The 65,337-nt window shown below is 39.9% G+C and overlaps 1 protein-coding gene across 1 annotated transcript; it reads right to left on the bottom strand.

The window, feature by feature from the left end:
- Nucleotides 1–4,953: 4,953 nt before the first annotated feature.
- On the bottom strand, nucleotides 4,954–54,454 carry dusp22 (dual specificity phosphatase 22). Its single transcript, XM_003224394.4, is given in 8 exon segments — nucleotides 4,954–6,278; nucleotides 6,281–6,437; nucleotides 11,046–11,217; nucleotides 12,251–12,325; nucleotides 17,131–17,180; nucleotides 40,165–40,247; nucleotides 46,550–46,583; nucleotides 54,099–54,454. Coding segments are annotated over 8 exon segments (696 nt in total). The 5' UTR covers nucleotides 54,120–54,454; the 3' UTR covers nucleotides 4,954–6,174.
- Between the last annotated feature and the right edge of the window lie 10,883 nt (nucleotides 54,455–65,337).

Genomic DNA, 65,337 nt, shown 5'->3' with positions numbered 1-65,337 from the left:
CACCCATCTTCTGAACAGTTTCTAAAGGTTTGCCAGAGGAGAAAGACACAGCTGGAAAGACAATGTTGTATAACATTGACCCTAACTGTAATAACAGCAAGAGGTAGCAAAAGACCTTTGTACAACAAAGAGTAGAACTAGAGATAGTAGGTACTATATGAGATCAATGTTTTCCAACCCTCCACTTTAGTGGGGCAACAATCCCATCATCCACAGCAACCCAACCCTAGGGCATTGTGCTTGGGGATGATGGGAGTTATCATATTGTTAGTTACATGCTTCAGACAACAATAACCAGTGAATCACTTTAAGCTCCCTTCAATATAAAATTCAGCCCATTTGAGTTCAATGGGGCAATTCCCAATTCCCAAAGTATACATCTACAGTGCTCTGTATATGAATGTTGTAGACCTAAGGAGAATGAATTAAATGCAACACAATCCTAGTTGGAAATAGGGGGCATAATTCCATTTACCTTGAATCTGGACAAACATGATCCTTCTTCATTATATGGAGTTTGGATATCCCATAGTCTAGTTTAAGCCTCAATAGCAGAATTTCTCTGAACTTTGTCAGAAGCTGAGAGCTGTTGCTGGGATAACTTGAGAAGGAAAGAAGAGCATGGGATTTTTTAGTGTAGACTTTAAGTGGTCAATGTCTAAAATCTTTTTTTCCCCATCATGTTTTCTACCAATGATGACAACCATGGTCATCTACATATCTGGGATGACTCAGTGACCTTACTCGTGTTTGAATCATCAAGTTGGTTTTTTCCACTTTGTGTTATGACATGGGTGGTTTCTTGTACAGGGTCATCAACCTTCACTTTGAATGGAAATGTGAACTTATGGACATATCTTTTGGACATGTACACACACACACACCTGACATTTCTCCTTATTTATGAAGAATGAAGGCCAACATTTCCAAGTCAGAGTATTGTATTTATGTATAGCTACTTTGGCTTCAAATGTATCCCAGTTCTGAGCCAAGGAATGGGTTGGATCCAGATATACCCATGCATCAAGTAGGTTGAAATCCACTGAAATAAGTGTTAAATTAATTACAGCCTGGGTTCTAAGTTGGTACATATTTTTAAAAACCCACGAAGCCTGAATATGAAGGAAATAAAGATATATATATATATATATACACACACACACACACACACACACACACACAATGAGAAACCAAAGTGTTATATAAGAAATACCAGCTTGATCAGCTAGTTTTGGGAAAGGAGCCATCTAACTTTTTAAAAATGTAAAAAACAGAAGTTGTTTAATAGAGAAACATTAAACAAATAGATAACTAGCAAATAGAGAACAACCAAAAAGGTATGCTTCATGTCATTTGTCAATTTATTATAACTTATTTCATATGAAAGAATCATTGCAGCCTATATGAAATGGGCTATCAGAAATATAGTGCTGCTTATCTGAAGAGATAAATGCATTACAGAAGTACATATGTAATGGATTCAGATATCTGGGATGCCATACTTAGAATGTAAAATCAGAATATAATCTAAGTGCCTAAACACTGAGAAATGTACATTTCTCCCCAAAGAGAGTAGTACAAACACATATACAATTTCTACATTTAAATAAAATAGTTTTAAAAATGATTAAGCTGCCCACAAATTCTCCCATGTTATGCATTTTGAATTGCTCATCCTTAAGATCCATGGTCTGTCTCATAAGCTTTTCAAATAGCTTAATCAACATATGGGAACATTTGGTCTTTCAGATGTTTCAAGACTATTAATCCACAATCCTATTGACTATGATATTTATTTATTGTGCCAGAAGTGAATTGAGGGTACAGTTAGAATGTATTTTAAAAACACAAAGTTAAAAACTTGACATTATACTAGATTTCCTTTGACCAGAAGCTGGCCACTTGGAGCGTCTCTGGTGTCGCTGTGAGAGGGTCCTCCATTGTGCATGTGGCAGGGCTCAGACCACATAGTGGTAAGTGGTCTGTGGTTTGCTCTTCTCCACACTCGCATGCCAGGGACTCCACTTTGTAGCCCCATATCTTAAGATTAGCTCTGCATCTTGTGGTCCCAGAGTGCAGCTTGTTCAGTGCCTTCCAAGTCGCCCAGTCTTCTGCGTACCCAGGAGGGAGTTTCTCATCCGATATCAGCCATGGATTGAAGTTCTGGGTTTTAGCCTGCCACTTTTGGTCTCTTGCTTACTGAGATGTTCCTGTAAGTATCTCTGTAGATCTTAGAAAGATGCTTTTTTATTTAAGGTGTTCATGTGCTGGCTGATATCCAAACAGAGGATGGGCTGGAGACGTCACTACCTTGGTCCTTTCATTGCTGGCTGCTACTTCCCAACGGATGTCAGGTGGTGCAATACCGGCTAAACAGTATAATTTCTCCAGTGGTGTAGGGCATAGACATCCTATGACAATGCGGCATGTCTCATTAAGAGCCACATCCACTGTTTTAACGTGCTGAGATGTATTCCACACTGGGCATGTGTATTCAGCAGCAGAATAGTAAAGCACAAGGGCAGATGTCTTCGCTGTATGATTGACTATGATGGGTGGCGCTGACAGATGTTGTAGGTCAACGCACAGAAGAAAGCAAACATTTATCCACCCTCAGGCCTATTCTATATGTTAAAAAAAATTAAAAAAAAAGAGCACATGCACCCTTGGAAGAAGCAAAGCAATGGTTCAGATTTAAAAAATGTGTATTGAAGAATAGAAGCTACACATTTATAGTAATCAAGAAACAACACAGACAGAACTAGCTTCTATTCTTTATATTCTGGTGTGTATGTTCTCTGTTTTACCTGCTCCTTTTCACTGTTGTGCCTGTTATATCCTGATTTTAAGGTTGGTAAAACTCAGCAAGCAAGTTGGAGATTCCTGATTAAGTTTCATGGCCAAAATCTCAATGCTTGAACCTAATACAGTAGAGTCTCACTTATCAAAGACTTGCTTATCCAAGGTTCTGGATTATCCAAGCCATTTTTATAGTCAATGTTTTCAATATATCGTGATACTTCGGTGCTAAATTCATAAATTACAACATAACATTACTGCGTATTGAACTACTTTTTCTGTCAAGTTTGTTGTATAACATGTTTTGGTGCTTAATTTGTAAAATCATAACCTAATTTGATGTTTAATAGGCTTTTCCGTAATCCCTCCTTATTATCCAAGATATTTGCTTATCCAAGCTTCTGCCAGCCCGTTTAACTTGGATAAGTGAGACTCTACTGTATTTGTTTTTCAAATTTTTAAAAAGTAATTAATAGCTATTATCCCAGCTGAGCTCTATGGTTTATCTTGCCCAAGATGTTTTGGATTAGAATTACCATTTCCCAAACCCAATGCAGTTCAGAATTAAAATGCCATCGAGCTAAAGATGCAGCTTGTAAATAAGACATCACATCAACATCTATACCCATCTATGACCTCTTTGCGCATAATGATCCACAAAGGAAATGTTGGTCAAGATGAGATATTTGTGCTCTAATATGCATTCCAGAGGAACCCCCGATGGCACAGCATATTAAAGTGCTGAGCTGCTGAACTTGCGGACCGAAAGGTCGCAGGTTCGAATCTGGAGAGCGGGGTGAGTGCTCGCTGTTAGCCCCAGCTTCTACCAACCTAGCAGTTCGAAAACATGCAAATGTGAGTAGATCAATAGGTACCGCACCAGAGTAGATCAATAGATACCGAACCACTGGGAAGGTAAGGGCGCTCCATGCAGTCATGCCAGCCACATGACTTTGGAGGTGTCTACAGACAACGCCAGCTCTTTGGCTTAGAAATGGAGATGAGCGCCAACCCCCAGAGTCAGACATGACTGGACTTAATGTCAGGGGAAAACCTTTACCTGCATTCAGAGCAGAAATCTCTTTAAGGCTAGCTACAAAAATGGTGTCACCAATATAAAGTTCAAACCATGGCTTGGGCCAAACATTTCATCAGCAGCCTTAAGTAAAACCACTGTTCTTTTCTTAGCCTTATATAATTCAAACACCTAAATTAGGGGTGGGAATCATGTGGCCAAATTGAAACTTCATGTGGCTGTGCCCAGTATTAGCTACGGAAAGTAACCAGCCATGACCATTTTCAGAATATTCCATTTTCATCTCCCCTCCCCACAATCAATCCTGAAAATATTCATTCTCTGCTGAGCTGTTTGGAGGCTTCTTCTATCAACTAGTCTGCCTTCTCACAAATGTTCTTTTTTCAAGCTTTAGGATTGCCCCAATCCTGCTGTTACTTCACTTGTATGAATGCTGCTATTTGCCCACTGCTCTCACTCACAGAAGGAGTTCACCATGAAAAAACATCACATAAAATCATTACTTTTGAATACAATTCCCATTGCCTTCTACCATTGGACATGCTGGTTGACATGAGCAACAGGTATTACAGATATAGGCCCTATAATGTTCTTAAGAAATTCTAGTCTTGCTGATCTCAATAGGCTTTCTTCACGTCCCAGATTAAAGTGGGGTACAGTACGGCCCCCAATATTTGTGGGGAATAGTTTCCAGGACTTTGTGTGACTATGATAATCTTATTGAACAAGTACCTTCTGGTGGAAGCATACCACAGTTATGTTGGAGAGTCTAGGAAATGCTTAGAGTCCACCTTTCTAGGCATCACTAGTTCCTCCTAGCATCATTGTACAGTCAAATATCTGGTGGAAACGTAACACAGAATCGCCTGGAAGAACTAGAAAATGCCCAGAGAGGATGTATTTTGTCAGAACCAGGATAATAAAACCATGGGTACTGGTCCTGTAAATGCAAGGATCATAATGTACTTTCTTTTTCAGCTGCCATGATGATTCTGATTACCTTTTTCCAACAATGTGAGACATTCACATAGATAATTCTACTAAAGTTGCTCATTTGACAGCATCATAAGTAATAACTGGTGTCAACCACAAACAAGTACTTTAACCAGACAATGCAATGGCATAACATTGGAATGTTTTATTCATTAAAAAAGACCTGAATCTTTTATTGAATATACTCCATCAGGGAAGGCAATCATTGGTGAAACTTGATGAAGTTGACTTACATATAAGCAATCTTTCCTTCAGTAGTAATATAATAATAATAATAAATTTTTATTTATAATCCACCCTCTTTCCCCAGAGAGACTCAGGGTGGTTATAATAATAATATAACATTATTATAGCAGATCTGCCATTATAAATCTATTTTTAGTCTTTATATATATACATCTGCAATATACATTCAGTTGTGTCCATTCTTCACCCATGAACATTTTCTAGGTGAACAAATCCTCTGAGATGCGAGCTAGCACAATAAATGCTGGCTATGCTTACACTGTACTCTTGAACAAAATATACAATTTCAGTAGTCATACAGTCAAAGAGAATTTTAAAATGAAGTGTAAAGGAAACACAATGGAGAGAAAACCATACAGACAGCTAGTTCTCTACTTCCTGATTTGGTCATTACTATTCTCTGCTTTTGAAGAGACAAGTTGCTTTTTACATTGCACAACACCTTGCCTCTTCAGCCACAATTAAACCAGGTGAGGGTAAAGTTTATTCTGAAGTTCACGTTTCTTTACTTTAGGGCACAAAAATATTAATAGTAATCTGAAACTATGAAAAGTGCAACAACGCCAAATTCTGGCTATGTGAAAAACCTGAAGAATAGATATGTGAAGAAATTAATTTGATATCTCAATAGTCAGAATACGACTTGCTGTTTTCATGGCCACTGGAAGAGAATAATAATAATAAAAAAACTTCCCCAAAGGGACTCAGGGCGATCTTTTTGCATATGTGCAGGAGGACTAACAAAGTAACATGCCCTGTTGGTTGTATGTTGATTGTACAATAAACTATCGCTTATTTATGGCAGTGAACTTTGTAGCCTGGTGTTAGGAAGCTTTCTCTTCTGTAATAAACTACAGTTTGTTGTTCTTTAAATTGGCTATGGTTAATGTTAACTGTGGTTTTGTTTGAAATGAGTAAATCATAACATGGATTATGAAGTTGGTCCTATGTCAAACAAACCACAGTTAAGAATAACCACAGTTTAGGGTCTGAATGCAACAATAATCTGTGGTTAACTCAAAACTTCCAGACTCACAAGAACTAGAGAGAAAAAAGTGTGCAATGTCACCTAGGCTCTATCGATCAAGATAAACCAAGGTTTACCAAGACATCAAACACATCCACAGGAACATTACATTTTCTGGCTTTCGTTGATGGAAATCTGTACTGACTGCTCCTAGTCGGGAGTAGTCATGGACAAAGAAGTCACTGGGGCAAAGTTACCATTCCACTGCCTCGACTGAGTATTCGACTGAGCGGCTGCTGATGCTGCGTGTGCTTTGTACTTCTCTAGAAGATTTCGGGCTTCTTCTTTGTCCTGCAAAGAGCTTTCTCCATACTCTGCTGTAAGCCATTCTCTGAACTGGAAGGAACAAAAAGAAAAGACACGTTCAAACAATTAGGACAAGGAATCATTTTACCCAACGAGGTTGCCATGATTACAAAGCAACAGAAATAATGAGTTAAAACCAATTCGCCTGTAGATTTGGGAGCTGCAATACACAGTCTATTATGTTGAAAAGCTCTCTCCCCATTTTCACAAGGCAGAGTATTATATATTTTTAAAATCCTTTATTTATGTATGTATGTACTTATTTACAGCATTTATATTCTGCACTTCTCACCCCAAAGGGGACTCGGGGCGGATTACAGAACATACATTTGCGGCAAACATTCAAAGCTATTTTATACACAAAACAAGACAGACAATTGTACACAGATAGAGGGATATAGACTTTTCCCATCTTTGGCATCTTGGAGGCTTGTGCTCAATTCTGGCCACGGGTGGGGGGTGGGTTTGTGTGCTGTCGCTCCATCTTCCTGCCAAAGAGCTTTGTTTGTAAACTTTCCTCCTTGATCGAATTGCCACCATTTTTATTGGCCCTTTAAAAATACCTCCCTGCTTTTAAGCAGTACCTATTTATCTACTTACATTTTGCTTTCAAACCGCTAGGTAGGCTTTAGGAAAATATACATATTATATTGAGACATACATCTGGCCCATGTGAATTTAATAATGTGGTGTATGAGCGCTACAGGACTTGAGCAAAAACGGTTACCCACTCGTACAAGGCCTACAAAGCACGTGCTCTGCCATCAAGCTATAAGCTTAAAGGTAAAGGTAAAGGTTTCCCCTGACGTTAAGTCCAGTCGTGACCGACTCTGGGGGTTGGTGCTCATAACCATTTCTAAGCCGAAGAACCGGCGTTGTCCATAGACATCTCCAGGTCATGTGGCCGGCATGACTGCATGGAGTGCCATTTCCTTCCCGGCGGAGCAGTACCTATTGATCTACTCACATTTGCATGTTTTCGAACTGCTAGGTTGGCAGGAGCTGGGGCTAACAGCGGGCGCTCATGCCGCTCCTGGGATTTGAACCTGGGACCTTTTGGTCCGCAAGTTCAGCAGCTCAGCGCTTTAACACACTGTGCCACCAGGGGCCCCAAACTATAAGCTATAAGCTTATTCTACTTTTTTTTCTAAATGACAAGGAAATCCTTGAAATGGAATTACATACATATATAATTCTTAAACTTTAATAACAAAACACTGAAGGCTGTACATGACTCCAAAATAGAAAATTTTCATGAGCAAGCATGTGATCCCATTGAAGCATGTCATCCCTACCACAAGTTTTTTTTTAATGTGCACCATAAAGTCAGATGATAAATCTGGCAAAAAAAAGTATAGGTATGAATTTGTTTCTTGTCAATGAATTTGAATTTGCATTCAAAATGGGATCATGAAAAAAAATAAAACAAAAAATTATAATACTTTAGGCAATTTTAATCTAGGCCATCTGAATGTGTGAATTTTCAAAATGAAAAAATAGCCACCCAAGTTCTATTTATCTTGGTATAAAATATTTTGCATACAATGTTGATGGGAACCTGTTTGATACTGTGGAAAAACTGCCACAACATGCAAATCTATAAAGAGGACATTAGAGCTTTTAAAAAGTCGAAAGACTTTGTTATCTGGTAGAAATTTATATCATCCCACGCCTAGCCTAAGACAGTCTGGTGCTTGGGACAGACAGAACATCAAATGTCTTCTCCTCAAGATAAAGTATATAGAAGAGTTAGTCAAAGTAGTGGTCCCTGGGCCAGCATTTCTCCCCGAGCTTTTAGCTGCTGGTCCTTTGGAAGTTTCCAGGAAAGAAAATTATAATTGGAGTGAATGGACACAATTATTGCCAGTCCCTGGCAATGGGGGAAAATTGCCAATTCCCCAACAACAAATATTCTAAGAAGCATTGGTCTACAGTACTCAAGGCCACTCAAGTCATTTTAGCACCAGAGGTAGAAAATTACACAAGCATTTTCCTTGGCAATATCAATGTCCATTCACATGTGCAGGTTAAGCATTTGTGGATTTGATTACTTAGAGACTGTTGTATTTCCTGCCACCCCTGCTGCTGTCCTACAAACGGCCATCTAGTTATTATTGTTGTGTCTTCAAGTCATTTCTGATTTCAAAAAAATAAAAACATGGCTTTGGGATCAGGCTTTTGGTCAATAATAGGAGCAGTGCAATAACAGACTATAAATTACTTTAATGACAACCCAGACTGGCCCTGGAATTTGACCCGGATTATGTGATTTTAATTTTTGTTTTAATGTTATGTTTAATTGGTTGGTTTAAATGTTTTTGTTTATTCATTGATATATGTATACATGTGGCATTGAATTGTTGATTTTGTAAGGCCGCCTTGAGTCCCTTTCGGGCAAGGGTCCTCAAACTTTTAAAGCAGAGGGCCGGTCCACAATCCTTCAGACTGTTGAGGGGCCGAATTATCATTTGAAGAAAAAAAAAACGAACAAATTCCTATGCACACTGCACATATCTTATTTGTATTGCAGAACAACAAAAAACAACAATAACAATGAAAGAACAATACAATATTTAAAAATCAAAACAATTTTAACCAACATAAACCTATCAGGATTTCAGTAGGAAGTGTGGGCCTGCTTCTGGCCAATGAGATAGTCAGGTTAATTAGGATTGTTGTTGTTGTGTGCCTTTAAGTCATTTCAGACTCTGGGCGAGCCTAAGTCTAAAATTATTTGGGTTATTGTATGTATCTATGGCAGAAGTATTCTCTCCTGACGTTTCACCCACATCTATGGCAGGCATCCATGCCTCACAACCTCTGAGGATGCCTGCCATAGATGTGGGTGAAATGTCAGGAGATAATGCTTCTGGAACATGGCCATACAGCCTGGAATACATACGACAATCCTGTGATCCCGGCCATGAAAGCCTTCGACAACACACTAAAATTATTTATTTATTCATTTACTACATTTATTTACTACATTTATATACCGCCCTTCTCACCCCAAAGGGGACTCAGAGCAGCTGTATGTACATACAGTATATTATATTATTAGCATAGCATAATATTAGCATGATATATTACTATATTGAACTATACCACTATACTGTAATATTATATGTAATATATAACATATAATTAATATTATTATATGGTATTATTATTAGTATTATATCGTATAAAATGATAATATTATTATCAATATCGTATGTATATACAATATATTATATTATTAAAACTGATATAAAATATTATATTATAAATGAGGGCGGGGGCCAGGTAAATGACCTTGGAGGGCCGCATCCGGTCCCCGGGCCTTAGTTTGGGGACCCCTGCTTTCGGGTGTTGTGACTCAGCTGGAACCTCAGATTGACACTGATGAGGATGATGGGATTCAGGCTCACAATCAGGTTCAAAATGTCCCTGTTATAGAAGATGAGGAACAGAGAGTGCAAGTTCATTTTCCCACAACAAGGAATGATGTTGATGATACTGAAACTAGCCAGGTGCAAATTCACTTGGAAAAGGAGGACAGTTCTCAGTCTAATAATGAGGCTCAGCAAACTAAAGAGCAGGCTGACCTTGACGAAACAAGTTCCTTAGATCGAGCTGACCGTTTGGAATTCAGGGTTTGGAGGAGTGTGAGAATTGCAAACAAGAGGGAGGTTAGAGGCCAAAGAAATGCTTTCATGCTTTGCAAAGGATATTAAAGCAATGTGTTTGGAGACAAACCTTTGCCAAAGCAACTTTCGTTCAACCAAGAAGCAAGCTCTCGTTTTCCTGGATTATTTTGCAGCCTATGTGTTCATGTTCCCGGGACTTTGTCGTGCTCTAATGGGACTTCGTTTATTCCTTGTGATTTCTTGAATTATTCTCTAAGGCTTTATTTTGTGATGAACTTTTGGAACTTTACTTTTGCTTTTAAAGAACTTTTTACCTTCTATTTTCTAATAAACTAAAAAGACTTCAACCTGTGTGCAGTTTGGTGTATACAGCAAGGTGAAGCTAACCTGAGGTATGACATCAGGGCTGAGAAAGGCTGGATACACAATCATGGTAAATAAATGAATAAATAAATAAGTGATCCTAAAGAGTTTTCTTGGCAAGATTTCCTTCCTCTGAGTGTGTCTTGTCCAAGGTTCCCCATTGGGTTTCTATGATCAAGGGGGGATTTGAACCCTGATCTCGAGTCATAATCCATCGCTCAAAGCATTAAACCACACTGGCTGGCATCCTTTACATCAGGAATGGGAAACTATTGAAAACTGTATTTCAGACCAAATCCAGTTCTCTTGATGTCCCAATCTGACCTGCCTCTCTTCTCCAGATGATGCCAGTTTACTTCCCCATGATACCACTATTTTGTGAGTTCCTAGTTTTAATTAAGGGTCCTCCATTTAGCTTTTATAACAGTTCAAATGCCTCTCCAAAGATCTTGAAACTGGTTGCAAAACAAAGTTAAAGTATAGTGGTTATTTTTGGTCTTGCATTCTTTTTCCTTTGGCCTTGGTTCTCCAATCATATGCAGTCCCCCAACAAATTATCTTTCTTTGAATTCAACCATAGGGCTGAAAGACATTTCCCAACATTGGTTAAAGACTAGGTAGAAAATTCATGCGCCACAATACTTACATCAGCAACATCATTTTTCTCAAACTCTTCTAGCTGGCGCAGGAAACCCGCATTTGGATTGGCACACGACCTTGAAGCTCGTACCACGGAAAGTGCATCCTCCCAGCCAAAGTCAGTGATCGTCATTATATAGGCCACAACCAAGGTTGCACTCCTGGAAACTCCAGCAAGGCTGCATCGCCAACCAAATCCAAACAAACAGATAGGTCAACACATATTACTTTTTTCTTTTTTACTCATTAATATCCCCTCCCAGTATTATGACTCAAGGAAGCTTACAGAAAATTAAAAGCAGAACCAGATTAAAACATGGGTATCAATAGTATATGTGAACTTGATTTTAAAGAAGAATTAGATAATTACAAGATTAAAACCATTCAAAAACCCAGTGCAAGACAGAATATATAAATAAACAATAGAACAGCACAGTATCTTAAAAGCTACCACGAGTTTCACTATTTGCCAGGAAGGAAGCATCATTTTTAATAAACTAAAATGAACATAACAAAATGCACAAAAACACAGCTTTCAAAGAATGGCACACTTCCTGAAACAAGTGAACAGTTAGCCGCCGAGGTGTACCAATCCCCCCCTTCCTCTGCCTGTCTCTGATATTTTACATTAAAGAAAATATTATGAGAAAATAATAAGCATGTTTCAGCTATATTTCAGTTTAAAAGAGGGATATCCTCGAAAAAGTCTGGAAACTGTAGTTTTGCAGAGTTACATCTTAAAGTAAAATAATGGGGGAGATGGGATCTAAAGGAAGAGGGAAATGACCGTGAAACAGGCCCTAATTCTCTCTTTATATCTTTTTTATATATCTATATATTTTTATATATCTATAAATGACATATGTTGGGCTAATATCTTGTAAAGTAGTAGTAGTTAACTATTTCATGTGGTCCATGCATGTGCACTGCAGTTGTCCTAGACTTTGGTTCCTAGCCTTTGGTCTTCCAGGTGCTTTGGACTCCTACTCCCAGAAATCCCATCCAACTTATCAGCTGTTAGGAATTGTGAGAGTTGAATTTCAAAACACCTGTAGGACCAAAGGCTAGGAACCACTGGGTTAGAGACACACTCTTTTTACAGCTTTTCCAACATCAGCCTGCAATGTTTTGTAGGCAGTCCACTTGTATGCCTGCCATTTCTCCCCCCCCCCTCCATAAAATCCCAAGAAAATTAAAATTTACAATACGTACCAGTGAACAAGACAGCCCTCACCCTTAAGACGGCACTCATGTATAAATACAATGCTTTCTTTGAAGTGTCTGGTCCTAAAAGAAGGAGTGAGGATAGGGAAAAAAGTCTGATTCATTAAAATTAAAGGCTATAAAACACATCAAAATAATATATTGTCCAAAATTGAGAGAATGACGAGATGCTCAAGTGTGACCAAATATGATTTTTATACAAATATTGTTGACATTCCAGCAAAATGTTTGGATGGTAACCAAGACATGTTGGATGATAAGATGAGAACTTTACATATCAAATCAGCTTTTGTAAGAGTTTGAATTCAACGCAAACCCAGGAGACCCAATACTTTCATTGTTAAAAAAAAATGCCAAGCTCTGGTAAAAGAACTGCTTCTATAAAAGAAACAAAGACACGCCAAATAAGCAAAACAGCTAAGATGATGCAAGTTAACATAAGGTGAAGTGACAAACCCAAAGTAATTCTTCTTGTCATCAAATGGGGCAGAAAATACCAAGGGAAATGCAAAATTAAAATCACAAGGAAGTAGAGCCCTAGGAACACAATGGGACTGAAAGAGCTTATACTCCCTTATTTGAAAGTGACCCATCCTGAATGGCAATGCAAGCTCAGATATTTGGTGCAATAAGTAAGATCTTTTAGTTATTTTTTTCCAGATTTTAAGGGAGTTTGGAATTAATATTTTCAAGTTTTCTGACATTCTAATTTTTTTTAATGGAAAGGTAGCAAAAAGGAGTAAGCAACGTATGAAGTAATGGAAGCTACGTTTCTAAAATTTTAACAAGCAAAGGAAGAAGCACTAATGACCATATTTCAAACATCCCTGAGCTAAGGGAATGCATCAAAGAATGTAAAAAGGAAATCAACTGGGACTTTATAGACTACAGTAATGTTTTAACAAGGTAGATCATGAAAAGCTATAGAATACTGTAAAAGAAATGAATGTGCCACATCATTTGATTGTCCTAATGCAAAATCTAAATTCAGGTCCCTGCCAGAGTAAAATATGGAAAAAGAGAATAGTTTCTAATGAATAAGGGTATAACAATGATGCTTTTTACCATTGTGTTTAATAAAATGTATATGCAGAATGCATCATACGAAAAGTGGGATCAGACTCAAAGAGTGTGAAAACTGGAGGAAGAAACATCAATCGGCTAAGGCAGTGGTTCCCAACCTTTGGTCCTCCGGTTGTTTTGGACTTCAAATCCCAGAATTCCTGTCAGCTGGCCAAGTTCTTTGAGGCTCCTGGGAGTTGAAGACCCAAATCTCTGGAGGACCAAAGGTTGGGAACCACTGGTTTTCAGCTAGTACTATACTACCAACAGAAACTAGCAAAGACTTGGAATTTAGGCAAGTTAAGGAAGATAATGGATAAGCAGAGTTACAACTGAACATTAAGACAAGATGAGATGCGTAAGTAGACTATGACGCTATCAAAATTGTGGAAGATTTTCTACACCTTGGCTCAGACATCAATCAAAATGAAAACTATGGTCAAGAAATCTGAAGATTAAAATTTGGCAAGGCAGTTATGAAGGAATTAGATCAGATTTTAATGTACTGAAACACCAAAATCAAGATCGTTCATGGCATATGAAAAATAGACAGTGAAGAAAGCTGGCAGAGGGGGGGAAATCAGCTAAATTAATATGTGGTGCTGGAGGAAAGCTCTACTTTGGAAACATAATTTTTTTCTGTGTCAGGAGCAACTTGAGAAACTGCAAGTCACTTCTGGTACGAGAGAATCGGGCGTCTGCAAGGACATTGCCCAGGGGACGCCCGGATGTTTGATGGGAGGCTTCTCATGTCTCGTATGGGGAGCTGGAGCTGACAGAAGGAGCTCATCTAGACTCTCCCCGGATTCGAACTAGGACCTTCAGGTCAGCAACACAACCTTCAAGTCAGCAGTCCTACCGGCACAAGGGTTTAACCCACTGAACCACTGGGAACACATCATGAGATGACATGAGGAAAATGTAATACTTTGCAGGACTGTTGATAAAAGAATATCTTAGAAAATGACCCATTCATAGGGTCACCACAAGTTGAGAATGTCTTGATAGAACACCACAGAACACAGAATTGCAGTGGATCACTTTTGCAAAAAAATGTCTAAAATAAAGCTTTGCACCAACACAGAGAAAATTCCCACAAATGCTTTTAGACTGTAAGGTTCCTGATGTTTTTCATGCTATATTCAGGGCTGAACTTGTGCATCAGTCCAGATGTTGCTGAACTATAGCTCCCGCTACACCACTGGATGCTGCCATCTATTTACGAGGGCTATCCAGAAAGTAGATTACGTTTTGGAATTAAAAATGAACGAAGTATAGGAGAAAACATTTACCATATGCAGTTGAAGGCCACACTCAAATACCACTTCTCAACATAGTTGCCATTCAAATCTAGGCACTTACCATAGCGATGAATGAGCTTTGCAACTCCTTCCCCACAAAACTCTGCCACTTGCGCCCTCAACCACTTGTTTCCAACAATGGAGGCGTGGCTGGTAACGCAGCACTTTGGCGACGATGTGCAGCTGCGGGGAGGGGTGACTGGCTGGTTGAGGATGCAAGGGGCAGAGTTTTGTGGGGAAGGAGTTGCAAAGCTCATTCATCGCTATAAGTGCCTAGATTTGAATAGCGACTATGTTGAGAAGTAGTATTTGGGTGTGGCTTTCAACTGCATATGGTAAATGTTTTCTCCTATACTTTGTTAATTTTTAATTCCAAAACAATCTATTTTCTGGATAACCCTTGTACAATCATACAAACATTTGTCCATTTCTGATTACTGCAGCACTGCTACAATTCTGCAGAACTACACGAACATAGATGGCAACATGTATGCAACAACGGGGGAAAGGGAGATAAAAGATAATCTGCAATGGATGAGCTGAATTCATCAACCGATACATTTGCAAGATGCCACACTGAGAACTTGGTGTTCTATGAGAAAAAAGCAAATATGCCAAAAATATCTCTCGAAAGCATTGGAGCAAAGAGACAGCACTCCTATGTGAAAAAAGGCAGTGCTACATTTCCTTCCGTAGGCACCAGGCAGGCCCTTTGAAACCACTTTTGTTTCTCTATAAAACAAATTGCCAGGAAGTGGCTGAACCCCCCCCCCCCCGCCCCACTCCCTCCTCACCCTTCGTAAGCATAAGCTTAGAAGACTAGAAGAAAACTTGGCTCCCGTCCATGCTTTCTCATGAAGCTTATGTAAGTCGCCTTCAGAAGAAAGGCAGCCTCAATAGCCTTGTCCTAAATCATTCAGCAAAAGCGGTCTCAAGATTGACCCACCCAACTATTTATGATGAGATTATTTATGAGCCATGGATCATGGCTTCACATCACTGTAATGTGGGAAAACCCTTTCCCTTAATCTATGCATGTTTAGGCAGGCAAATAACCAGGAGGTTTAGTGAGCATCTGGCAAACCAAACTACCATGGCAGCATTTGAGTTGGTCAATCAGTTTGTATACATATGCTGCCAAATCTATAGTCTCTGTCTGTCTGTCTATCATTCTTTTTACCTACCTATCAACCTATCTCACGTCTAGTTTCATCCAGATGTCAATGGAAAAGTTAAATAGCAATTACGCAGAGTGGGTTGCTGTGAGTTTTCAGGGTTGCATGCCTATGTTTCAGAAGCATTCTTTCCTGACGTTTCGCCTGCATCTATGGCAGGCATCCTCAGAGGTAATGAGGTCTGTTGGAAACTAGGCAAGTGAGGTTTATATATCTGTGGCATGTTTAGGGTGGGAGAAAGAACTCTTGTCTGCCTGAGGCAAGTGTGAATGTTCTATTAGAAAAAATGGGTTCCCAAGGGCTTGAACTAATAAGTACCCACTAATGGAATAATAATAATGTATTAGATGTCATTAAACATTGTATTGTGTAAAATAAATAAATATAAATGTCAGATAAATGGTTACAAATCACAATCAAACTGTTGCATTCACAGTATGATGAATGGTAGTTGCATTCACAATGGAGAAAACTTTGTTTATTTTCTTGGATTGTGAATGTTGCCAATTGGCCACCTTGGTTAGCACTGAATGGTCTTGCAGCTTCAAAGCCTGGCTGCTTCCTTCGGAGGTATTAGCGGATCCTAATTGATTCATGTCTGGAATTCCTGTGTTTTCTTTATTTACTGTCCTGATTTTAGAGTTTTTAAATACTGGTATTGTCTGTCATAGATGCAGGCGAAACATCAGGAAAGAATGCTACTGGAACATGGCCATACAGCCCAGAAAACGCACAGCAACCCAGTGATTCTGGCTATGAAAGCCTTCGCCAATTACATAGCAGTTTTAAAAAGAAGGCCCTTCACATCTAGTTTACAAGCTAAAATACAACAGAAAAGGGAGGAATGGAGAAGGAGAGGAATGTACATTTTCAATGTTATGAGGCTTCTTAATTTGGTGGAATAGCTGCTAGACAAAAGTTGGGAAGAGGCAATGCCAGGTGGAGCTAGCTTTTTAGAAGGGCTAATGGTTGCCATGCATTTCAGCCTATTATATTTGTCATTTATTACCAAATTTATCATATGTCTGAGCTGTCACACCGCCAAGGAGTGCTGGGCAGCACATATGGGATGGTTCCAAGTTGTCCTCACAACAACCCTGTGACTTGCTTAGGTAATTGTCAGGGTTATGCAGGAAACTTTGGGACAGAGATAGAGAGCTTCCATGGTCTGAGTCTACTATTAAACAAAGAAGATGTCCTCTTGAAATAGTCATTTTCCATTTGTAAAAAAACAAACTGGAACAGTTGAGAAGCCTGACATATTTGCACATCCCATCTAGAGACATTAAACAATCTGGACTTTCATCTAGTTGGTCTTTTCTATACTTACAAATTCTGCGAGGGTGAATCTGCAGCAGGGATGCACAGATATTTCACTCCCTGTGCAAAAAAAAAAAAGAAAAATAAAACAAGGAAGATAAAGTTAAGATTTAATAAACTAATAGCCGAAACTGGAACATTGTTGTCATTTAGCATTAGCACCATGACAGACAGCCAACATTGATATACAACTGTAAAATCTGGTTCTGTCAGTCATATTTTTCACATGTGAGCAAACGGGTATAGGCACATCAAACAGAGTGAACCTCTTCAATGGAAACATCTTTTAGCTTTGGATTTTATCATTGTCTAGGGAAAATGCCTAATTTGTTCAGTCCCTATAAATTCCAAACACACGGCTTCACATATGTGTCTTGCTTTCTTTAAATAGGTATACAAAATTAAATGTGAATGCGGGAAGGTGATGAAGACTGTTATTCTTCTCAAGTCTATATTTAAAGAGTTTCATTACCTATTTCACCAAACAAAAGGTACACATTTAACATCAAAAATACAGTATTTTCTATATCTGAAATTTTCATTATAAAATTATTAATGGAATTTGTTGATGCTATAGCATTTTCCAATAATGTGTACAGAATTCGCTTTCTTTTTGTTGTTTTTTATTTGTTCAGTCGCTTCCGCATCGTTGTGATCTTATGGACCAGCCCACGCCAGAACTCCCTGTCGGCCATCGCCACCCCCAGCTTCTTCAAGGACAAGCCAGTCACTTCAAGGATGCCATCCATCCATCTTGCCCTTAGTCGGCCCGTCTTCTTTTTTCCTTCCATTTCTTCCCATCATTATTATCTTCTTCGAGCTTTCCTGTCTTCTCAAGATGTGGCCAAAGTACTTCAGCTTTGCCTCTAATATCCTTCCCTCCAGTGAGCAGTCAGGCATTATTTCCTGGAGTATGGACTGGTTTGATCTTCTTGATTCACTTTCTTAGTCAGATGTTATAGAAAGAATTTTATCACAGAAAGTGTGGGAAGTGGTCCCTCCAGGGAGGGGGAAGCACACTGAGAGAGAAAGACGCCGCTTCACTGGATCACTCCATATCATATTAGTCCAGGCACTGAAATGGACATGAGACTGGCTACTAATACTGAGCCTGAGAGCAAAGGAAACCAAAAAGTGTTGACAGTCTTCCTTCCACATGGCTTCCCAACTGCAAAGGATTTTGTTTCCATAGGATTACAATCATAGACTTCCAAGGGCTGGATAGTTAAAGTGAGCATTTAAACTAGCATAAGTCCAAGGAAGTTGTGCAACTGAAAAGACGAGAACAGGACTGTAGCCCCATGACTTCTCTCAATCACAAGCAGTTCCCCCTTCTCACATATAATGAACAACAGAGGGTGGGAACTTTAACACTACCAGGCACGGGTCTTTGAAAAACTCAAAGGCTGGCATCAAAGATGTGGTTTGTATTGCATAGGAAGTTGGGCCGGGCTGTGGCGCAGCTGGCTAGTAACCAGCTGCAATAAATCACTACTGACCGAGAGGTCATGTGTTCGAAGCACGGTTAAGCCCCCGACCATTAAATAACCCGGCTTGCTGTTTACCTAAGCAGCCTGAAAGACAGTTGCATCTATCAAGTAGGAAATTTAGGTACGCTTTATGCGGGAGGCTAATTTAACAAATTTACAACACCATAAAACTGCCAGCAACATGCTGGAAAGGAATGAGGAAGTACAGTCACTAGTGGACGGTGAAGCAACAGCTCCCCCTGTGGCCGGAATCGTGAAGCTGAAAATGTTAAATGCCTCTGAGTGTGTCTCAACTGTATGTTGTTTGTCTGATGGCATTGAATGTTTGCCATATATATGTTGATTGTAATCCACCCGGAGCCCCTTCGGGGTGAGAAGGGCAGAATATAAATACTGTAAATAAAATAAATAATAAATAGACCATCAGGCCATCTAACTCTGTGTTGTCTTCCCTGATGGGACACAGCTGTCCAGTGTTTTAGAATGTACCATATGTCTCCCAGATCTACATATATAAAAGAGTGATGGCATCACGGCAATTCACAAAACAACAAAAGTACAGGCCCAACAACCTCAAAATTTGACAACACAACCCATAATCCACGCCTCAAGGTTGATACAACAAAAAGAAAAGAAAAATAAAGTCCTAATTAGAGGGAGAGCAATAATTTTTTTATCCAATTGCTGCCAGTTTAGAGGGCTAATCTCTGCCCACTTGGTTGCCTAGCAACCAAGGGACAGCCAGGTTTCAGTTAGGGGACAGGCGGATGTAGGCCTCACTTAGACTTCTTCCACAGATTATCTAATTTGCACTGGATTATATGGCAGTGTAGACTCAAGGCCCTTCCACACAGCTATATAACCCATTTATAATCTTATATTATCTGCTTTGCACTGGATTATCTTGACTCCGCACTACCATATAATCCACTTCAGTGGGCATTTTATACAGCTGTGAAGAAGGGGCCTCAGATAATCCAGTTCTGAGCAGATAATATAAGATTAGAAATATACAGTAGAATCTCACTTATCCAACGTAAACAGGCCGGCAGGATAAGTGAATATGTTGGATAATAAGAAGGGATTCAGGAAAAGCCAATTAAACATCAAATTAGGTAATCGTTATACAAATTAAGCACCAAAACATCATATTATACAACAAATTTGACATAAAAAGTAGTTCCATGCGCAGTAATGCTATGTAGTATTTACAGTAGAGTCTCACTTATCCAACACTCGCTTATCCAACGTTCTGGATTATCCAACGCATTTTTGTAGTCAATGCTTTCAATATATCGTGATATTTTGGTGCTAAATTCATAAATACAGTAATTACTATATAGCATAACTGTGTACTGAACTACTTTTTCTGACAAATTTGTTGTCTAACATGATGTTTTGGTGCTTAATTTGTAAAATCATAACTTAATTTGATGTTTAATAGGGTTATCCTTAATTCCTCATTATCCAACATATTCACTTATCCAACGTTCGCTTATCCAACTGTATTTACAAATTTACCACTAAAATATCACAATGAATTTAAAACACTGACTACAAAAACATTGATTATGAAAAGGCAGACTGCGTTGGATAATCCAGAACATTGTATAAGCGAATGTTGGATAAGTGAGATTCTTCTTTAATATGAAATAATTACTGGGATAGAATAATGCAGAACAATATAATCTCTAAAACCAGGACAGTAAATAAACAGGGGAATTCCACACAGGAAACAATCAGGGCCAGCTAACACCTCCCAACAAAGTATTCCCATCATCAAAGTCTGGCAAATCCTGTTTTCTCAGGGCCACAGACAGTAGAAGCACATAAAATATCGCAAACAACATCACTCTGAAAACAAGGGTATTCCAGACAGGAAACAATCAGGGCCAGCTAACACCTCCCAACAAAAAATTCACTCAGGGAGGAAACAGCCAGGCTTTAAAGCTGCAAGGCCATTACATCCTAATCATTTTTCCTAATTGCAGCATTCATACTTGCCTCCAACAAACAAAAAAAACCAATCAGAAATATTGTATATTCACAACCTTTAGGAAATAATATCCCCTGATGGCGCAGCGTGTTAAAGTGCTGAACTGTTGAACTTCTGGACCGAAAGGCCACAGGTTTGAATTGGGGGAGCGGAGAGAGCCCCCACTGTTAGCTCCAGCTTCTGCCAACCCAGAAGTTCGAAAACATGCAAATGTGAGTGCATCAATAGGTACTGCTCCGACGGGAAGGTAACGCCGCTCCATGTATTCATCCCACATGACCTTGGAGGAGTCTACGGACAACACCGGCTCTTCGGCTTAGAAATGGAGATGAGCAGAGTCAGACACGACTGGACTTAATGTCTGGGGAAAACCTTTACCCTTGACCTTAACTACCACCAATTCCTCAATACTTTATTTCCCAGACCACCAGACTTCGCCACAGCAACGCGTGGCCGGGCACAGCAAGTAAATTTATAAATGCAGGTACTGAACCCAGGATCTCCTACATACAAAGCAGGGATAGGGCTGGAGTTGGCCAATGGGACTTTCAAATATCTTCCACAGTTATCATCTATCAAAAATCAGAGATAGGAGACTGTTGACAGGCTTAGGAATGTGCAGAGAACTGCACTTTGACCTGTAACTCAGGATGGTGTTATCCTGGGGTCTACTTTTGCACAGATGTGCACAAATTGTGTCCAAGAACAGTCTGAGGAACTGTGAACTGACCCACAGCTTTAGAAGTTTAAGGACCCATGTTCTAGATGCTTATCAAACTATCCCTGAGCTGAAAAATCTGTCTTCTATACAGGGTGTTTCAAAAAGATGGACCCAATTTGAAATTGCTACATCTCTGTAAACACAAACTCATTAAACGGTTTATAACTTTTTGTGTAATTGTAACATGTTGTCATTGTGAAATATACTGCTCTGAAATTGGGACCATTATTTTAAAACACCTTATGGAGAAGACTCCCCATATTGCTTTAGCAGTATAATTTACTCATCACAGCTTCTAAGAGGTCCAGGCAAACATTCTTATACGATCATCACCACAGGGACCTTGTAGTACCTTAGAGACCAAATGAGAGAACCAAGTTGGTAGCATAAGATTTCACAGGCCAAGTAGGTCTCCAAAGTGCTGCACAATCCCTATGCATACTGTTATTCCTGAGTAATGCAGCTATGTCTTCAAATTAAATATTTCAGACTACATTTATTTGATTTAAAAATACTAAGTATATTGTGTTGAATTCAATGTTAATATAAACGCTCCTGCTTAAAAACAATGTTACATTACACCAAACTACGGCAGTAGGAGCAGAACAGATGCTGAATTCTATTCAATTCAGATAAATAAATGGTAATCTCACGACGATAGTTCTCCTTTTGCAACTTGAACACAGCCAGCATCCTTCCTGTGGGCACCCACAGGCAGACATCTAAGAACTGTCCCAGCATAACTTCTAAATCAAGCATAACAAACCATATCTGTAAGATATTATTCTTGATTATGGAAACAAGTTATTTGTATATAATACATAAACTATTTTAAAATGCACTTTAACTGGGTAAGTGTAGCAGACCCAAGGGAATAAAATGAAATTATGTAAACAAAGAGAAAAAAAATCAAATCTGTAAGACAAATCTAAAATTTGGTATATTTTTCCAATCAGTATTCCTGCCTTATCCTTTATTCATTTTAAGTTATATCTTTTTACATGTAGCTTTAAACATGTTTTCCAAAAGGTACATATATATTGACATATCTGCTTCGCGCACACATTTTTACATATTATCCCCATGGCTTAAGTATCTCCAAAGTATTTTTTTTCAACTGCATTCATTTTTAGCTACATTTTCAAAATGTACGTACAATTTCATGAAGATTTCTCAAAAGCTTATGTATGTGTATACCTTCCAGTCACAAGTCAACTTACAATATGATGACCCCATTAAGTCTTTCTTAGGAAAGGAAGATGCAGAAATCATTTTGCCTAAAGCCCGATATTGAATGGCAGTATCCTTATCCAAGTATTAACCAGAACTGATTGTACAGTAGAGTCTCACTTATCCAACACTCGCTTATCCAACATTATGGATTATCCAACGCATTTTTGTAGTCAATGTTTTCAATACATCGTGATATTTTGGCGCTAAATTCGTAAATACAGTAATTACTACATAGCATTACTGCATATTGAAGTACTTTTTCTGTCAAATTTGTTGCATAACATGATGTTTTGGTGCTTAATTTGTAAAATCATAACCTAATTTGATGTTTAATAGGTTTTTCCTTAGTGCCTCCTTATTATCCAACTTATTCGCTTATCCAACATTCTGCCGGCCCGTTTATGTTGGATAAGTGAGACTCTACTGTACTTCCTTTTTTCTCTACTGAGCATCAATGAATGAACCCAAATTCCAGTATTACGAAAGAGAAAGAAACAATTTTATGCAACCAATTTTTGCACACCAAATCTAATCTTATAACCTCTGCTTTAGCTCTCCTAAATTAAATAATTACAAATGTTGTAACCTTAGAATCACATAATAGAGCTGGAAGAGACCACAATGGCCATTCAGTCCAGCCCCCTGCCATGCAGGAAAAGCACAATCAAAACACTCTCAGCAGATGGCCACCCAGCCTCTGTTTAAAGATCTCCAAAGAAGGAGCTTCCACCACAAACCGAGGCAGAGAGTTTCACTGTTGAATAGCTCTCACAGTCATCCACAGCATTCCCTGTGTCTACCAAGTTTCTGACTCTATTGAAAAAAGAGGTAAGTTAAGTCTGGCATGACTTATTTTTGAGAAATCCATTTTGACCTTTAGTGATCACAACATTCTTTTTTAAGTGATTACAAACTGTCTCCTTAAATACATTTTCCAGAATATTTCCTGGCATTGATATCAAGCTGACTAGACAGTAATCGTCTGGGTCTTCTTCAGTCTGCTGGGACTTCTTCTGATCTCCAAGAATTCTCAAAGATTATTGTCAGTAGTTGTGAAACTACTTCTGCTAGTTCCTTCAATACTCTTTGATGTAGTTCATCTGGCCCTGGGGTCTTGAATTCATTGAGAATAGCCAGGTATTCCTGGACTACTTCTTTTCCTATTTTGGGTTGCATTTCCCCTATTGTGTGCTCAATATTACTTAGGTTGAACACTGATTTCCTTTTGGGAGAAGACTGAGGCAAAGAAGATATTGAGAACTGTTCCACTTCCTTCACCTTTCTGGTTGCCATTTTCTGCATCTGTTCTAGTACTATCTTTTTGAAATGTGGTGATGAGGAATGCACATAATACTCCAAATGTGACTGTACTGCAGATCTATTATATTTCATATTATTTCTTTATTTTGTTTTTTAGATTTATTGGAAATATTATTCCTGACTCTTTATAATGATCTCCAACAAGGATTTTGGTCTCCCCTTCCCAATAGCTACCATATCGTTGTTACTGTCATATAGATGATCCCACGGTTGCAAGATTCATTTCAAGACGGCCCAACCTACTGATGCCTCAATTAATGTAATTTTATTGGTATCTATTTTTATTTTTGAAATTTATCAGTAGCTGCTGCATTTCCCATCCTCGTCTTATACTCAAGTCAGTAAGTTTTGGGTCAGCTTATGCTTGAATATATATCGTAAGTGAAAAACTAATCCATTATTATAAAAATTACCCGTTGGTTGCTTATCTGATTTCATTCTTCACCTCAAGATCAACATGAATAAATTGGGCAGGACAAAAATAGCATCATCGCGAGTATTAAGCTACTTTGGGGGCCTTGAATTATCACCTTCAGCATACCCTTTCCTGTCCTATAGAGTCCTATAGAGTTTCCATCCAGAGATGAGCATGTCTTATTTGTTCTTTCCATCCCACCAAGTTTCCATTATGACACTGTATCTATGGTCGTCTTCAAATAACACATACTACGTTCCTATATATCTTGTCATACTCTTTGCTTAATTCCACCCATTACGTGATGATTTCCACTTCTCGTCTCTAGCCAATTGGCATCGCTCCACGAATAGGATGTTTTTTGATCCCACCACAATTTCTGTCACTTCACACTGAGGAAATCACAGAAACTTCCAAATAAAAATAATCTCTGGGAACAGGGAAAAATCTTCTTGAGACAAAATAGGAAATGAGTCAATGGTTTGGTATCTAGTACTATTGTAAGAATTATTAGTTAATATGGCCTAGCCCATTCTTTCTTACATTCCTCCCCTAATGCAAAATCAATTTTATCTGATCTGCTACAACAACTGGAACATGCTCTTCAAGAAGACATATTTTGCATGTCAACAATTCCAGTGCAACAGCCTTCTTCCCTAGATTTTCTAAAAAATTTTTAGTGAACATAGTTATTTTAATTTCCACTTCTTTTGATGTAATTTCAAAACAATCCCCAAGTGACTATTCTCCAGGATTCAAACTACTATATATACTCGAGTATTGTGATGACCCATGGGCCTTGTAGTCCTGCTCAGGACATTGTAATTCCTGATGAAGATGAAAACTTGGGTTTTTTACCTTCCCAGTCTGAACTGGATTCCTCTCAGCCAGATCTTTCCCAGGCAGATCTGGGAACCTTGCACCTGCAAGAAAGTTGTCTCCCAGAAGTATGTCAAACAAGCCCAGAGCCTACTTCTCCCGTATTCTTGCGCCGGGAGTTTTGTAAACAACAGAGAAGTTTGGATTCAGCTTCGCGCAGGAGTGCGAGGATTGCAGCTAAGAATGTGGCCAATTAAGACTGCTTCTCGTGAGAATCTTTGGGGAGTCTCACATCTGGTCTCAGAGTTAGCTTTCGGTTCTGATTCCCAGAGAACTGCTTCGGCGGGAAGCTAGACTCTATTTAGGTGTTTTACCCGCGTAGTAACTTCGCGGAGTCAATTCGTCAGCCTACGGAGCGAGTTGTGTCTGGACAGCGCGCTCCGGTTCAAGCCTCGCTCCTGCTCAAGCCTTGCCTTGCTATCCAGCCTTCGCCTTGCTTCCCAGCCTTTGTTTATCTACGGACTTTGCCTTGTTTCCCAGGATCAATCCTTGCCTTGTTCCACGGATTTATCAAGTTATTCCACGGACCTTGTTCTTGTTCTTAGTTACCTTGTTCCACGTTCAAGCCTTGTTTCAAGTATCAAGTTATTTCCTAGCCTCGCTCAAGTTTCATGGACTAAAGGACCTTGTCATCTCCCCTCACTTTGCTTGGCAAAGTGAGTGTTTCGGTTATTGGATTACAACTTTGGACCTTAATATTTCTTATTGGACATTGCTTTTCTGGACTAATTCTGACCTTTCCTGAAAGGTCTAATTCTGGACTATTTTCTACACTTGTTTTTATTAACTTTATATATTCCTACAATAAAGATATTAGATAGATTCTGGCCTCTGTGTATGGTTATTGGTGCTCTGCAGCCTGGGTCGTGACAGTTTGACTCCGCCACCCTAAGCACCAATTAACCTCGGCCAGAATGTCTACCGGAGTCGTACCTGGGCCGAGCGGCCAGCCGATTACCTACACCATCGACAAGGAAGAGGTGGACCGAATCCGTGATAAGCTCAATGCACAGGATGGAGAAATAAGGGGTTTGAAGGAACGCGGAGTTCGTCTTCCGGCCATGGCGTTGCCAACCAAGTTTACTGGAGAAGCTTCTAAGGTTCATGTCTTCCGTCGCCAATGTCAAGCTTATCTGGAGGCCCGTGCTGCCGAGTTTCCCCAAGAAGACATCAAAGTGGCATGGGTTTACAGTCTTCTAGACGGGCCAGCGGCCAGCTGGGCGACGGCACTGTTCGACCAAGCCTCTCCACACCTAAGATCAGCGCAACACTTCTTGGACCACCTCAAGGAGACTTGGGGAATCGAGGACAATTTGGAGGCAGCCGGTCACAAACTCCGTCGCCTTTTCCAAGGAGACAGACCTATGTCTCAGTATATAGCCGAGTTCCGAGTGCTGGCCCACAACACCGGCTGGAACGATGTAGCCCTCAGGGGACAATTTCGGGAGGGTCTCAACATTGAAATGCTGGAAGAAATCTCCAAGGTGGATCCTCCCCAGACCCTCGAGGCACTCATTGATCAATGTTTACGGGCTGAAGTCATGATTGCCAACAGGAAACAGTGGGTTCGAGGCCAGGGCAGTAGAGCCGGGGCAAAACCCCCCGCTCCCGCCAGCGTTCAGCCACGTCCGGTGTGGAGACCCCCACCGCCAACCCCATACCCCAGAGGAGGCGAGGAGGTGCCGATGCAGTTGGGCAATGTGCGTCCCAGACTAGATGCCGCCGAGAAGGCCCGTCGTCAACGCTTAAACCTCTGCTGGTACTGCGGGAACGGGGGCCACTTCGCCAGAGAGTGCCCAGCCAAAGGGAAGCCTGCCGCCCGTCTTGCGGCGGCGTCCTCCACGGAGACGAAGGCGTCTGAGCCGACTGGCACACAGCCGGCGGGGGAAGCCAACGACCGGGTGTAGAGAGGCTCGCCAACCCGGTCAAAAAATCCATCCAAGAGCCGCCAACCGGGGTCCTGTTCCTTCTCGTGGTCACATTATGGTCAGCAAAAAGGGGACCCGTCATGATCCACGCCATGATAGACTCTGGAGCTACCAACAATTTCATCGATAGAGAGTATGCCGACTCTCTGGGATTACAATATCATGATTTCAAGAATGCCCGTGTGGTGCAAGCCATAGACGGCCGTCCCCTCAAGACGGGCCCCGTAAGTCAGTGGTCGGAACCCACCAGGATGTGGATAAGGGAACATATGGAAGAGATTTCCTTCTTTGTTACCGAGGTCCCCCATTTCCCTGTGATTTTGGGAATTCCATGGCTGACTCTCCACGACCCTAACATCTCCTGGTCCAACAGAGAACTGCAGTTTGCTTCACCGTACTGCCAAAACCATTGCCTCGTAGCCAAGGTATGCCATGCCACAGACACCGAGCCCATCATCACCTTGCCAAAGAAGTACTCCGAGTATTGGGATGTATTCAATGAGAAAGAAGCCGAAAAATTACCCCCACATAGACCTTATGACTGTGCCATTGACTTGGTGGAGGGGGCCCCGATCCCGCGAGGGCATCTCTACTCCCTGACTGAACCAGAGCAAGAAGCTCTCAGGGAATTCCTAGAGACAAACCTTCGCAAGGGATTCATCAGACCCTCTCAATCCCCAGCCGCCTCCCCAGTGATGTTTGTGAAGAAGAAGTCAGGGGAACTACGCTTGGTGGTGGACTACAGAGCATTGAACAATATCACCAAGCGGAACAGCTATCCCCTGCCTTTAATCTCGGATCTACTGGATCGGCTTCGAGGAGCCAAGGTTTACACCAAGCTGGATCTTCGGGGGGCTTACAACTTAGTTCGCATCAGGGAAGGGGACGAGTGGAAGACCGCCTTCCAGACCAAATTCGGATTATTTGAGTCCCGAGTTATGAATTTCGGTTTATGCGGAGCCCCCGCAACGTTCCAGCATTTTGTCAATGACATTTTTCAGGACTATCTAGACAGGTTCTTGATAATCTACCTGGACGATTTTTTGGTGTTTTCCAGATCACAATCAGAACATGAGAACCACGTCAAAATGGTGTTACAACGATTGCGGGATCATGGACTTTATGCCAAGCTGGAAAAATGCGCTTTTGATCTACAAGAGGTAGATTTCCTTGGTTACCGCATCTCGCCTCTAGGGCTTTCCATGGATCCAGCCAAAGTTTCAGCAGTATTGGAATGGCGGGCGCCAACTAACAAGAAAGAGGTGCAGCGTTTCTTGGGGTTCGCGAACTACTACCGCAAGTTCATTCCAGATTTTGCCCGCTGGTCCGACCCCATCACTAGCTGCATCCGTGGAAAGCAGCCTTTCCGCTGGACTGATCAAGCAGAGAAAGGGTTCCAGCAACTAAAGAAACTATTCACCTCCCAGCCAATTCTACAGCACCCAAATCCTGGAACCCCTTTTGTGGTGCAAGCGGACGCCTCTGATGTGGCAATTGGGGCTGTACTCTTACAACCGGTGGGAGATCACCTCCACCCCTGTGCCTTTTATTCTCGTCAACTAACCACACCAGAGAGGAATTACACCATTTGGGAAAAAGAACTACTGGCCATAAAAGCAGCCTTTGAAACTTGGAGACATTGGCTAGAAGGGGCCAAATTTCCCATTGAAGTCCACACTGATCATCGTAATCTAGAACATCTAAGAACTGCCCGCAAACTAAATCAGAGGCAGCAACGTTGGGCTTTATTCTTTGAACGTTTCAACTTCCAGATCCATTATGTGACCCCAGCCCAAACCAAGCAAGCAGACGCCCTGTCACGTAAACCGGAATACGCTGCAGGACGCAAGGAGACCTTTGAATCCCAACTGCTACAACCTGAGAACTTTGCCACGCTCACGGTGGGGAACACCAAATCCATTCCCATTGGTTCAACTTCCCCTACTCCAGGACCCATCTGTGCTCAAGAAATCAGGGCTAGTCAGCAAGCAGATGCCTGGGCGCAGGACCAACTTCGCCAAGGTCTGCATTTCCCCTTTTCGCTTAAAGATGGGCTGCTCTGCTATAGAAATCATGTTTATATCCCACCCGGACCGGGCAGGGAAAAAGCGCTTCGTCTGTGTCATGACTGCAAACCAGCAGGACACTTCGGACTATTTAAAACTATGCATTTGATCCTAAGGGATTTTTGGTGGCCCAAGATCCGCAAGGATGTGGAAAAATATGTCAACACCTGCCCAGTATGCCAGCGCTCCAAGATACGAAGGGAGAAGCCCTCAGGGCTTTTACACCCCCTTCCTACCCCATCTCGCCCATGGGAAATAATTTCCGCGGATTTCATCACTGACCTACCACCTTCCTGTGGATTCACCACGATCTTAGTGGTGGTGGACCTATTCACCAAGTTAGCCCATTTCATTCCCTGCGAAGGCCTCCCCACGGCCAAGGAAACTGCGGATCTATTTCTTCAACATGTTTTCAGACTACATGGATTGCCCAAGAGTTTAGTCACAGACCGTGGATCTCAATTCACCTCTCGTTTTTGGAAGGCACTACAAAAACTATTGGGCATAGACTCTCGCTTATCTTCAGCTCATCATCCCCAAACAGATGGGCAAACGGAGCGCACCAATGCCACTTTGGAGCAGTATCTTCGCTGTTATGTAAACTATCAACAGGACAATTGGGCTTCTCTGTTACCACTGTCTGAGTTTGCCTACAACAATGGAGTTCAAGCTTCTACAAAAGAAACGCCGTTCTTTGCAAACTACGGCTTCCATCCACGTTTCTTTCCCCCTGTCATTGAAACTTCAGAGGTTCCCGCAGCAGAGGATTGGCTGCAGGAACTCACAGCGGTGCAACAACTTTTGCTCCAGCAACTGGACCAAGCCAAGGAGGACTATAAACGCCACGCTGACAAACATCGCCAGCCGGGCCCTGAAATCAAGGTAGGAGATCGGGTTTTCCTGTCCACTCGCTTTTTGCCCTCCCACCGCCCTTGCCGGAAGTTAGATGCCCGTTTCATTGGTCCCTATCCAGTGGTGGCGCAATTAAACCCCGTGACTTTCAAACTCCAACTTCCGCGTTCAATGCGCATTCACCCAGTGTTTCACCGTTCCCTGCTCCTTCCGGCGGATGGTGTGCGACCTGATACAGACCAACCGGCCCCCCCTCCTGTTTTGATGAATGGGGAGGAGGAGTTCGAGGTTGAGGACATTTTGGATTCTCGCTTTCACCGCCGCCGCCTACAATATCTCATTGACTGGGTGGGTTTTGGCCCTGAGGAACGCTCTTGGGAAGACGCCTCCACAGTCCATGCTCCTGATCTAACCCGTCGCTTTCATCAGACCTATCCCACCAAACCGCGACCTCGCGCCTCGGGGAGAGGGCCCCAGTTTGGGAGGGGCCTTGAGGAGGGGGATAGTGTGATGACCCATGGGCCTTGTAGTCCTGCTCAGGACATTGTAATTCCTGATGAAGATGAAAACTTGGGTTTTTTACCTTCCCAGTCTGAACTGGATTCCTCTCAGCCAGATCTTTCCCAGGCAGATCTGGGAACCTTGCACCTGCAAGAAAGTTGTCTCCCAGAAGTATGTCAAACAAGCCCAGAGCCTACTTCTCCCGTATTCTTGCGCCGGGAGTTTTGTAAACAACAGAGAAGTTTGGATTCAGCTTCGCGCAGGAGTGCGAGGATTGCAGCTAAGAATGTGGCCAATTAAGACTGCTTCTCGTGAGAATCTTTGGGGAGTCTCACATCTGGTCTCAGAGTTAGCTTTCGGTTCTGATTCCCAGAGAACTGCTTCGGCGGGAAGCTAGACTCTATTTAGGTGTTTTACCCGCGTAGTAACTTCGCGGAGTCAATTCGTCAGCCTACGGAGCGAGTTGTGTCTGGACAGCGCGCTCCGGTTCAAGCCTCGCTCCTGCTCAAGCCTTGCCTTGCTATCCAGCCTTCGCCTTGCTTCCCAGCCTTTGTTTATCTACGGACTTTGCCTTGTTTCCCAGGATCAATCCTTGCCTTGTTCCACGGATTTATCAAGTTATTCCACGGACCTTGTTCTTGTTCTTAGTTACCTTGTTCCACGTTCAAGCCTTGTTTCAAGTATCAAGTTATTTCCTAGCCTCGCTCAAGTTTCATGGACTAAAGGACCTTGTCATCTCCCCTCACTTTGCTTGGCAAAGTGAGTGTTTCGGTTATTGGATTACAACTTTGGACCTTAATATTTCTTATTGGACATTGCTTTTCTGGACTAATTCTGACCTTTCCTGAAAGGTCTAATTCTGGACTATTTTCTACACTTGTTTTTATTAACTTTATATATTCCTACAATAAAGATATTAGATAGATTCTGGCCTCTGTGTATGGTTATTGGTGCTCTGCAGCCTGGGTCGTGACAAGTATAAGCCTAGTTTTTCAGCCCTCTTTTTTAAGACTGAAAAAGCCCCCCTCGGCTTATACTCAGGTGAGGGTCCTGGTTGGCTTATATTTGGGTCAGCTTATACTCGAGAATATATGGTACATTTATTATTTTTCTCTATTATTATTGGTATTATTACATTTATTATTTTTCTCTATTATTATTGCTATTATTACATTTATTATTTTTCTCTATTATTATTGCTATTATTACATTTATTCTTTTTCTCTATTATTGTTGCCACTATTACATTTATTTTACTCTATTTTTATTATTATTAATACACTTATTATTTCACTCTGATCTTATTATTATTATTGCATTTATTATTTTACTCTATTTATTATTACATGTATTATTTTCCTGTATATATTATTATTATTACGTGTATTATTTTACTCTATTAAAAGGATACATAAGCACATTTATATTGAAGAAGATGAGAATGATTTGATTAGAGTTGGACAGTCTTATCTTAATTTTGAGCTTTATGAAATATTCAAAAACATTTAACCTACTGATGCCTCAATTAATGTAATTTTATTGGTATGTATTTTTATTTCTGAAATTTACCACTCTCGGCTTATACTGAAGTCAATGTTTTCCCAGTTTTTTTGTGGTAAAATTAGGTACCTCGGCTTATATTCGGGTCGGCTTATACTCGAGTATATACGGTAATTTCAAAACAATCCCCAAGTGACTATTCTCAAGGATTCAAACTAATTCAAAAAGGAAATATTCCAAAAAATGAATTTGATGATTGCTAGGAAAAGATCCAATGATAAAGAACAGCTTCATGTACTTCAACTATCTGTTGTCTGCTTAAAATAGTTAAAAGCCCATTTATTTGATCTGGATTTAAGAATCTTAAACGACACCGTGACAATAATGCAAACAAGGGGGAAAATAAGCATGTGAAAGGGAGCTGCAGCACTTTTTGGACACCTGCAAAATGATATGCTGGAGGTTTTTTATTGTTATTAAGCGTTCTTTACCCACAGCTGGACTGATACCAGAAAAAAAGAACAAGAGAAAGGGAGAAAATACATAGAGATAAAGTAAAGCAAAACTGGCTGATGCAAGATGGGCTCAGTGAATTGCACACAATTTCCCACTGCAAATACCCCTTTAAGCACACATCAACCAAGATATCTCTGGGACCTTATGTGTCTGTTGGCATCATCGGCAATTCTTTATTAGTAGGGATCAATTGAGGTATACACATCACACAATTACAATACTACAATCCCAGTTTAAGTGACATGGGGTTTGCACTTTGGTGAGGAAGGAGGGGAGCTTTTTGGCTATAATAAGCAGCAGTTCCAATTACTTTAAAGTGCATTTCGACAGGGACATTTCATATTCCACACCTTTCTCTTAGTAATAATCAATTTTGTTTCCTTCCTTCTCTCTTTTACAAATAACAAAGAGTAATCAAATAGCAAGAAATGATGCAACAAGAAAGACAAGCAACAATTTTTGCAGAACTGTAAAAAAAACCAGGTTCCTTTCAAATACTATACAAAACGGAGAAAAATTAATGATGAACTTTAAAATCTTAATTTCTAGATTTTGGTCTGGTCCTTCAAATCCCAATGCAAATAATAACAACAACAACAACAACAACAACTACTACTACTACTACTACTACTTTATTTTTGTATCTCGCCTCCATCTCCCCGCAGGGACTCGGGGCAGCTAACATGGAGCCAAGCCCAAAATAATCACAATAAAAATCCCTTTGTGCTCCAGTTCCAATGAGCATCAGTCATGCAGTGGCTTCCCAAAGTAGTCCCCAAAGTAGTAACTAAACAGAAGAGCATTACAGAATGGTAATATAGTGGTTGAAAACTGGACGACAACTGTAGAGAACAGAGTTCAAATCCCCATTTGGCCATGATGGGAAGGATAAGCAATTAATAATGTATTAGGTTGCGGTGAGTTTTCCGGGCTGCATGGTCATTTTCCAGAAGCATTCTTTCCTGACATTTCACCCACACCTATGGCAGGCATCCTCAGAGGTTGTGAGGTCTGTTGGAAACTAGGCAAGTGGGTTTTCTATATCTGTGGAATGTTCCTGATGAGAGAAAGTGTGCAACATTCACACTTGCCTCCAACATACAAGAGTTCTTTCTTCCATCATGAATATTACTTGCCTAGTTTCCAACAGGCCTCACAAACTCTGAGGATGCCTGCCTTATATATTTATTTATATTTATTACGGTCGATGACCAGCAACATAAGGATGCCTGCCTTAGATGTGGGCAAAATGTCAAGAGAGAATGCTTGTGGAACATGGCAATACAGCTCGGAAAACTCACAGCAACCCAGTGAGTCTGGCCATGAAAGCCTTCGGCAACAAATAATAATATATTGTGTGTATTTTGGAAAGCAGCAGCTGCAAAAAAAAAAGAGAGGCCTATATGCAACACTTTCATATGAATTCCACAATTAAGGTAATTCTGCATAGGAATCTTTTAACCAATGTAATAGCAAACCAAAAATAATCTCCTGCTTGGTTGGCACCTGCTATAAAACCCATTACATATTGCTAGTACAATATCTGCAATGAGCGGAAGCCATTCAAAACAAGACTCTCCCCAAATTCCATTGCTTCTGAAGACGGCTGCCAGTGTGTCAGGCCAAGAAATTCATTTTCTTCTCAGTTTTCTATTTCATCAGACAAGAGTAACCACAAAGGCAAATGTTTTATTTCTCTTAGGCCCTGAAAGTCAAGAAAACAGTTAAACCGATACAAAGGGAGAGTTAAGAAAACGAGCGCACGTATTCTGATTTCAAGATTGCCAATGCTGAAAGGAACGAGAGTCAGCTCAGCTGAATTTCTATAATTCGCTCTTGCTGCTCAAACTCCCGCTGTATTATTTCTAACTCAATATATCAGATTAGTTAGGGAAATTCGCTCGCCAAGGTATAGCTCAAATGAAGGCTTTTTCCTCTTGATTAATCTTAATTCTTTACAAATGTGATCACCCTTTCCTTTATTGCTGTTAAACTGACATTCTATATCAGTGGTTCTCAACCTATGGTCCCCAGATGTTTTGTCCTTCATCTCCCAGAAATCCTAACAGCTAGTAAACTGGTTGGGATTTCTGGGAGTTGTAGGCCAAAACATCTGGGGACCCACAGGTTGAGAACCACTGTTCTATATGTTCAGAATACATTTATTCCCATCTGGTTAAAAGTCAAATTGGACCACTAAATTGTTTAAGGCAATTAATTGATTCAGCAGATTATAGAGGGAGGAATTTCTTCAGAAAACACAGAATAAATTTCACAATTCATTATTCAGATTTCACAGCGGATCAAATGAAAATACTGCTTTAAAAATGTTACATCAGACTTTGATTTTTTAAAAGAAAACAAACAGCATTTTGAGAAACATTTTTCCAGTTTTGCTAACCTCAAAATAACCTTTCAGACTATGAAGAGATTCGCTTTTGTACTTTTCATTTGATCCTAAATGTTTCAAAGAAACATCAAAACCAGAGTAGAAAGAAAAATCCAGATGTCACGGGAGTATAGTAGTTACTTGATGCATTGGTATTACACATATTTCAAAAATACTTTAAAAGAACTGCTATGGTAACTTCAACAGCTTCTTTTCTAAGCCAATATCAATTGTTAATTTTTTTCTTTCTATTGTACAGAGATGAAATTAATGTACCGTGTTAAAAACACCCGACAGGTTGTTTCACTCTTACATATGTAGTCACAGTGAAAAGAATATGATGTAGTTCCATCGGCTTTGCAAACCTGTGCTAAGAGAGTAAAAAGTCACAATCTACTTTTAACCAATGTGTTGTTGAAGGCTTTCATGGCCAGAATCACTGGTTTGCTGTGAGTTTTCTGGGCTGTATGGCTATGTCCCAGAAGCATTCTCTCCTGACGTTTCGCCCACATCTATGGCAGGCATCCTCTGAGGTTGTGAAGTTTGTTGGAAATTAGGCAAGTGGGGTTTATATATCTGTGGAATAATGTCCAGGGTGCGAGAAAGAACTCTTGTCCATTTGAGGCAAGTGTGAATGTTGCAATTGACCACCATGATCAGCACTGAATGGCCTTTTAACCATATTCTATCAAAAACCTTCTAGGCAACTATCTACAGAATCAGCCAATTAATTCTTTTTGTACAGTACATAAATTGTAAGGGATGCGCATAAATGCCAAGAGGTCTTTTGCAACTTCTTGGCTGTGGCACTAAACTGACATTTCAAATCTCCATCTATTCACAGACTCATGAATCATCTTATCAACTGGAAAGGCAATAAAAAGTACGTTTGAGCTCGGCAGAGCTCCCTGCAGATTTCTAAACTGAAATCAAGCAGTTTTTAAAAAAGGAAGAAAAAAAGCATTATTTTTGGCCTTAGACTTCTCAGTATTTAAATTTATGAAAATCATTAACGATGTCTTCCAAGAAATACTTTTTAAGTGCCAAAAACAAAACCTCAGAGTACATCATTTTGAAGCCAGATGCAAATAGAAAACCTCGAACACCTGGCCAGCTCTTTCAGGTTAGCCCAAAAAAAACCCCTCCTGTGTTATTTTTCACTTGCCACATCAACAGATGAGGGGTGGACATGGTTTTTTGGGGGTGAGGGGCATTTGATTAAAACGGCTTCAGTAGGAAACAGCAGTGGTTTCTCAAGTCAAACACAAGACATTACCAAGATTTCTGCCCAATATGGCTAGATAACCCAAGGAGGGTGGGGGAAGGTGGTGACTGGGGTCAAGCAGTAATTTGCGTCTTTATCCTTTCAGTGGCTTTAAGGAGCAGTCACCTGGGGCAGCCTGCATGTTTGTGACTCATTTTATTATTGAGAATATTCAGACGTTCCAGCAACAAGTCAAGACAATTCGCCGTTATTTCATCATTAAAACTGAGCACCGACCCTACACAAAGAAAACAAACTTTGTAAAATTGGAGGCTTGTGCACCACTACTGTACATATTTCACCTCAACATTAAAGAAGTGTTGAGCCTGAATTTTGCTACAAAAATACACCGATCATCTTTTGAAGTGAAACAGATATAGAAAACTATCAAACTCACAGTATCATGATGATAAAAGAACAATGAAGGACCAAATTATGTGCAGTAAATATAAATAAATAATAAACATTATTTGTGCACTGCTCTATCTTCCGCAGGTGACTCAAGACGGTTTCCAGAATAAAAGTGGCAAAAAAATGCGTAGTCGAAGGCTTTCATGACCGGAATCACTGGGTTGCTGTGAGTTTTATGGGCTTTATGGCCATGTTCAAGAAGCATTCTCTCCTGATGTTTTGCCTACATCCATGTCAGGCATCCTCAGAGGTTGTGAGGTCTGTTGGAAACTAAGCTATTCAATGCTAATAAAGGTGGCCAATTGCAACATTCACACTTGCCTCAAACAGACAAGAGTTCTTCCTCCCACCCTGGACATTATTCCACAGTTATATAAACCCCATTTGCCTAGTTTCCAACAGACCTCACAACCTCTGAGGATGCCTGCCATAGACGTGGGCAAAATGTCAGGAGAGAACGCTTCTGGAACATGGCCAGATAGCTTGGAAAACTCAAAGCAACCCAAAAGTGGCAAACATTTAATACCATAATAAACAAACAAAATAGAGCAAAACAATAAATAAAGAACATCAATATAAACTTATAAACTTAGATGACTAACCAAAGAATAATGAAAACAGGAAAGCCTCATCACAAGCATGTACATCATGACAAAACCCAAATAATTAAAGTGTATTAAAGGTATAGCATGATGATGAGTGATGTTGTTTAAAATAATGGAATGATAATAAACAACAGCCAGACAGTGCCAGAGTGGATTTCCAGTAACAAGGTTATATATGAAGTAACATCATAAAAGAATAAAAAACACCAGCAACAAATACATCAAAAAAACCTTTTAGATTAAATCAAAATACTCCTTTCAACGGGATACCTGGGACAAAATTCCACAGTATAGAGCTATACCAGACATGATGGCATATATTTATGAAGGACCCTTCTGCCAGCTGCGCCTACAGATTATTTTTAGATGGAATGGATTTTTTTCACAATTTTAGACTAGGATTTCCCCCTCCCAAAATTCGTGACACATGAATGATATATAAACGTTGAACCACAAAGACGTTTTCACACATAAGTGTTAAGCCCACGGGCACCCATGCTTTTACAATGTAAATATAGTCTAGCACATCTGGAATTTATGAATGTGGAATGCTTAAATATCGAATGCTGAGATGTACATTTGAAAAGTGTCAAACCTTTACTGATCTTTTTTTTCCAAATTACACTCACTGCCTTCAGATTCAGTTTTATCACTGGGAGTCCATCCAAGGATTCCCAGTTCTTAAGACTGTGTTAATTGATTGATTTGTATGTCTTGTGTATTTATGTTCATTATTGTATTATGTTTAGTTGTTATATGGTTTTAAGTTTTAAGCTGTTGCATGGTTTCCTTGTATGTTGGAAAGCACCCTGAGTCCCTTGAGGAGATAGGGTGGTGTACTGAAATATGAATTTTTGTTTACAGATGATATGTTAAATTGTGTGTATTTGTTTTGCAAGGGTAAGTATTATAGTTATTGCATGAAGGGGGTTGCCATCTCAGCGTTCTGAAGCTGGTTGCCATGGAGAAGTAGGCAGAGCCAACTGCCATTTAGCAGAAGAGAGAGCAGAATTTGAAAAGAAAGTCAGTCTGTGATTAGGGGAATCACAGGGAAGAGTCCGTGCTCTGAGAGTCACAGGGAAGAGACTGGTTCCTGGTTAGGGAAACCAGGGAAGCACAGATCTCTAGTTGTGTCATATTAAGCAAGTCAAGTGACTTGTTTGGGTTTATTGGTAGAATCTGAGTGGTAAAAGGAAGCAATTCCAGTTAGATCTGAAGTGTTCAGTTAATAGCATCAGTTGAAAGAATAGGAAAAGGTTTAAACTGCTCAAGGAAAGGAAAAAGTCTTTTGAGAGTTGATTCATTCTATGTTATTGTTGCAACTGTTGAAGGAAGTGTACCTCTAAGTGAGAAACAACATTGAAACCACTAAGCTCTGTGCCTGAATAAACCTTCCTGCCGGAGCGGTACCTATTGATCTACTCACATTGGCATGTTTTCGAACTGCTAGGTTGGCAGAAGCTGGAGCAACAGTGGGCGCTCACTCCGCTCCCGGGATTTGAACCTGGGACCTTTCGGTCTGCAAGTTCAGCAGCTCAGTGCTTTAACACTGCCCAGGTACCAAATAATATATTTATGTGTTACTAACTTGGGTACCTGGCAATGTTGCCCGGGTTATTTGAAAAGGTCAATTTTAACTACAACTGATATCATGCCAGGTTAACCCTGAAATCCCATCAGTACTTTATGTTGGGAAAGTCTGCTCTAGATGCATCATCTGGCTGTCGGATAAACTCAACTCCCACTATAGTGAGTCAGTACCTCAAACCCCTCCAATAGGTGGAGTTAGCTATGGAGGTTCTGTGTGCCAAGTTTGGTCCAGGTCCATCATTGGTGGAAGTCACAGTTTCTCTGGTTGTGGGTGAACTACAACACCCAGAAAGGAAGGTCAGTTCCCCCCAAACCCACCAGGAATCAAATTTTGGCATATCAGGTATGTGCACCAAATCTGGCCCAGATCCATCAGTGTTTGGGTTCACAGTGATCTCTGGGTGTAGGTGAACTACAACTCCCCCAAATCAAGGTGAATTTTCCCCAAAGACCTCCATTGTTTTTTGCTGGTCATGGGGACTCTGTGTGCCATGTTTGGTCCAATTCCATCCTTGGTGGTGTTCAGAGTGCTCACTGAGTGCAGGTGAACTATAAATCCCATTACCTATAATTCCAAAATGTCCAGGCCAATTCCCCTCAAAACCTACCAGTATTCAAATTTGGACATATCGGGTATGCATGCCAATTTTGGCCCAATTTCTACCATTGTTAGGGTTCATAGTACGCTCTGGATGCAAGTAAACTACAACTCCTATAAATCCCCCAAAAGACCTCCAGTATTTTTTTCTTGGTCATGCGGGTTCTGTCTGCCAAGTTAGCTTCAAGTCCATCATCGGTGGAGTTCAGAGTGCTCTTAGATTGCAGGTGAACTATACATCCCAGTACCGACAACTCCTATAAATCATGGTGAATCACCTTTTTAGTATGTTCAGTTGCTAATCAATTGCTCTGTTTGCTGTGTGTAAAATAGTTCTTCTAGGTTTTAAATCCTTGATGAAATTAGTCATTTTGTAGGGCTTGTTGATGGACAAAGAGCACCCGGTCTCCAAAGTCTGTAAGCTTGGGGTGTGTTTCAGGGAACTAGAATATAATAATAATAGGTATAATAAAACTTTATTTATAACCCGCCCTATCTCTCCAAGGGGACTCATATGAATATGGACAAACTCATCCAATTTTAAAATGTAAACTGCTAAAATATGGATGCACATTTAAACAATGCAGGAAACTGGTACCTTAAAAGTGCATTTTCAAAAATGTATTTGCAAGGAGATAAAACAAATCCTCAGAACCCAAAATAAAATGAAGGCAGGACAAGAACACAGGGACAATTTGGAGAAACGCAACCCAAACTAGCCTGTGCAATTTCATTCCCCTTCATGAGTTATGGCAAGTTTCTTTTCATACCTCAAGCATGGCCCGAGCAGTATCGTGGATGGAAAGAATGTGAGTGATGTTATTTCGTTTCAGTTGTTCCGTGTCACGGGCATCTGCCATTAAAAAAAAAACATAAAAATTGTTTGCCATCTCTTGTACCTAATTTTATCACTACATAACAACAACAGAAACAAAGCCTTGAAACATGCCTCCTCCCCCCACCACCATTTGAACTGCAGAAATATTTTATTTTGGAGGCAATCAGAGTCTCATCACCAAGCCTAAAATTTTTTCTACATTTTCTACATTGTTAAATGCTATGCTTTTACTACATTTTTACTTAAATGTAATACAGTTGGCCATCCACACTTGCAGGTTCAACTTTTGTGGATCTGATTATTCACAGACTTGATTAATATATTCCCTGTAAGAATTACTAGAGTCATTCTGGAGGACCTAGTAAGAACACTAGGCATTTGCAAGTCCTCTACCACAACTCTATAGACAACTTCTGGCAGAAATGGACCATATAGTGCCACTGAAGGAACTAGAAGTTCCTAGAGAGATGTTCCCCAAGGTCAAAAAAGAGCAGTTTTTTTATTTCTGGTTTTTTTTTTTTTCATTTTTGCAGGGCTCCTACTATCTAACTTAACCCCAGTGAAAGCGAAAAACTATCTTTGTATTTAAATGGCTGGGAGGACAACCTGTTGTCAACTCTTGTGTCTCTCCAGCACCACACAACAGTCTTCTGTTTTGAATGTTACGCCCTGTTGTATTTTTCCATAAGGCTTTCCATCTCCTGCCTTCAGGACATTCAAGGAAGAATGTAAAAACAACAACAACAACAACAACAACTTTATTTTTGTATCCCACCTCCATCTCCCCGAAGGGACTCAGAGCGGCTCACTTGGGGACAAGCCCAACAACACAAGTTAAAACACAGAACAATCAATTGTAATGTTTATGATTGCTTTTACAACATTATTAGGTGCTCTGAGAGGCAATATCCTAAAGTCATGGGATACAAATCCTCTTAACGAACAGTCTTCTCTTTCCAGCCCTCACCCAGGCTGAAAAGAGACTTAAGTTCGCAGCAATAACGTTTTAACATGGTACATATTTCAGAATTTGCTCAGACCTTGCTCAGAATTTGCTAAGTATTTTACAATATTGTTATCTAAGCAGCTCTAAACACCATCTCTGAGTCCTAGCCACATGCTACTGTCAGGAATTTTTTTGAAATCAAAGAATAGTTGGGATGAATATTCACCAAACAAATGCACTGCATTTATGTTGGTTCTTGTCTTTATAAACACAGAGGGCTGATAGGTCCACAAAACAATTTTCTACCACATATGAACTCTCTGGGCATGTTAATATGGGCCCCTACCACACAGCTGGAAAAAAATCTCACAATATCTACTTTGAACTGGGATATATGGCAGTGTGGATTCAGATAGCCCACTTCAAAGCAGATATTGAGGGTTATTCTGCCTTGAAATTCTGGGTTATATGGCTGTGTGGAAGAGCCCATGCTACCGTGTTTCCCCGAAAATAAGACAGTGTCTTATATTATTTTTTACTCCCAAAGATGTGCTAGGTCTTATTTTCAGGGGATGTCTTATTTTTCCATGAAGAAGAATTCATATTCATTGTTGAACAAAAAAAAATGAACATTTATTCTATACTGTACAGTAGGTGTCATCACAAACCAACATAACTAAACCAGACAAACTGTGACTCCTGTCAAGAATTTCTTGTTACTACTATTATTTCCATATACAACTGGTATGTAAGCCACCCCAAGTCCTTCTGGGGAGATGGAAGCGGGGTATAAAATTATTATTATTATTATTATTATTATTATTATTATTATTATTATTATTATTATTATTTACATTTACCAATCCTGCATGCTATGGTGTTTTGTTTGGTGGGTGTCGAGCATGCTTCCAAACAAAAACTTTGCTAGGTATTACTTTCGGGGGAGGCCTTATATTTAGCAATTCAGCAAAACTTCTACTAGGTCTTATTTTTTGGGGATGTCTTATTTTCAGGGAAACAGGGTATAATAACCTTGATTCTGCATCAACCAAATTTCTTGTGGCACAGAGTGAAGAAACCTCCAAGACTAGTGCTGCTCCTCTGAAAGTCCCAACTCAAGACACTTGGTCAGTGGATACAAGTGTATATTTCACAACTAAGCAGACTCAGATATTTACAACTGATAGTAGGAACAGTAATGCAACATAACACATCCACCGGATCGGGGAAGGCTTGATATAAATAACACTGGGCTAAGTGGAGCAGTTGCCTATTTATTTGTAGTGGACTCAGTACAACAGCTTACTACAAAAACCAGAAATTAGACTTAGTGGAGGGATCAGAAGTTTTCAAGACTTTCTTCAAAACTCCTGCCTATAGCTGCAAGAGAAAGCAGTATTGTATCCAACCCCAGAGTCTGCCAGATTCCTTTACTTGGGAGACCACAGTTTCCATCAGAAAGAGATTATATTACACCTTTACAGATCTTCCAGAAAATACAAAATTGTTACCAAGACTGGCCCTGCTCCAAGGGCCTCATCCTCAAAAGCGTTGTTGAAAATAAGGTCCTTGGAGCAAAGATCACCAAGGCAGTCCTTGCTTATCTTCAATGTAGATGACAATTGGTCCTTTTCTATTGTGACAACCTGACAGATAGGAAACCATGCCCAAAGGAATTCACCTGGTACCTACCTATTTGATATGCGTTTTAGAAAAGCTGCAATACTAATGAGTGTCCATGCTGAATTAAGTATTAAAAAATCATTCATGCAATATTTTCCCAATATTTCCTAATGAATAGTATTAAAATAAAGTGTCAGTAATTTCAGTGAGAAATCTGGGGAGGTGAATAGCTTGAGATTAAATCTCAAAAAAATATATATTTACAAATACAAGGACCTTAGAAATCAAAGTATTTCTTTAAAAATAAGTTTGGGTTTTTTTCAAATGCACCATTCTTTCATTTTTTGTAAACAATCACAGGGATTTTAAAAAATCATGTGAGATTTCTATTAGTATAGAGAAACAAATATCTTCTATAATTTTTATTTTTCCACAAGAATTTTGGGGGCAAGCAAATATGAGTGCATTTTGATGGATTAAAATACGATGACTACCACCAGCATGTTTATTATAATCTCTGTATGAACGGCTGACATCTGCTACGCCAATTTATGCAGAAACCGGGAGATGCTGGAAGGTTTCGAAATTTTAATAAAGACTGAATTGCTGACTCACTCTGTAATTTTGAGACTTTTTTGGTCTTGACACAGTTGCATAGGGAGAAATTAAAAAGAACCAAATTGGAAAACAGATACTAAGTATCAGTTTCATTACACTGGGTGCTATCTGCGTTTTGCAGCGAAGAAGTCGATCGCTCACATTACATTTTACAATGTTCAAGTGACATAGCCTGTGCATACCCATCTTTTTGACTTAAAATCAAAAGGAAAATACCACGCATATCCTCAAATTATGTAATCCAGAGTACTATTCATATCTAAGTTCAGTATTTTATTATTCACTGACTTTTATTCATATCGGTAGCCAGTATTTTGGTATTCACTGATGTTTATTACATTTATCATCTACAGTAGAGTCTCACTTATCCAAGCTAAACGGGCCAGCAGAAGCTTGGATAAGCGAATATCTTGGATAATAAGGAGGGATTAAGGAAAAGCCAATTAAACATCAAATTAGGTTATGATTTTACAAATTAAGCACCAAAACATCATGTTATACAACAAATTTGTCAGAAAAAGTAATTCAATAAGCAGTAATGTTATGTTGTAATTACTGTATTTACGAATTTAGCACCAAAATATCATGATATATTGAAAACATTGACTAGAAAAATGGCTTGGATAATCCAGAGGCTTGGATAAGTGAGACTCTACTGTATTAGCAAACACCCAAAGCAGTGTACAAGCAAGATACTGAATTTTAATCAAAATCCAGTATAAACACAAAGAAGTCAGGATTGTACTTCAAACTCCTATCCTTCCCAAGTTTTCTTGGTTTCCAGGAAGGATTGTGATCTATGACCTTCTAAGAAGCTTTCAATCTTTCCACCTGCAGATTGAATGTGTGCCACATACTCTCCTAGTTTTTAGGAGTGGCTCACAATTTGTTGATAACAATTTGGAAGTCCACCATCTCTTTATTATCTGGATACTGGATTACTGTTTATTTGCCTGCTCCAAAATTGCCAGGAAGGCCTGTACAAGCCTAGTCTTTAAAGCTAAGACTGCAAAAAGTTTGGCTACGATTTCAAAACAAAGTATCATATACAGTAGTTGATTAGGGCTTGTCAACACCATTGTGGTTTTACATTGAAAAGGAAGTGGGGAACACAGAAGTAAAGGGAAAGCATGTAGATTTTCAAAATCAAGGTATGTACTGATTCACAGTTTTATTCTGGGACTGGAGTAAACACACCAAACTTATTCTAACATAATAAGATAAATAAGGAGCACACAATCTGGGGTGCCTTGCCATTCCCAGTGAAGAACTAGTTAGATCATGGAGATCTCTCCAATTGGTTGTACAAAACACAATTGGGATCCAAATCAAGAAGAAGCAGTGACAATGCTGTATAAGGCTTTAACAGAAGATGAGAAGGACGAATGTCCTCCAATTGAAAGGGAAAAAGTCATGATGGGGTAGAAAATGGGCAGCCTTTACAGCTGTCGGCAGGAATAGTGTGAGTAACATTTCTCTAGCTCTGATTTCTTCTGGCGAAGATTCTGGGTATGCACACTATATATTATGTAATTTCCACTGAAAGTACATTAATGAAACGTGTACGTAACATCAGCTCTCTCTCTCTCTCCCTCTCTCTCTCTCTCTCTCTCTCTCTCTCTCTCTCTCTCTCTCTCTCTCATACACACACATCCCAGTTGAAAATGCTCAATGGTAATTTTATTTAAGCAAAATGTTAAAATGTACCACCACTCCTGTGCTGGTCAATGCTTTTCTCAAATTTAATATAATGAAGAAGTATTTCACAAAGCAAGTATTTCACAAAGCAAGCATGTTTCCTGGAAATTGATGATTTTTTTTCTTTTTTTTAAAGCTGTACATTTTCTTTCCACATGTGTTCATAAGGAGATTCAGATGACCAATATCATCAACTTGTTTTGCATTGCTCTAGTCGGGCTTTGGTGAGAGGGAAGTTATCTTTAGGCCAGTCGCCAAAACAATTTGAGTAAAGCTAGACGTGCTATTTTAAAAGCCCAAAAGAGCATATCTATTAGCTACTTGGGGAGGGTATTTTTAAACTGTGTTGCCCATGCTCACAAAGAAAAGCAACTAAAGTTAAACTTCCACTCGGAGTAATGTTTTACATTCTCTTCTGTGAAAGACTACAGCATGCAGTGTCATCCATGGTGCCGAAAGATTCTGTTGAATTGAAGAAATTGAGGGGAGCAAGGCACAAACCAAGCTTGCTAGCATCTTATGAAGTAACTAGCTGTGCCCGGCCACGCGTTGCTGTGGCGAAGTCTGGTGGTATGGGAAATGAAGTATTGAGGAATTGGTGGTAGTTAAGGTAAAGGGTAAAGGTTTTCCCCTGACATTAAGTCCATTATAAATGAGTTATATAGCTGTGTGGTAGGGCCTTGAGTCTACACTGCCATATAATCCGGTTCAAATAAGATAATCTGTATTTTATCGGCAGTGTGGAAGAGGCCTAAGTGAGGCCTAACTCTGCCTGTCCCCTGGGCTGAGTGGGTTGCTAGGAGACCCAAGTGGGCAGAGCTTAGCCTTCTAACTGGCAGCAATTGGATAAAAACAATTATTCCTCTCCCTCTAATTAGGACTTTATTTTTCTTTTCTTTTTGTTGTATGAACGCAGAGGCATGGATGAGGGGTTGTGCTGCCAAGTTTAGTGTTTCTGGGATGTGTAGTTTTGTTGTTTTGTCCTAGGCCAAAATTTCATTACCCTTTTATATATATAGATGGTCCTCCCGCTTTAGTCCTCCAGATGGTTTGTGCTTCGGCTCTCATAACATCTGACAACTGACCATGCTGGCTGGGGCTTCCGGGACCTTAGGTCCAAAACACACCAAGGACCAAAGGGTGAGACCCATTTTAATGAAACAATTGCACTGTTCTACTTCTGCACATGATTCCAAGAGCTGTCAATAAACAGAAATTCCAGTGGTGGGAATAGAGATTACACAGTCCTCTAGATCAGATGTGTCAAACTTGTGGCTCTCCAGATGGCCAGGAATTTTGAGAGCTGAAGTTCAAAATAGCATACATTTGACACCACTGTTCTAGACTAGAAATAAAGGGATGGACAGAGTTCCTCCTTCCTCCAATCTACAAGTAACACTGCTATGCTAGAGCTGCTAATGACTGATCTTACCTTTAAAATTTCCAAGGAACAAGCCAGGAAGTATCTGCAAGAAAAAAATAATAATATCATAAATAGATCTCTTGTGGTAATACAATCTGACGTAGTTCATTTGCATACAGGATGGAACATAACACTGTATTAAGTCTATCAAATCCAAAAGCACAGCATGCTTAACATGTTTTTTTCCTTGTAAAATTTTCAACCATTCAATGTGAACATTTTCTTTTTAAAAAGTTCAAATGTTCCAAGATTTAGAATATGTCTGCTGTTAAATGATATTCAAAACAGAGATTCTATTGGACATTTTTATAAAGGCCTGTAATAGCATAGCTTAGTCATGGCAGGGGCTAAATCAAAATTAAACCTAGAGAAAAACCTTTAAAAGCTACTAAGATCTAATACTGAATTTGGGGATTCACTTAAGAGTTGTCATTGTTTTCATGCTCATTCTGACAGCAACAATGATATATTTATTTTTATCCTGCTTTTCTCCCAGAGATGAGACCCCAACCGTACACTACACTTAAAAAATACTACCATGAAATGGCAGCTATGTGTTTGTGCTATCTACTTTTCTGACATTACATTATTGAGAAGAGGGATGGATAACATGTGGTCCTCTAGATTTTGTCTCAATTTTTTTCAAACTAAAAAGAAGGAAGGGATAAACTACTGATTTGGAGGATCCATTACGTATAAACCCTCTTCTGGTGATGATCTCGTTTTCACACACACATTTAAACCCACTTCACTGAGCTCCTCTTTGTTGAATCCTGAGCAAATGCAGAACTTAAAAGCAAAGGGAAAAAAGAAACAAGTCAAAAAGGTTGTAAGCCACATGAATCAATCTTGGTAAAACCTTTTTTGTTTTTTTACAGAAGTTAGCAAACCAAAACAAGGCCAACCCAAAGACTGTGCTCAAGATTTAACCTGAATCTCATTATCTCTCCCAGGTTGGCTTCTTAGACAATGAGGCAAACAGAGGGCAGGAAGACTTGTTCCATCATTTCAGGAATGCACACATTTCGCTGCCCAGTATCTGAGTTTATACACATACACACACACACACACATATACATATAATAGGCCATCAATGAGATACAGATGTCTATTAAAGTACTGGCACCTTTCACATGTCACATTTCACCAGATGATTCTGACAACCCCTACAGTGGAAGTGTGATATTTTGCACGTATTTATCGCACAGCCTGCTTTCTCTCCCCCATCACCACCCTTGTGAAAGAATACAAGAACACTGCCAGCTGAGCCACAAACATTTGGCACTGTTGCCCTGCCCAACATTGTGGCCTTCTGTGATATAAGAAGGTATAAGAGCACAGAAGCCATTCTGGGCATCGTGTTTCAATTTTACTAGAAAAATGCAAGGCCTTGGTTTTAGATGCTAACTTGCCAACATCAGTCAGAGGAATGCCAAAAAGAGAATGAAAGGGTCACCTAGCCATACAACTTAAGGGAAAAATAGGCAGGTCCTACATTTGACTCTCTCTCTCTCTCTCTCTCTCTATATATATATATATATATATATATGAATGAAAATAAATAAACAGTGTATATACACACACACACACACACACACACACACTATTTATTTTCCTTTATCCAGCAATAGGGTCAATAAAAGCAGTGGTTTGCAAGGGCTATTCCAGTCTCTTAGAAGCACCTTAAGACCTTTCTATTAATAAACCATATTTTTAAAAATCCGATGGTTTCCCTAATTTCTTCTCACTCTCTCACTCTTTCCTTTCTTCTTTATGTTGCGTTTGCTAATTCCTATAATGTAAACTTTTGGAGAATTTTAATTTCAAAATCAAACCGGTTAAAGGTGTTTAATCTACAGGACAATTACTGTATATACTTATGTATAACTTGACCTCATTTATATGTCAAGAGCAGGTTTGGAGTCAACATTATAGATTTTGATGTGACCCATGGATAAGTCAAGGGTCATTCTGCAGGGAGAAGAAAGCAGCAACAATAACTCAGAGGGCCAAACTCCCCGGGCACTGCTGTCATTTCCATGCCCAAATATTCATAAAGACCAGAAATAGGGGAAATAGCAGAGGAGTTTAATGCTTCTTTTAGATTTTGCTGGGACAGTCTAATTCTTTACTTAGAGATGGAGATGGTACAGAACTCATACAGACCAATGGATAAATCAGTGAAGGTTTTAAAGGCTGATTTCTTTGGCAAAACAGTCTAGACCACTGTTTCTCAACCTGGGGTCCCCAGATGTTTTTGGCCTTCAACTCCCAAAAATCCCAACAGCTGGTAAACTGGCTAGGATTTCTGGGAATTGTAGGTCAAAAACATCTGGGGACCCCAGGTTGAGAACCACTGGTCTAGACCTATAATGAATAGGGTATATGAAGACTGTATTGCCTTTTTATTTTTTGGAATGTTGCCATTCTTGCACAAATAGGTGCACTTCAGTGCCAAATTTCAATCTGTGGTCAGAACCCCTATTAACTTTAAGGGGTCCCATCCCAAGAAAGAGGGTGGAGGGTGGAAGCAACCTTGTCAAGTTTCAAGAAGCCACAGGCCTGTAAATATTGTTCACTACTTTAGTAACACTGCTCTAACAGAGCTATCTTATGAATGTCTGAGCAGAAGTTACAATGTAAAACTGCAACCATATACGCACATTCTTCTGTGAGCTAATTCCTTTGAATTTGTTTTATTCGTCTGTTTGGTAATTTCTGGCACTCTGTGCAACCCTGCACAAGTGGTAGAAAAACTAACCCACAGACCCATCACAGCTGCCCGTCCCAATATAGATAATAAGGAGCTAAATCGAACGCTGGCTTGATTTCATACAAAACAATTTCCTGTATCTTAGAAAAAGAGACAGACTGGTCCCTGCCCCCGGGAGCTTCCAATGTAGAGAGTGGCAAACCAAGGGAGCAAAGACGGAAGTGAGAGGGGAAGAATGTGAGCAAGTGTCATTAATTCCACTTCATGGAGGTCCCAAGAGCAGACATGATACCATGCCCAGCATTGTTCAGACAGAAGGTGAGAGCAAACAATAGCCAGCTGGTCCAATTGTAGCAACAGCAGGTGTCTGCAGACTCTGGGGGTTGCCCTGTTAGAAACTCAAAGGGGAAGCAAGTAAGCCTCTTTGGCCAAAGAACAAAGGGAGTTTTGAAAACTGAAACAATCCACCGCTGTCAGATCCTCTTGCCCACTGCCTGCTGGCTATGGCCAAAGTGTATGAGCAAGCTGACCAACTAAGGCTATTCGTACCGGTAGCCAAGGCATCTCAGAGGGTCATGGCTTTGCGGTTTAGCCTCTGACCTCCTTGGGATAGGAAATTATAGCATCAAGCATAGTATCGGTGTAACTCATTCACGAAAAATATGGCCACTGCCAGCCCACACATTCAGCTGCTGCTTCCTCTTCTAATCTCAAACCAATGGGCACCTGCCAACCTCGTGTGGGGTTGCTTGTGCCAAACCTATGAAGGGAGGAACCAAACTGCAACGTGGACAGGTGCCACCATGAACGTGTCCACGTTTGCTATGATGCCTTGCTGGTGCCTTCCGGAGTAGCCATCCCACCTGGGCACAGCTTAGCAGCAAACTGATCAGAGCAGATCTTTGAGGAAGGTAACCTGGCATCATAGTTTGAGTGTTGAGCTACAATTCTGGAAACCAGGGTCTGAACCTGGACTCCGGCATGAAAACCACGGGATGACCATGGGCAAGGCACACTCTCTTAGCCTCAGAGAAAACCAATGGTAAACCCCTGCCGTGAAAGGTTGGCCTTGTGGTTGCCATAGATCAAAAAGGCCTTGAAGGCACACAACAATGGCACAAGGATGAGCCTGAACAGAGCTTATCTACAAATGCCACTTATAGCTAGACATGCCTTTTCACACTTTCAACTCATATTTCTATTGTTTGATATTGTTTGCCATGATTTTTTTTTGCCCCAATACCCTCCAGTTTGACCACTCGAATGTGCTCTGTATGCTATTGACACCTAGAACTGGTCCAAAATGCAGGAGGCAGACCTTCTATTGGAGTTTTGTTGTCCTGTGCCAGGCTGTGGCGCAGATGGTTAGTAGCCAATTGCAATAAATCACTACTGACTGAGAGGTCATGAGATAAAAGCCCAGGTCAGACTGAGCTCCTGACCATTTAATAGCATAGCTTACTGTTGACCTACGCAGCTCAAAAGACAGTTGCATCTGTCAAGTAGAAAATTTAGGTACCACTTTCTGAGAGGAGGTCAATTTAACTAATTTACAACACCATAAAAACTTCCAGAAGAATGCGGAAAGGAATGAGGAAGTACTCCATCAAGGACTCGGTGTCACAAGTGGACGATGAAGCGGCTGGAATCGAGCATACCCTCATGAAGCCGGAAGCTGGAAAATGTTAAATGGCCACTGTGTCTGTCTATATGTCGCATGTCTAATGGCACTGAATGTTTGCCATGTATATGTGCATTGTTATCCACCCTGAGTCCCCTTCGGGATGGGAAGGGTGGAATATAAATACTACAAATAATAAATAAATTGAAATTAATTGTGGCACATTTATTTATTTATTTATTTATTTATCAGTGACCCTAACTTACATTTGTCTTGGCAGAATTTAGTATTGTCATGGCTTATTGCCACTGCCTTTATCTTAAGACAGTAAAAGACTGCAACTTGGCCATCATCACCCAGCAGGTTTCCCAAACCAAGCATTCAGCATGTATGGCTCATTTGGCTTTTTTGCTTTATGTGATGTATACCTCAATAACGGATGTTATTACTGCCTAATTTTCTTTTTTTATTAAATTGCATTCCTTAATTACTGTATAATGTGCTTCTATACATCCACCTTGGCAGAAAACATTGTATTCAATTACAGTAGAGTCTCACTTATCCAACATAAACGGGCCGGCAGAATGTTGGATAAGCGAATATGTTGGATAATAAGGAGGGATTAAAGAAAAGCCTATTAAACATCAAATTAGGTTATGATTTTACAAATTAAGCACCAAAACATCATGTTATACAACATATTTGACAGAAAAAGTAGTTCAATACGCAGTAATGTTATGTTGTAATTACTGTATTTACGAATTTAGCACCAAAATATCACGATGTATTGAAAACATTGACTACAAAAATGTGTTGGATAATCCAGAATGTTGGATAAGTGAGACTCTACTGTATTAAAATACAAAAAAACAGGCAAACTGGAACCCTCAAACTGTCTACATAGCAGCACAACTGCATTGAATATGACTAATATGACACAGTATCCTTGAAAAAAGTTATCAATAATCATTAATAACACAAACTTTTGATTTACTAAAATAAACCATATTGGTTTGTTTTTGTAATAACTAAAGTTGCCAGTCCTTCACAATCTGTTTTTCACTTATCTAGGCTCAGGAAAAATGACCATACACTGTAAGGTTGGCCTTGATGCATAATTTACTCATCTTCCTGTGACATCAATGCTCAAAAGGGAGTCAGACATCACTTGGGGTGCATCTGCACTGCTGAATTAATGCAGTTAGAAAGCTCTTTAATTGCCATGGGAACTGTGGGATGATGAGGCACCAGCATTCTTTATCAGAGGTTAAAACAATGGTTCCCACAATTCCACGGCATTGAGTGATGTGAAGCTGCATTAATTCTACATTTTGTAGATGCACCTTTGGCCTGGTCCATCTACTGAACTGTGTTGTCGAAGGCTTTCATGGCCGGGATCACAGGGTTGTTGTATGTCTTTCGGGCTGTGTGGCCATGTTCCAGAAGTATTCTCTCCTGATGTTTCGCCCACATCTATGGCAGGCATCCTCAGAGGTTGTGAGGTATGGATAAACTAGGCAAGGAAGAGTCCAGTGGAGAGTCCAGTGTGTGACAAGAGTCCTTTGTCATTTGGAAGCCAGCGTTAATGTTGCAGTTAATCACCCTAATTAGCATTGGAAAGGTTTGTCTCTTGCCTGGGGGAGCATCCTGTGTTCAGAGTCATTAGCCATCCTTGGGGCTCCTCTGCCCCCAGAGTGTTGTTCCCATCTACTGTTCTGATTTTTGAGTTTTTTTAATACTGATAGCCAGCTTTTGTTCATTTTCATGGTTTCCTCCTTTCTGTTGAAGTTGTCCACATGCTTGTGGATTTCAATGGCTTCTCTGTGTAGTCTGACATGATAGTTGTTGGAGTGGTCAAGCATTTCTGTGTTCTCAAATAATATACTGTGTCCAGGTTGGTTCATCAAGTGCTCTGCTATGGCTGATTTCCCTGGTTGAGTGAGTCTGCAGTGCCTTTCATGTTCTTTGACTCGTGTTTGGGCGCTACATTTGGTGGTCCCTATGTAGACTTGTCCACAGCTGCATGGTATCCGGTAGACTCCTGCAATATTATTATTTGAGAACACAGAAATGCTTGACCATTAAACTCAAACTCAAAAATCAGAACAGTAGATGGGAAGCAACACTCTGAGGGCAGAGGAGCCCCAAGGATGGCTAATAAACAAAGGATGCTCCCCAGACAAGAGACAAACCTTTCCAATGCTAATTAGGGTGATTAACTGAAACATTAACGCTGGCTTCCAACTGACAAAGGACTCTTGTCACACACTGGACTCTCCACAGATATACAGTAGAGTCTCATCCAACACTCGCTTATTCAACGTTCTGGATTATCCAACGTATTTTTGTAGTCAATGTTTTCAATACATCATGATATTTTGGTGCTAAATTCGTAAATACAGTAATTACTACATAGAATTACTGCGTATTGAACTACTTTTTCTGTCAAATATGTTGTATAACTTGATGTTTTGGTATTTAATTTGTAAAATCATAACCTAATTTGATGTTTAATAGGCTTTTCCTTAATGCCTCCTTATTATCCAACATATTCACTTGTCCAACATTCTGCCGGCCCGTTTATGTTGGATAAGTGAGACTCTACTGTATATTTACCTTCCTTGCCTAGTTTATCCATGCCTCACAACCTCTGAAGATGCCTGCTATAGATGTGGGCGAAATGTCAGGAGAGAATACTTCTGGAACACGGCCACACACCCCGAAAGACATACCACAACCCTATCTACTGAACTCCTTGACCTTTGCGGGCACTATTATGTTACCACTATGTCATTGTGGGGCCAGCTAACACTTCCCAACAAAGGATTCCCCCAGGAAGGAATCAGCCAGGCTTTGAAGCTGCAAGGCCACTCAATGCTAATCAAGGTGGCCAACTGCAACATTCATTCGCACTTGCCTCAAACAGACAAGAGTTTTTTTTTCTCCCACCCTGGAGATATAAACCCCACCTGATTAGTTTCCAACAGACCTCACAACCTCTGCGGATGCCCGCCATAGATGTGGGCGAAACGTCAGGAGAGAATGCTTCTGGAACATTGGCCATACAATCCGGAAAACTCACAGCAACCCCAGTGATTCCGGCTAAGAAAGCCTTCGACAACACAAGGAAATGACCCCTGCTTATTGTGGCACCGAAAACAAATCAAATCGGATTATTTTTCGGGGGGAGGGGAAACAAACCAACAAACAGAAGCCGCGTTTACCTTGTTCATCCCATTCCCCATGGCTCTCTGAAACTTTAGCACCGGGGACGCAGCTTAATAGATAGGAAGCTTGCAAAAAAAAACAAAAAACCCCAATAATAATAAAGTGCTGGCGGTGGAAACAGGGCAGGATTTACCCCGATTGAAGAAAAACCCAAGGATATTGCTAAGGATTACTCCAAGCAAAACACTTCCTCCCCACTATCACCCTGAGTGGGGACTTTCCTCCTCCTCCTCCTTTTCTAATCAGGAGTTTGTTTTCCGCTTGGCCGCCTCTGAAATCGCTGGAGAAGGAGGAGAGCCAGAAACTGCGCCTCTAAGCTGGCCCAGATAACAGAGCCGCCAACGCTTCTGGGACATGTAGTCCTCTCCCCATTCGCTGCGTAGGAAGAGCGCCGCTTGAGAACTACCGCTCCCGTCATGCCCCGCGGCCCACGCACTGCTCAAGCCCACTTTCATTCCTGGAAGGATGAGTAAGCGGCGGCGGCGGGGCATCTTTGGCTTTCTCAGCAATGGCAGCCCGAGAATGAGACGTATTTCTTGTTTTCTATAGACAGATATTTCTATTTTGGGCTTTTTATGCAAAACAAACAAACACCGAGCCGTTTTCCAGTAAATGCCTTATCTGTGAAATGATGAACTGCTGCTCCTATTCATTACACTGTGCAATATGATACCACTTTAAATGCCATGGAATCCTGGGAGTTGTAGTTTTCTCTTGGGAAGAAATTAAAATAAAAGCCTTAATTTATATCTTCCCCATTCTTTGCATGGGGCACAGAAATAACCCCCCATGGGTTATTTCTGTGTGATCCTCACAACCTGAGGATCAAAACCAGATATTATTATTTTATTGTATGACACAGCAAACAAGATGGACATGCTGGATTTCGTTTCACAAAATCACAAGTCGAACACTTCCCAAGTGTCTAGGACTGTGTGATGTATTTTCGGATGATGCGCAGATCCCAGTAGGGTGACCTTTTGCAGTTGGCAGATCATAATTTTGTCAATGTCTGTTGTTTCCAAATGCCGGCTGAGATCTTTTGACACGGCACCCAGTGTGCTGATCACCACTGGGATCACCTGCACTGGTTTCTGCCAGAGTCTTTGAAGTTCAAATAATAATAATACATTATTATTATTATTATTATTATTATTATTATTATATTATTATTATTATGTTACATGGCTCTTCCAGTGTGCATTTGAATAACCACCAATATGATAGACCCCTATCACTCATACATTGCTTCCTATTTATCCTATAATAATAATAATAATAATAAAAACTTTATTTATACCCCGCCACCATCTCCCCAACGGGGACTCGGGGCGGCTTACATGGGGCCATGCCCAGAACAGTACAATATAGCAAAATATAAAAACAACATCCTATTCCACATTATCCCAGCCGACACTTTGACACTTGTCCATGCACTTTATTAATAGGCCTGAAATCGTGTATTTTCATATGCCTGACCCCTTTTTATCCATAGTGGTTGATGTTTGTATCATTACCTCATTTTGCTTGGTCATTATATGTTTTATTGTATGTTAGGCTTTAATTGATTATTTTATTTGATTCTTGTATCATTGTTTTTAGTTATTGATATGTGTTTTAAATTGTTATACGGTACTTTGTTTCTGTTTTGGGTTCGGCCCCATGTTAGCTGCCCCAAGTCCCTTCGGGGAGATGGTGGCGGAATAGAAAAATAAATTATTATTATTATTATTATTATTATTATTATTATTATTATTATTATGTTTATTTATACCCACTTTTCTGTCCACAAGGAGACCCAAAGCAGCATACATTAAAAACATTTTGATATTATTTAAAATCTACAAATATACAAACATTAAAACAGAATTAAATGTCATTGGTATTTTTAAAATCCATAAAAACATATTCAAAACCAGGATCTAACATGTGCCCTGGATCTGGGCAGAAGTTCATTATACTGTACTCCTTTTTAGAAATGCACATTTTTTTTCCTAAAAATGGTGGGATAAAAAGTTTATATCAAGTTATCTTGTTCAAATCTGCACCAATAGATAGAGCTGCTATCTTAGACACCTTTCTGGCTAACCTTATATTCACCAATTTATCAATATTAAAAAAGAATGAATAAGTGAAGACCTCTGCCCTTGCGCTTTGCTACTCTGCTGCTGAATATGCATGTCCACTGTGGAACATATCTCACCACGTTAAAACAGTGGATGTGGCTCTTAATGAAACATACTGCGTCATCACAGGATGTCTGTACCCTACACCGCTGGAGAAATTATACTGTTTAGCCGGTATTGCACCACCTGACATCCGCTGGGAAGTAGCAGCCAATAATGAGAGGACTAAGGTAGTGACATCTCCGGCCCATCCTCTGTTCGGATATCAGCCAGCACGCCAATGAAATCAAGAAATAGTTTTCTAAGATCTACAGAGATACTCGCAGGAATGCCTCAGCAAGCGAGAGTCCAAAAGTGGCAGGCTAAAACCTGGAACCTCAATTCATGACTGATACTGAATGAAAGACTCCCTCCTGGGCACACAGGAAACTGGGCGACTTGGAAGGGGCTGAACAGACCAAGAGATGCAGAGCCAATCTTAAGAAATGGGACCATAAAGTGGAGTCCACAACATACGAGTGTGGGAAAGAGCAAACCACAGACCATCTACTACAATGCAGTCTGAGACCTGCCACATGCACAATGGAGGACCTTCTTATAACAACACCAGAGGCACTCCGAATGGCCAGCTTCTGGTCAAAGGACATTTAGTAGAATGCCAAGTTTTTAACTCATTCCTCTGGTGCTCTAGGTAAACCCTGCTTTGAAGTATCCTAGGTCAGTGATGGCAAACCTATGACACGTGTGTCAGCACTGTCACGTCTAGCCATTTTTGCTGACACGCAGTGGTCACCTCTTGGGTTGTTAAGTGTTTTCTGGCCAAATTTGGTGTCATTTCATCCAGTTGTTTTTTTGTTTACTCCATCCTACAAATGAACAGTACATTTATATAGGGAGAGATTATTATTATATCCTATTATTATATTATCCTATTAATATATATTATTATATTATATTATATTATATTATATTATATTATATTATATTATATCATTCTATTATTATTATATTATTATTGTAGTATAATATCATATTATTACTATTATATTATTATTATATTATTCATTATTCATGACTATATTGAAACTAGAATAGAGAGAAATCAGTGCGGAAACTTTGTGAAGCTTAAAATGCAAGAAGTACCGTAGATTGTTGTACATGGAAATAATGGTAGTAAATAGTTTTTGATTTATTAAATACAGTTATATATTACAATTATACATTTTTGTTATTTAAACTATACATATTGTGAAATTATGGTTTTTTTTCTCAAAGTGACACACCACCCAAGTCATGGTAGGTTTGTTGACGAATTTCGACACACCAAGTGCAAAAGGTTGCCCATCACTGTCCTTGGTGAACATTATTACTATGAATGTAAATCCAGTTTTGGATGACTGGGACCCCTTTCACACAGCTGAATAAATTCCCACATTATCTGCTTTGAACTGGAATATATGGCAGTATAACCCAGTTCAAAGCAGATATTGTGGCATTTTCTGCCTTGATATTCTGGGTTATGTGGCTATGTGGAAGGGCCCTGGAGTAAATGCTGCCCCAGATCTCCAGTTTAAGGATCTTGGAGCCGATGCCTAAAAAGTAATTTCCAGTCCCTTAGTGCATCTACACTGAAGAATCAATTCATTTTGGCACCACTACCATGGCTCAATGCTATGCATTGCTCATGCCCATTGTACTATTTCTCCAAACTGTCGAGGAGTGCTGGTGCCTCTCCAAACTCCAAAATCCAGGATTCCATAAGCATTGAGCCATAATAGTTAAAAGTGGTGAGAAAATGTGTTAACTCTACAGTGTAGATCAAACTTTTTAAGCAGAGGGATTGTTTACTGTTCCTCAAGACTGATTGGGGGGGGAGGGTGGCGGAATATATTTTGGAAGAAAAAAAACATGGAACAAATTTCCCATGCAAACTGCACACATTTGCACTGCAAAAAAGAAAGAAAGAACAATACAGTGTCCCCTCACTTATCGCTGGGGTTAGGTTCCAAGACCACCTGCAAGAAGTGAAAATCTGCGAAGTAGGGATGCTATATTTATTTTAATATTTATACATTATTTTAGTAGTTATACACTATTTTAAGTCTTTATCAATCAATTGTGTGTTGATAAATCGCCTCCTTCTCCTCCCGTTGCCACTTGGGCTCCTTTTCTCTCCCTTTGGCTTCTCCTTCCTCCTTTCCTTAGGCTGTAAATTGTAATTTTTTATGATTTATAATAGTCTTTTAAAGTTTATTGAAAAACCATGAAACAGCAAATCCACGAAAAGTGAACCGCGAAGTAGTGAGGGAACACTGTACAATATTTAAAATGAAGAACAATTTTAACCAACATAAACTTACTAGTATTGCAATGGGAAGTTCAGTTAATTCGAATCATTGTTGTGTGTCTTCAGGTCATTTTAGGCCCCTTCTACACTGTCATATAAAATCTAGATTATCTGCTTTGAACTGGATTATGTGGCAGTCTAGAATTTAGAACAAGCGCCAGCGAAACAACCTTGCAGGGCCTTTCCATAATGTTTTGAGATTGTTTTAATGGGGTGTTTCACTTTTGGAGTATATTACTTGGAACATCTGTTTTTTACAATTAAGCAGTGCCACCTTCTTGGGCAATGGGTTGGTTCATTGAAATACCCAGATAGGTCCCAAGGATGTTTTAAAGATATAAAACTTCTATGACAGGTGTATTTTTTTATTGTGTCAGAAGCGTCGCTTCTGGTGTGAGAGAATTGGCTGTCTACAGAGACGTTGCCCAGGGACACCCGGATGTGTTGCTGGGAAGCTTCTCTCATGTCCCCGCAAGCTAGAGCTGACAGATGGGAGCTCACCCTATCTCACAGATTTGAACCGGCAATTTCAGGTCAACAACCCAACTTTCAGGTCAGCAGTTCAGCCGGCACAACGGTTTAACCCATTGCATCACCGCGGTTCAATGGTGGATGCAGACAGGTGAGAGAGAATGCAGCTTTGTTGAACCAATGGCATGAGCCAAACTGATGGCATAAGTAAACAGCACCAATGCATTGGCATTGAAAAAAGTGCTGAATAAAATTGCTCTTTTGGATTGCAGCATCCAGAATCCCCAGGCGCCATGGCCAAAAATGGCTATCCCTCCCAAGTTTTCTTTGAGAAAGTAATAGGAAGTTTCGCCAACAATGTCTCCGAGGGAAGGATCACTTCCAGTCAAGTCATTTCACTCGCAAACAAATCACTTGACCTAATATTTCTGTAAATAAAGCGAGCAGACACTTCAGGAAATTTCACAATATCCTTTGATATTATTGTTATTGTTATTTCACCTGCTGTGATGGTTCCTTTATTTGTCACTGTCGCACAGAAAATGAAACTTATCTTAATCTCATTGAATATCTGAAGAGAAGTGAAATGCCAAGCAATTTCATATTCAGGAGTATTTCCACAGCTGAGTAATTTTAGTCTTTAATATAAACTGATACTATCTGACCAAATATTCGGGGGTAAGTCATTATAGAAATGAAGGTAGGTTTCCTGTGTAGTTTGAAACAATTGGCAACAATAATATGAAGTCTCTTACAGCTTCAGAGATGAAATCATGTCAAAATTGTTTTCAGAGTTTTACTACTTCTTCTGCATTGTGAAACAAGAAACAGGTGTGCTTCACCTGCTTGTTCAGCTGTTTCAGTACAATTTTCAGCAGTGAGTCATTCTGATTTACTATTAAATATTAGAGAACAAGGAGTGTTAATGCAAGAAACATGCGTAACAGTATGTATTTACAATATGGTGAATTTGCTGACAAATCTTGCATGCTAACAGTAATCCCTGTTCAATCTAAGGGCTTTTTTCTTCAAGTATGAAACCTAGGCCCCTTCTGCACTGCAATATAATCAAGATTACCAAAATAAATAATCCACATTATCTATTTTGAACTGGATTATATGAGTCTTAAAATGTAAAGGTTTCCCCTGACGTTAAGTCCAGTTGAGACCGACTCTGGGGGTTGGTGCTCATCTCCATTTCTAAGCCGAAGAGCCGGCGTTGTCCATAGACACTTCCAAGGTCATGTGGCCGGCATGACTACATGGAGCGCCGTTACCTTCCCGCCGGAGTGGTACCTATTGATCTACTCACATTTGCATGCTTTCGAACTGCTAGATTGGCAGGAGCTGGGGCTAACAGCGGGCGCTCGTTCCGCTACCGGGATTTGAACCTGGCACCTTTTGGTCTGCAAGTTCAGCAGCTCAGCACTTTAACACACTGTGCCACCAGGGGCCCCCTATATGAGTCTACGCTGCCATATAAACCAGTTCAATGCAGATAATCTGGATTTTATATGTCAGTGTAGAAGGAGCCCTAGAGGCATTCAGAATGAAATCCTTGCCAAAACTCAATGAAAGGATATAAGGATTGCAGAATTAATTCAATTTGACCCCACTTTAACTGCCATGGCTCAATGGTATTCAGTCCTGGTAATTGTAGTTTAGTGAGGCACCAGCCCCTCTTTGATAGAGATGGTTAAAGGCCTTATGAAATGTACAACCACCATGATTCCATAGCACTATACCATGACAATTAAAATGATGTCAAACTGCATTAGTTCTACAATGTAGGAGCACCCTGAGTGTGACATATGTGTAAGAGTACACTTCTAATGCATGTCTTACTAAATCCATTTTAGGGCCATACCCTTATAGGATCATCCAGATCTTTAGATTTCTCCATGTTGTAGAAAGCGAATTGTGAAGTCAAGGAAATTCTGTTGTGTTTTTACTCTAATGTAACTCCTGTTGTACTAGTAGTCCCTTCCACACAGCCCTGTACCCCAGAATATCAAGGCAGAAAATCCCACTATATCATCTTTGAACTGGGTTATCTGTGGGGTATATGGCAGTGTGGACTCAGATAACCCAGCTCAAAGCAGATATTGTGGATTATCTGCCTTGGTATTCTGGGTTATATGGCTGTGTGGTGAAGGGACCATAAGACAGAAAATAGAAAACTTTTGCATATATAGCTTTGCCTCTGCATATATCATATTAGCCTTTTATATAGACAATGTAAGCTCTTTGTATGAACTAAAGTAGTACTGTAACACAGGGCTTGCGCCCCTCCTTTCTTGGGGGCTGGTGCTTTTCTCCAGAATGTTCTGAGGAGAGAAGAAAGCTCAGAGTAAACAAGTGAAGTCACAGATACCACTTGTGCCAAAATAGGTGTGGAAGGTGAGGAAGACCATCAGCAATTGGTCAATTTTAGATAAGCCAAGATATATATTCTTTGTTAACTGTGACATGCTTGCAGTGGCTATTTGCATGGTATAGATCTTTGTGGGTGTGTACGGCTGTTTTGCCTTTTCATAGCTATGATGAAAATAAACTTTGCTTTTTGTACTCTCACGAGCCTGGGTTTTCTGCCTGATTGCCTCCTGGGCCGGAACCATTGAAGGTACCGAGTATAAGCCGACCCGAATATAAGCCGAGACTGTCCAACTCTGATCAAATCATTATTCTCATCTTCTTCAATGTAAATGTGCTTATGTGTCCTTTTAATAATAATAGAGTAAAATAATATATGTAATAATAAATAGAGTAAAATAATAAATGCAATAATAATAATAATAATAATATCAGAGTGAAATAATAAATGTATTATTAATAATAATAATAATAATAGAGTAAAATAAATGTAATAGTAGCAACAATAATAGAGAAAAATAATAAATGTAATAATACCAATAATAATAGAGAAAAATAATAAATGTACCATATAGTCTAGTGTATAAGCTGACCCAAATATAAGCCAACCAGGACCCTCACCCGAGTATAAGCCGAGCGGGGCTTTTTCAGTCTTAAAAAAAGGGCTGAAAAACTAGGCTTATACTTGAGTATATACAGTAATTGTTTTAGAGTGGAAGGACCTTGGAATCTCTAGATCCTGAGTCCATCATAATTTGGTCAGCCATTGGTGGATGACCTAGGGATTCAGAGAAACCATATAAATCAAATCATCAAATAAGAGTTAAATCCTCAGACGTGGAAGGCTGATTACTTTTAAATCATTTTGACTTTCTCAATCACTTTATTTTAATATTTTCTTTTTGTATGCTCTACTGTTTTGTTTTTTAAATTGAGTTCCAATGGGGGGGGGGTGAAGCATGGAACAGAAATATAAGAATAACAATGATTATGATGATATAAGAAGCAACTTTACACTGAGTCAAAGGAGTTGCCACTGATTCTATTAGATTCACTTGGAATGGAAGGGAGCCGCGGTGGCACAATGGGTTAAACCCTTGTGCCAGCTGAACTGTTGACTTGAAGATTTGAAGGTCGGCAGTTTGAATTCATGAGATGGGGTGAGCTCCCATCTGTCAGCCCCAACTTCCCATGCGGGGACATGAGAGAAGCCTCTCACAGGATGGTAACACATACGGGCGTCCCCTAGGCAATGTCTTTGTAGATGGCCGATTCTCTCACACCAGAAGCAACTTGCAGTACATTCTCAATTTGCTTCTGACATGATAAAAAAAAATTGGAATGGACAACTGCTGGTGGTTTGGAAATGGAGAAATCCAGGCAAGTCATGCTTTAGCAGCCATAGTGAAATGCAATGATAGATCTCCTCTGAACAAATCTTGCCAAGAAAACCCTAGGCTCATATAAATACAAACAACCTATTCCCTGTGCATTTACCTTCTTTGTCATTAGCAAATGAACTAAAATTGTCAGTGTCCAGATTTGAGGCCCATAGAAGAGAAGTGTACCAAGCTGACTTAATGAATTTTTAATAAATTATCATTTAGCCTTGATCTTGACAGAGTGAATAATTGCATGCGGGCCCCTGTGGACCAAGACATAATTAGTAAGGATGCTCTGCTTGATTTCTCAATTAGCCCTTTCAAACAGGCCTGTTCTAATCCTATCTCCCATAGTGTAAAACTTTTTTTCAGTTTCTTTGTGCATATAAAAGACCACAAGTCAGAAAATCATCTTGTGTATATCACACAGAAATGTGGAAGATATTCACCCAATTTGTCATTCTTGACAAACTAAGGCAATCTGTAATGAAAGCCCCAACCTCTGCAAGACGTTTCATCGTCAGCACAGGACAATAGGGAGTTTCTATAATTTGTACAAAAATACTATATTTTCTTTGTGAAGCTAAGAACATTTGTAGCTGGCACAAAAGAACTGCTTGGTCCACAAAGATCCACCCAGAAGAAAAGTGTTCTTATCATACATCAAGGGAACCACTGACTGCATAGGGAAGCTGATAAAGAAACACAGCCTACAAACTATCTACAGACCCACTAAGAAAATCCAACAAATGCTACGTTCAGCAAAGGACAAGAAGGATCCACTCACCTCTGCAGGAGTCTACCACATACCGTGCAGCTGTGGACAACTCTACATAGGGACCACCAAACGCAGCATTGCCCAAACACGAATCAAAGAACATGAAAGGCACTGCAGACTAACTCAACCAGAAAAGTCATAGCAGAGCACTTGATGAACCAACCTGGACACAGCATATTCTTTGACAACACAGAAATGCTGTGTCCCCTCTTAACAACCACATCAGACTACACAGAGAAGCCAATGAAATCCACAAGCATGTGGACAATCTCAACAGAACGGTGGAAACCATGAAATGAACAAAATCTTGCTACTAGTATTAAAAAAAACTCTAAAATCAGGACAGTAAATAAAGAACAACACTCAGAAAACAGGGGAATGCCAGGCATGAAACAATCAGGGCCAGATAACACCACCCAACAAAGGATTCCCCCAGGCAGGAAGCAGCCAGGCTTTGAAGCTGCAAGGCCATTCAATGCTAATCAAGGTAGCCAATTGCACCATTCACACTTGCCTCAAACATACAAGAGTTCTTTCTCCCACCCTGGACATTCCACAGATATATAAACCCCACTTGCCTAGTTTCCAATAGACCTCACGACCTCTGAGGATGCCTGCCATAGATGTGGGCAAAAAGTCAGGAGAGAATGCTTCTGGAACACGACCATACAACCTGGAAAACTCACAGCAATCCAGTGATTCCAGCCATGAAAGCCTTCAACAACACAACTGCCTGATTGCTGAAAATGATTTGAAAGGGATTCATAGGAAGGTTGGATATAAACCAAACAGTTTTAAAGATTAATGTGAAAAATTTTGCCCCATTCATTTCACTTTTACACAATTGCACTCTTTGCACCAAAATACCATATTTTCTCTGTGAGGCAAAGCACACTTGTAGCAAGCACAGAAGCACTGCCTGATTGCTGAAAATTATTTGAATGAGGTTCATTGGATGCTAAACTGGGAGGAAGGTTGGGTATAAAACAAACAGTTTTAAAGATTAACATGAAAAAAATTGCACTATTAATTTTCTCCCTTTTGCACAATTGCAATTTTTGCACCAAAACAGTATACAGTATATACTCGAGTATAAGACTGAAAAAGCCCCCCTCGGCTTGTACTCAGGTGAGGGTCCTGGTTGGCTTATATTTGTGTCAGTTTATACTTGAGAATATATGGTAGATTTATTATTTTTCTCTATTATTATTGGTATTATTACATTTATTATTTTTCTCTATTATTGTTGTTACTATTAAATTTATTTTACTCTATTTTTATTATTATTAATACATTTATTATTTCACTCTGATATTATTATTATTACATTTATTATTTTACTCTATTTATTATTACATGTACAGTAGAGTCTCACTTATCCAACACTCGCTTATCCAACGTTCTGGATTATCCAACGCATTTTTGTAGTCAATGTTTTCAATATATCATGATATTTTGGTGCTAAATTTGTAAATACAGTAATTACTTCATAGCATTACTGCATATTGAACTACTTTTTCTGTCAAATTTGTTGTATAACATGATGTTTTGGTGCTTAATTTGTAAAATCATAACCTAATTTGATGTTTAATAGACTTCTCCTTAATCTCTCCTTATTATCCAACATATTCGCTTATCCAATGTTCTGCTGGCCCATTTATGTTGGATAAGTGAGACTCTAATCTATTATTTTCCTGTATTTATTATTATTATTATTATTATTATTATTATTACATGTATTATTTTATGCTATTATTA

This window comes from Anolis carolinensis, chromosome 4 (assembly GCF_035594765.1).
Source record: "Anolis carolinensis isolate JA03-04 chromosome 4, rAnoCar3.1.pri, whole genome shotgun sequence".
In the NCBI taxonomy this organism is placed as follows: domain Eukaryota; kingdom Metazoa; phylum Chordata; class Lepidosauria; order Squamata; family Dactyloidae; genus Anolis; species Anolis carolinensis.
Note: the sequence above shows the minus strand (reverse complement) of the source record. Positions and strands in the feature narration are given on the sequence as shown.